General features: G+C 40.9%; 5 protein-coding genes across 5 annotated transcripts; 4 read left to right on the forward strand and 1 right to left on the reverse strand.

Annotated features, from left to right (window-relative positions):
* Window positions 1-5,017: 5,017 nt before the first annotated feature.
* On the forward strand, window positions 5,018-6,019 carry LOC308660018 (olfactory receptor 5T17-like; the record flags this gene model as incomplete). Its single annotated transcript, XM_081314224.1, has 1 exon — window positions 5,018-6,019. The coding sequence occupies exon 1, from the start codon at window positions 5,072-5,074 to the stop codon at window positions 6,017-6,019; it is 948 nt and encodes a 315-aa protein (XP_081170350.1). The 5' UTR covers window positions 5,018-5,071.
* A 14,387-nt stretch (window positions 6,020-20,406) lies between these two features.
* LOC308660019 (olfactory receptor 5AR1-like) lies at window positions 20,407-21,354 on the forward strand (the record flags this gene model as incomplete). The annotated part of the gene is made up of 1 exon (XM_081314225.1): window positions 20,407-21,354. One exon carries the CDS (start codon window positions 20,407-20,409, stop codon window positions 21,352-21,354), a length of 948 nt encoding a protein of 315 aa, XP_081170351.1.
* Window positions 21,355-27,210: 5,856 nt separating this feature from the next.
* On the forward strand, window positions 27,211-28,149 carry LOC308660021 (olfactory receptor 5AS1-like; the record flags this gene model as incomplete). Its single annotated transcript, XM_081314228.1, has 1 exon — window positions 27,211-28,149. One exon carries the CDS (start codon window positions 27,211-27,213, stop codon window positions 28,147-28,149), a length of 939 nt encoding a protein of 312 aa, XP_081170354.1.
* A 5,528-nt stretch (window positions 28,150-33,677) lies between these two features.
* Window positions 33,678-51,877, forward strand: LOC308660024 (uncharacterized protein; the record flags this gene model as incomplete). Its single annotated transcript, XM_081314231.1, has 4 exons — window positions 33,678-34,612; window positions 42,142-43,080; window positions 48,307-48,730; window positions 51,779-51,877. 4 exons carry the CDS (start codon window positions 33,678-33,680, stop codon window positions 51,875-51,877), a joined length of 2,397 nt encoding a protein of 798 aa, XP_081170357.1.
* Window positions 51,878-57,814: 5,937 nt separating this feature from the next.
* On the reverse strand, window positions 57,815-58,789 carry LOC308660025 (olfactory receptor 5D18-like; the record flags this gene model as incomplete). Its single annotated transcript, XM_081314232.1, has 1 exon — window positions 57,815-58,789. The coding sequence occupies one exon, from the start codon at window positions 58,787-58,789 to the stop codon at window positions 57,815-57,817; it is 975 nt and encodes a 324-aa protein (XP_081170358.1).
* Window positions 58,790-60,948: the final 2,159 nt, after the last annotated feature.

Below are 60,948 nucleotides of genomic sequence, written 5' to 3' on the forward strand. Positions count from 1 at the left end.
TTTTCTTTTCTTTTATTAAAGAGTTTTACAAAAACAAGTTTTTACAGTACATCCCCAAATCCCCCCCACCCCAAACCACCCCCTTCCCCCCACTTCCCAGAGCTAAATACAGGGTTATAGTTATAATAACTAATAAGAAATATCTTTTCTTTTTGGACTTTAAAACCACCTAATTCTAAATGGGGTGATAAAGATATCCTTGTTGGTGTTCTGTGATGTGAGAATTTTGTTGTTTTGTCATGAGGGGGCTGGATAAACTATGAAACATGTAAATAGAAGATAATTGAGGGCTTGTTTCTCATTTGCCATCCAATGAATGAGCAGAAAATCTGATCTACTTTCTTACCTTTCTTACCTGATTACCTTCTCCCTACTGCCCAAATTGTAACTCTTTGGGTTTGTATAACCATAATACTAAGTTCAGCTATCAAGCCGTTTCTGAAGTTGAATTTGCAGTATCGCCCCATTAGATTACTGTACTTGAGGAACTGAACACAACCTCTTCTTGCTTTATTAGGCTCTGGAAGCATGGTCCTCCTAGGTCCATAAAGCAATCTTGCTGAGTTAACTTTCAAAATCAAACAAAGAAAAGATATATAAATACACACCCATTGAATTGATCTGACCTTCCATTTTAGCTATTGTCCAGAAGCTGCCCACAGGACAACCCCATTTACTCCCCTGTGTGCTGTTGGAGAATCTAACAGTGACTTAGAAGTGTAGAACTGTGTACTCAGGCAGCTTCCACTGTCAAATTATTTTTCTCAATACTTTTCTATAAGAGGCAGGTTAGGCTGAAAAATATGGACTGCTCTAAAATCAAATCAAACAATAGGTTTCCATGGCTCATGGCAGATTAGTACCTGTGTCTTATGTCTAGTACAATACCAACAAAGAAGAAAAATAACAGCTCTCAAAAGAAACCAGCATGGCTGCATATAGAACTCTCTGATAAATTGAAAGATAAAAAGGACAAGTATAAGAATTGGAAAGAGGGGCACATAACTAAGTCAGAATATTAGCAAATAGCCCGTGCCTGCAAAGATGAAGTGAGGAAAGCTAAGGCTCAAAATGAACTAAGGCTTGCGACCAAAGTCAAAAATAACAAAAAATGCTTCTTTCAACATATAAAAAACAAGAAAAAAGTTAAGGAAATGATTGGTCCATTAGTGGGGGAAAGTGGCAAGAAGGTGACAAGCAATAGGGAGAAAGCAGAACTATTTAACTCGTTTTTTGCATCTGTCTTTACACAAAGGGAAAAAACAGTCCAACCTACCAAAACCAGTGCCATAAAAAACAGAATAGAAACGCAAGTTAAGATAGGCAAAAAATGGTAAGTGAACACTTGTCCAGCCTAGACAAGTTCAAATCACCAGGACCAGATGGATTACATCCCAAAGTTCTCAAGGAACTGGCAGACGTGATCTCAGAACCACTGAACTATATTTTTCATAGATCCTGGAGCACTGGGGAACTACCAGAGGACTGGAAGAGAGCTGATATAGTTCCCATATTCAAAAAAGGGGAAAAAACTAGATCCAGGAAACTACAGACCTATCAGCCTGACCTCAATACCTGGGAAGATTCTGGAAAAGATAATCAAACAACAAATCAGCGAACACCTTGATGCAAACAAAGTCATCACTAAAAGTCAACATGGGTTTGTCAAAAGCAGATCATGCCAGACAAATCTTATTACATTCTTTGACCAAGTGACAAAATTAGTGGACCAGAGGAATGCTGTAGATATAATTTACTTGGACTTCAGTAAGGCATTTGATAAAGTAGATCACAACCTACTACTTGATAAGATAGAAAAATGTGGGTTAGAAAGCATCACCACCAGATGGATTCGTAGCTGGCTGACAGGCCGTACTCAGCGTGTGGTCCTCAATGGAACCGCATCTACATGGAAGGAAGTGTGTAGTGGGGTGCCCCAGGGCTCTGTTCTGAGCCCAGTGCTCTTCAATATCTTCATTAACGACTTGGATGAGGGGATAGATGGGGAACTCTTCAAATTTGCAGATGACACCAAGCTGGCAGGAATAGCCAATACTCCAGAAGATAGGCTTAAGATACAGATGGATCTGGACAGACTCGAACACTGGGCACTATCTAACAAAATGAAATTCAATGGTAAAAAAAGTAAGGTTCTACATTTAGTCAGGAAAAATCAAATGCACAGGTATAGTATAGGTGGTACCTTGCTCGATAGTAGTAACTGTGAGAGGGATCTCGGAGTCCTAGTAGACAATCACTTCAATATGAGCCAGCAGTGTGCTGCAGCTGCCAAAAAAGCCAACACAGTGCTAGATTGCATTAACAGAAGGATAGAATCAAGATCGAGTGAAGTACTAATACCACTTTACAATGCTTTGGTAAGGCCACACCTGGAATACTGCATCCAGTTTTGGTCACCACGATGTAAAAAAGATGTCGAGACTCTAGAAAGGGTACAGAGAAGAGCAACAAAGATGATTAGGGGGCTGGAGGCCAAAACATATAGGGAACGGTTGCTGGAATTGGGTATGTGTAGTTTAACGAAGAGAAGAGTGAGGGGTGACATGATAGCAGTGTTCCAATATCTCAGGGGCTACCACAGAGAAGAGGGAGTCAAGCTATTCTCCAAAGCACCTGAAAGCAGGACAAGAAGCAACGGATGGAAACTAGTCAAGGAGAGAAGCAACCTAGAACTAAGGAGAAACTTCCTGACAGTTAGATCAATTAACCAGTGGAACAACCTGCCTCCAGAGCTGGTGAATGCTCCAACACTGGAGGTTTTTAAGAAGAGACTGGACAGCCATTTGCCTGAAATGGTATAAGGTTTCCTGCCTGAGCAGGGGGTTGGACTAGATGACCTCCAAGGTCTTTTCCAACTTCTTCTTCTTCTTCTTCTTCTTCTTCTTCTTCTTCTTCTTCTTCTTCTTCTTCTTCTTCTTCTTCTTCTTCTTCTTCTTCTTCTTCTTCTTCTTCTTCTTCTTCTTCTTCTTCTTCTTCTTCTTCTTCTTCTTCTTCTTCTTATTATTATTATTATTATTATTATTATTATTATTTGTTAAGTAATATGGTTGTTAAGTGAATCTGGCTTCCTCATTGACTTTGCTAAACAGAAGGTCATAAAAGATGATTGCATGACACTGGTACACTGCAGCTGTCATAAATATGAGTCGGTTGCGAAGGTCTGAATTTTGATCATGGGATGATGGGGATGCTGCAATGATTATAAGTGTGAGAAACCATCATAAGTCACAAATTATAATGAACGGTTGTATATTGTATATTGAAGACTACCTGTATTATATATATGTGAAACACAAACACACACATAAATATTTAATATTTAAGTGTTTAATATTAATATTAAATATAATATATATATACATTCTGTGTTTTTTCTTTCCTCACAACTGATAGCTTAACCAAATCCTAGTTTAGTCTAACTAGTCTAAAACACTTTTGAGTCTGAAGAGTATCACAGCCTCTCTGGAGACTGTGAAAGATGCTAAGATGTTCTCCAAGCACCCAGAGCCTGGAGATATGAGGTTTGTGCTGTGGGGAAAGACACCTCTGCTTGGATATGCATATAAACCGGACATTTTATGACACCAGTTCATATATTTGATAGGAAGATTTAGGGTAAGAATGTTTTTGCTTTGGGCAATGATGTAATGATGTGATGGCTGTCTCCCTCACTGGCCTTAATTCTTCTATGGACCTTGAATTCTGGAATTGTTTTGACCCTCTGAGGTTCTTGGCAGTCTGCTCATCCCTGCGTCCATTGATTTTATGCACATTTTGTATAGTGATACAGCGTCCCTATTGATTGAGGCTTAGGGTATTTCTAAGAAAAGCCTTTGTTCTGAAGCTGAAAAAGAGCTTTGAAAGAAGAAGAGATGATGCTTCCCAGTGGCTCAGGCATCCAAGAAGCAGGATTCTGTATAGTGAATTCAAAATGGCAGAGTAGGAATTCTGTCTATAAAAAAGAGCCTGCCAGGAGCTAGAGCTAAACCAAACTTGGATTTGGTATGGACTGTGCAGGGGCTTCCTTTCTGTTTATTCTACAAAAAGCAAACAGTGGCCCAAATCAGACCAGGATCCCAGGACTCTCCATTCTCATTAAAATGATCAGGTATTTAATTTTCTGGAATATGCACTACATTGTTTCTCAGATTAAATCAATACTTCATTTAATCCCTTGCATTGCAGAAAATCTCATCTCTATTAATTTTAGGAAGTGGAGAGAAAAGAGAACATTACAAAGGTAATATTTCTGAATCATTATTTAATAACCCCCACAGTAGCATTTAAATACCTATTAAGACAAGTGTTTATTAAATAAACTAGATAGCTGGATCATGTAGTTTGAATTGTAAAAATGTGGAGAAGGTTTTGAACTTGAATTCAGAGACAATTAATTGGAAGGGCTAATTTCCTTCCTTCCTTCCTTCCTTCCTTCCTTCCTTCCTTCCTTCCTTCCTTCCTTCCTTCCTTCCTTCCTGTTTCATGAATGATTACCATTTCCCACTATGGCTATTTTTTTTCACTGTCCCCAATATATTTAAAAATCTGCTTCCAAACACCTGGTCAAACTACTTCTTCCAACTAAGCTTACATAAACTCTCTATCTAATCCAATCTTTTCATGTTTTGATGCAAAACCTGATGCCCTTTGCATGTTTTGACTATTGCTCCCACTAGCCACAACCATCATGACAATGTAACTGGTGGAAAGGTAGAAAATAGAGCCCACCATACTGGGCAGCAAGAAAGTGAGGCAGAAAGGTTTAAGTTTCACTTGCTGATTGGAAGAATATTTTTAGTGAACTCAAAAAGAGATCTCAATTTCTTGTGAGTTTTTAAATAGAGTCTCAAGAAGAATGCAAGTTACATTTTGAGTAAAATTCACTCTACATTCTTCATAAATTTCCCTGCACTTCTATGTAACTCAAGCCCGTGGCCATCCCTAGATTTGGAATCCACAAATTCCCTGAATCACTCATATGAATTATTCAAAAACTTTTGCTTTTCTTCATCTTCCACATTTTTTTTAACTTTGCAGATCTGGAAGGAAAATGACAGAGGAAAACAGCACCACAAAAATTAAGGATTTTGTCTTTATAAGTTTCACCAACAAGCCTGTCCTGAAGATTACTCTATTTTTAGTGTTCCTGATCTTTTATATGGCTACATTGGTGGGCAATATAGGAATGATTGCTTTAATAAGGGCCAGCCCCCAACTCCACACTCCAATGTACTTCTTCCTCAGCAATCTGTCCTTTATAGATTCATTATTCTCCTCTGTGGTTGCCTGCAAGTCTTTGGCAAATCTCCTGGAAGATAAGCCATCCATTTCCTTTATTGGGTGTGCCATGCAAATGTACTTTGTCATAGGCTTAGGGAGTGCAGAGTGCTTTCTCCTTTCTGCAATGGCCTATGACCGATATGTGGCTATCTGCAAACCCTTGTTGTACCCACTCCTCATGTCACCCAGAGTCTGCATTCTTCTGGTGGCAAGTTCCTATCTCCTGGGCTTTTTGCATTCCCTTCTCCATACTGTTTTCACTTTCGGATTGTCCTTCTGTCAATCTGAGATCAATCAGGTATATTGTGACATCACAGCCCTTCTATTGGTCTCCTGTACTGACACTCACCTAAACGAAATTCTGATTTTTTATGTGGCTGGACTTGTAGAAACAGCTACTGTGCTGTGTGTTTTTCTTTCATATATGTATATCCTTGCCAACATTGTGAGGATCAGCTCAGCTTCAGGCAGGTTGAAAGCCTTCTCCACTTGCACTTCACACCTAATTGCAGTTACCATCTTCCACGGAGCAATCCTTATTTTGCATTTCCGACCAAAATCAAGTAATGGATCTCCCATCCAAGATGCGAGTGACAAAATTCTTGCCGTCTTCTACACTATTATCATTCCCTTGCTGAACCCTTTGATTTACAGTCTGAGAAACAAGGAGGTGAAGGACGCCTTAAGATGCTCTTGGAGAAGAGCATGGACACAATAAATCATATCTTTTTTTAAAAAAATAACAGCTTTATTTTTTCATCAGATTTTTATCCCACTTTTATTACTTTACAAGTAACTCGAGGTGGTGAATATACATTCCTCCTCTTTTGCCCACAACTATCTTATGAGGGACAATAAGTAGCCAAAAGTCAACCAGCGGGCTTTCAGCCTAAGGCAGGACTGGCACTCAGAGTCTCCTGATTTCTAGGCCAGCATCCTAACCACTACACCAAACTGGCTCTTTTTCCTTATATTTTTTTTGGAGGGGGGCATTCTGTTGTAATTAAACTATAAGCAATTTTTCCCCAAATACAGAAATAAATGTTCTCAATAACTTTCTGTGAGGTAGGTTGGGCTGAAAGACCCTGTCTGCTCTGAAGATGATTGGAGCCAGGCTGCAAAATGCAATGGGTGATTGAAGGCAGGAAAAAGTGGAGCGGAGGTAGCAGAGTTTGCTGGCCATGCCAATCACAACAACCTTTGCCCCCCCCCCCTCCCAAGCCAAAGACTGAGTGATTGAGAAAAAAGGAAATCCCAGCAGCTTCAGCTAAGATTTGAGAAGCCAAAGGAAAAGACTTCATCAGAGTTCAGTCCAAGCCAAGAATAAACAACATGGTGACTGCTTTAGAAAGAAGGTTGCAGTTTATTGAAGAAGAGAGTCAGACAGAAGTATGGCTCTGGAAGAAAAGAGAGAGAGCACATGTAGGGAGTGGATTTTTATGCCCTCTGGGGCTCTTGAGGTGGTTTCCTGTTTCTATGTCATGTACTTTGAACTGAGTCTGAGTGTGCCCCTTTGCATCTGTGGGTTAATCCTATTATGTTCTGCCTTAGAGTTTGGGTGGGGCATGTATATTTTAGGTGTCTTTGTCTTCCTAAGCTTCTAGCTGGAAGGCTCCAACCTTCCTGAATGGTTTATCACATCTGCATTTCTACAGAGCTGGTTTCTGCTTGTGGGAGGAAGACTTGGCGCTATTAAGAAAAACTGGGCATGCTTTTCTGCCTCTTTAAGATCCTTTGAGGAAATATAATACTCTGCCCTTTTAATATTTCCTTCTCGGGGGGGCAGGGCTGACTTCCCACAAAGACAATCGATATTTGGCTGAAAAACCTCAAAATGTCAACCAAACCTAGGTTTTAGTAAAATAAAAAATGAAATGAAATGGTATTATTAAATGTTTCATTGCAAATAATAGCTTATATCAATATCAGTTATTTATGGTATGATAAAGCAAATGTGAGAATAGGTTTTTGAAAACCACTTTGTTAGATGTTCCATTATGAAATAGATGTAACTTCAGGCTATGTCAGAAAATATATCTGAACCTTCAGCACAAGAAGCATATTACAGAAGATAATTGATAACTAAACACAAATGGTTAATTTTTGGTGATGTTATGTACTGGGCTTTTGGTACCTCACCACGTGCATTGCTGGAGAACTAATGGTTCTCCAGCAACCCAGACAGGACATCTCCGGTCCTGCAATTGGTCAACTTTGGGCAGCAAGCATGGGTTCAATCTGATTGGTTGCTACCAGAGGGTCTGGCTATATATTGTGGCGGGGTGCACCCAAGTCCTCAGTACAGTTCCAGCTTAATAAAAGAATGAGTTTCTCTGTACTCAACTGTGTGTCTTCATTCCTGCTCAGCAGAGCCCACGACATAATAGTGGCGACGAGGGTGGGATCCTGCTTCACTGCCTAAGGGCTGAAGGCACAAGGGGTCAGCATTACTCACTGGAGGGAAGAGGCATCTTTCCCCCCCTCCCTAGGCTGGCTAGTAAAGCTACACTAGCGGCCGCGTGCTGAGAGGATGCATTCCCTGAGCCTAAGAAGCAGGATCCAAGAATGCAGGAATCGAGGAAAAGATGCCAAAGGTCAGCAAACTCTGAGAGTTCAACATTAAACATCCAGAAGATTGGCTGTCTTACCTCTCGCAAGTGGAGAACTATCTACGAGCAAACCAGATTGCAGAGGAAGGCCTAAAAGCTGCAACGTTGCTGTGCATGTGGGGGCCAGTGACTTTCGATCTAGCGGAAAATCTTTTTGCACCAATGCACATTGAAGCAGTATCATTTGCTGACCTTAAGAAGAAGCTGACCGGTCATTTTCAGCCCAAAATGTCGGAGATGGCATGGTGTTTTAAATTCAACCAACGAGTGCAGCTTCCCGGAGATACAGCATCAGAGTTTATCGCAGGCCTAAGGCAGGCCGCACGGCTCTGCAAGTTTCAAATTTAGAGGAACGTCTGAGAGACCGACTCGTCTATGGCCTGAGAGACAGAACCCTGCAGCAGAGATTGTTTGCCAGACCAAATTTTACATTCGCCGAAGCACAGGATGAGGTCATGGCTGAAAAAGCAGCTGGAGGTGCAGTACAAACAGTGCAGCCCACCAAATCTTCCAAAATAGAATATTCTGTCCACCTTGAGGTCACCAAATGCAGCGGAGAATCGTCAGAAGATGAAGAACCCAAAATAAACAAGCTCCAGAGACAGCCAAGCACGCAAAACTGTGGCAACCATCAAAGAGAGAATGATTACAAGGTAGTTCTCTTACCTAGATGTAAGGGGTGTGGAGGCAGCCACTCCCACCCCGATTGCAGATTCCATTTGGCCACGTGTAGAGCTTGTGGAAGGACCGGCCACATTGTGGTGGTGTGCAGAGCCTGCCAGAGAGACAGGCCACCCAAGCACCAGTCGGAGGAACCAACTAGGAGAGGTACTGAGGCCCAGGGTCCAGTTAGTGTGGGGTTCTTCAGGAACCAGAGAAGCGTTTGCCGCACCGGGGCTCATCGCCCCCTTAAGCCTAAACTCAAGCTCTCGGTAGAGCTACAAGGAGTTCCATGTAAAATGGAATTGGACTCCGGCTCGGCAGTCTCAATTATTTCACAGGACACATTCAATCTTGTGTGCAGACGCAGCAACCAGTGGGCTAAACTAAGGCCCTCAGATATTATTTTAACAGATTTTCACAATGCTTACGTTAAAGTTAAGGGTGAAGCCACCTTATTGGTGAAATTTAAAGGGGTTTGGGGGCACCTGGATGTCATAGTAGTAGAAGGCCAAAGAACAAGTCTTATTGGACTTGATTGGTTTGAGGCTTTGGGCATTCAAATAACGCATTAACCGGACACAGACAGCAGACCTCAAGCCTGTTTGTGAGGAATACGCGGATGTTTTCGAGTCCAAACTGGGATCGTATACTGGGCCACCAATTTCTTTTAAATTAGATCCTACCAATAAGGGTCAAGCCTCGCAGGGTTCCTTTTGTCTTAAAACACAAAATCGATTCCAAAATCAATAAGTTAGTAGAGCAGGGTGTATTGCAGCCTGTTGATGGGGGGGGGGAGTGGGAAACTCCTATTGTTACCCCACTAAAGCCCAACGGGGAGGTTTGCATTTGTGCAGACTACAAATGCACATTAAATAAAGCCCTAAATCAACATGCGTACCCAGTCCCGATAGTCAGCCATATTCTAGCCTCTTTGCAAGGGGGATCCATTTTTGCTAAACTTGATTTAGCACAGGCGTATCAGCAGCTGCTGGTAGACGAGGCCACAGCCGCTGCTCAAACAATAGTAACTCATAGAGGGGCATTCAAAGTCAAATTCTTGCAGTTTGGAGTCAGCATTGCATCGGGTATTTTCCAAGGGATTATGGAATGCACACTTAAGGGTATACAGGATGTCTGTTCTTATTTTGATGATGTTCTCATTGCCGAGGAATCCCCAGAAGTATTGGCCAATAGGCTCAGGGCTGTTTTGCAAAGGCTCCGCGATGCGGGCCTCAAATTAAAGAAAAACAAATGTAGTATGGGGGTCTCATCAACAGAATTCTTGGGGTTCCGTATCAATGCTAGTGGAATTCACCCCGGTGATTCAAAAGTAAAGGCCATCAAAATGGCCCCTAGGCCAAAATCAAAAGGAGAGCTGCAAGCATTTTTGGGCCTTCTGAATTTTTATCACACATTTCTACCTCATAAGGCTGCAATAGCAGAGCCCCTCCACAGGCTACTTGATAAAAAAGCCCCTTGGAAATGGACTGACTTACATGAAAAAAGTTTCCAGGATCTCAAGGCCCTTCTTTCAGAAAAGTCCACTGTAACTCATTATTTTGAGTCTAAACCTGTATGTCTTGCATGTGATGCATCTCCCTACAGGGTGGGGGCAGTCTTAAGCCACATTGAGAAGAATGAGAAACAAGTTCCTATTGCATTCTATTCTAGAAAACCTTATCTGCTGCTGAGCGTAATTATGCGCAAATTGATAAAGAAGCCTTAGCCATACTGGCTGGAGTCAAGAAATTTCATGATTATTTATATGGCAGGGATTTCACTGTCTACACTGACCACAAACCCATTTTGGGGATATTCACAACAGACAAGCAAACTCCCCACATACTATCTCCAAGAATGCTGAGATGGTCTGTATTTTTGTCTGCATGCAAATTTAAGTTAATTCACAAACCTGGGAAGGAAATGGGCCATGCAGATGGCCTCAGCAGACTACCACTGTCACTAATGGATCCTGATCCAGCTCCTGCTGCTAAAATAATCAGGACTTGCCTGAGTTTCCCCTCCATGCTGGGGATATTGCTGCTGAAACTGCCACTGATAAAATTCTGAGCAGAGTACTGTTATGGGTATACAAGGGCTGGTTAGAAAAAAGTCCAGGCCCTGATTTCCAAAGTTATTTTGTCAGGAGACATGAGTTGTCTGCACACAAGGGCTGCATATTATGGGGCAACAAAGTTATTATCCCCACTTCATTGAGGGACAGAGTCTTACAATCCTTACATGAAGGCCATCCAGGCATTGTATGGATGAAAGCCTTAGCTAGAAGCTACCTTTGGTGGCCTGGCCTGGATAAGGCTGTAGAGGATCAAGTTCATGGTTGATATACTTGTCAGAGGTCTAGGCCTGAAATGCCTCAGGCCCCAGTTCATAGGTGGGAGGAAACACATACTCCCTGGTCCAGGATTCACATAGACTACTCTGGGCCTTTTCAAGGACAGCTTTTTATGGTAGTAGTGGATAGCCACTCAAAATGGCTGGAAGTAGTTCTAGTCCCTAATATGACTATTGCTAGGACCATCCAGGTGCTGAGAAAACTCTTTGCAACACATGGCTTGCCTGATGTTTTGGTTTCTGATAATGGGGCTCAATTCACTGCTGCTGAGTTTCAGGCTTTAATTAGAGCTAACCTCATCAGACATGCAACGTCTGCACCATTTCATCCCTCTTCGAATGGACAAGCCGAATGCATGGTGAGGACAACAAAGGAGGCGCTCAAGCACATTATCACAGGTAACTGGCATCATAGACTGGCAGATTTCTTGCTCTGTCAACATTCTACACCCTGCACAGCTACAGGTAAAAGTCCTGCTGAGCTTCGTTGGGTAAGGCGCTTAATTACTAAACTGGACAGGTTGCATCCAGACAAAGTGGCATCCGAAGCCTCTAGACCAAAACCCCCGAGGGGACTGCAAATAGGTGATTGGGTTTGGGCCAGAAACTATTTATTTTATTAATTTATTATTTGACTTATATACCGCCCTATTCCCGTAGGACTCAGGGCGGTTTACAGGGCAATTAAAATCATACCATACAAAAGTTTAATTTTTTTAAAAAAACAATTAATTAAATTTAAAGCCCAAAATTTAAAAAGTTAAAACATTAAAACCCAATTAAAACCCCTCAGTCTAGGCCCAACAGCTCAAAGAGCCAAGTTTTCAGGTCCCGGTGGAATGAGCGGAGGTCGGAGGCAGTCCTAAGTTCCATTGGAAGTTGGTTCCAAAGGGCAGGCGCACCCACAGAGAAGGCCCTCTCTCTGGGAGTCACCCGCCGGCAATCCTTCACCGGCGGTACCCTAAGAAGGCCCTCCCTGTGGGAGTGCACAGGACGATGGGAAGTTGATGACGGCAGCAGGTGTTCCCTCAGATAATCCGGACCCAAGCCATTTAGGGCTTTATAGGTCATCACCTATGGGCCTGGAAACTTGTGGGTTCTTGGTCAGATGACCAAAGCATCTGGACCCCTATCTTACAAAGTGGGGTTGGAGGGAGGGTGACTGGTCAGAAGACACATTGACCAACTTAGGAAGAGGTTTCCAGAATGGTCACTAAGTGAGGACTATGGCACAAGTCCCTCCCGAAGTCCTCAAGCTGGCACCCAAGCCAGCCCACACCAGAACCACCAGGGTTTTCTTTTCTCAGTGGAACTTGATTCCGAGGAGGAACATGGCAGCTCAGAAGTGCAACATGGGACCCCTGACCAGGCGAACCAGCCGTATCTCAGCAACCGCTGTGCCAACTCTGCAAAACAGTATGACTCTTGGGTGGGCCAACCTGGAGAGGCCAGCCAGAGCATTCCAATTCCCCTGGACAATGGAGCACAAGGGGACATGGGTCTACCCAGCCCACAGGGTAAGCTGGTAGACTACAAAGTGACTGGAACTCCAAGGCATTCCTCCAGACCATGCAAACCCCCAGCATATCTTACAGACTATATTGTAAAATAAAGTGATGTGCAATGCTATGACATTGTACCACTACCTACAGAAATTGGGGGTAAATTGTAAATGCTGTCAAGCTTGTTCACTGAGACGTTGTTTTATCTCTTTGTAGTTATACCACATTGACAAGCTATTTTATCCGTTGTTTAATCTCATTGTAGTCCATTCTACAAGGCACGTCTGTAAAGGTCGCGTAATGTCATTCTAACTGATTTGACTTAACAAGCATTATTATTATTATTATTATTTTAGTATTTTGGTTGTTGGGAGTGAGTTATAAATCTTGACTATTGTCAAGTTAATAAGGGTATTATAGTCTGATCTTAGGAAGGAGGGGTGTTATGTACTGGGCTTTTGGTACCTCACCACGTGTGTTGCTGGAGAACTAACGGTTCTCCAGCAACCCACACAGGATGTCACTGGTCCTGCAATTGGTCAACTTTGGGCAGCAAGCATGGGTTCAATCCGATTGGTTGCTACCAGAGGGTCTGGCTATATATTGTGGCGGGGTGCACCCAAGTCCTCAGTAGAGTTCCAGCTTAATAAAAGAATGAGTTTCTCTGTACTCAACTGTGTGTCTTCATTCCTGCTCAGCAGAGCCCATGACATAATAGGTGACATATTAGAATTTTCTGAAGGAGAATGCAAAATGAAGTGAAAAGATTTGGCATAGAAGGATATCCTTGTTAGTGATTTTCTTATGTACCAGAGAAATTTAATGAAGATAAAAGAACTTTTGGTTTTGAATATTGAAAGACTGAATATGAAAGAGAACTGTGTACAAATGATGAACATGTTATTGTGATTTTTACTGGAATAACAGTGCAAATAAACAAGGAACAGACAAAAAACAAGGGTAAGTATGTTTGATAAAGTGGGCTATAATTGGTTACAATATACAAAGGGAATAATGGGAGATTGTTGTGGATGTAATGTAAAGAAATTTCCAGGTTTTGTTACAACCTTAAAGATAATTTTTATAAAAAGATGTATTGTAAAATGTATAAAGATATTTCAAATTTAGGCTGGAAATGTAAACAACAAGAGGGAGTTTCTACCATACATATTGGATGCTTAAAAATGGATTCAATTACACACATTGATTTAGAAAATTTTACAGAGTAATATACAATTGAAGCCAGAGGTGGTTCTTTTGGACTGTGAGAAAAAGTGAGGAAAAAGCAATGGAATTTTGTTTTCATATATGATAACTGCAGTGAGACTATTTATTAAATGTTTTCTAGTTCTTTTTTACTTTTATTATAAGCTACCCAGAGCAGCTGCATCAGTGGGATGCATGGCATAGAGAAAGAAAGAAAGAAAGAAAGAAAGAAAGAAAGAAAGAAAGAAAGAAAGAAAGAAAGAAAGAAAGAAAGAAAGAAAGAAACATTTTTAAACGTTTTTAAACGTTTCTTTGTTTTAATAATTTATAAGGCCACTCCGCTCATTCTATTAACTCTGATTGCTATACAACAACAATTTTAAAAAAATCAGAAAAAAATGATAAATTATTAAAAGATAGCAGGGTTCTTGTGGGAAAATAAAATTCTCTACCTTGAATTATTTATAAAAATAATAAAAGTGGGATAAAATAAATAAAATTATCATATGTATATGATAATATATATATATATATATATATATGATAATATATATATATATGATAATATATATATATATATGATAATATATATATATATATATGATAATATATATATATATATATATATATATATATATATATATATATATATATATATGATAATATATATATATATATATATATATATATATATATATATATATATATGATTATATATATATATATATATATATATATATATATATATATATATATATATATATATATATATATATATATATATATATATATATATATATATATATATATATATATATATATATATATATATATATAGTTATAGTTTATAGTTTATTTGATTTATATACCGCCCTTCTCCTTGGTGGGACTCAGGGCGGTTCACAGGGCATACATAAGAAACACTATACAAAAATTAAAAAGAATTAAATCCATGCCCAATTAAAACAGAAGTACAGATTAAAAACAATTAAAAGCCCATAATCCCCCATCAGGCCAGACCAGCTAATTCGAACAGATGGGTCTTCAGGCCCCGACGGAAAGTTCGAAGGTCTGGTGCCATCCGGAGCTCCACCGGCAATTGATTCCATAAAGCCGGAGCCCCCACAGAGAAGGCCCTCCCCCTGGGGGCCACCAGTCGACATTCCCTGACTGGCGGCACCCTGAGGAGGCCCTCTCTGTGGGAACGCACAGGGCGGAGGGGAGTCGATGCCGGCAGCAGGTGGTCCCTGAGGTAACCCGGACCCATGCCATGTAGGGCCTTAAAGATCGTGACCAACACCTTGAACCTCACCCGAAAGACAACTGGTAACCAATGCAGCTCGCGGAGCAAAGGTGTAACATGGGAGTACCGGGAAACTCCCAAGACAACTCTCGCGGCCGCATTCTGTACCAGTTGGAGCCTCCGAGTGGTCTTCAAGGGAAGCCCCATGTAGAGAGCATTACAGTAGTCAAGGCGAGAGGTCACGAGCGCATGAGTGACTGTACACAGGGCATCCCGGTTCAGATAGGGCCGCAACTGGCGCACCAGGCGAACCTGGGCGAAAGCCCCCCTAGTCACGGCCACTATATGCTCTTCCAAAGTAAGCCGTGAATCTAGAAGGACTCCCAAGTTGCGAGCCCTATCCACGGGGGGTAAGAGCTCACCCCCCATAGAAAGAGATGGAACATTTGGAATGTCCCGGGATGCCGGAATGCACAGCCACTCAGTCTTGTCAGGGTTGAGCTGAAGTCTGTTCCTCCCCATCCAGACCCGAACCGCCTCCAGGCAACGGGACATCACGGCGAGGGCATCACTGGGGTGGTTTGGGGTCGAAAAGAAAAGTTGGGTATCATCGGCATACTGATGATACCCAACTCCAAAACCACGAATGATCTCACCCAGCGGTTTCATATAGATGTTGAACAGGAGAGGCGAGAGAACCGACCCCTGAGGAACTCCACAAACGAGAGACCTAGGGGCCGATCTCTGCCCCCCTGCCAACACCGACTCCGAGCGTCCCAGGAGATAGGAGGAGAACCACTGAAGAACTGTGCCTCCCACTCCCAATCCCCTGAGACGCCGCAGCAAGATACCATGGTCGATGGTATCGAAAGCCGCTGAGAGGTCTAATAGGACTAGGACAAAGGAATGTCCCCTATCCCGCGCCCTCCAGAGATCATTCACCAGAGCGACCAATGCCGTCTCCGTGCTGTACCCGGGCCTGAAACCCGATTGGTAGGGGTCCAGATAATCCGCTTCATCCAGGACCAGAGGGAGCTGATGCGCCACCACACTCTCAACAACCTTCGCAAGAAAGCGAAGGTTGGAGACTGGACGAAAGTTGTTCAAAACGGCTGGGTCCAGGGCAGGCTTCTTGAGGAGAGGTCTCACCACCGCCTCCTTCAAGACGGTGGGGAAATAACCCTCACTCAAAGAAGCAGATATAACCGCCTGGAGCCAGCCTCGTGTCCTCTCCCTAGCTGCATAAACCAGCCAGGAAGGGCACGGGTCCAACAAACATGTGGAGGAGCTCAGCCTCCCCATAATCCTGTCCACTTCATCAGGGGTCACAGAATCAAACTCTTCCCAGATAACATTGACAAGACCGCCCGTGTCCTGATCGCCTGACTCTGCCCAGCTGGAGTCCAAACCGGTCCGAATCCGAGCGATTTTATCCGACAGATGATGACTAAATTCCTCGGCACGACCTTGCAAGGGATCCTCCCTCACCTCCTGATTGAGAAGTGAGCGAGTCACCCTAAACAAGGCGGCCGGGCGATTATCTGCGGACGCGATGAGGGTGGAGAAGTAATTACACCTCGCCACCCTCATCGCTGCGAGATAAGACCTAATATAGGTTCTTAACCGCAACCGGTCGGGTTCGGATCGGCTAGACCTCCAGCAGCTCTCTAGGCCCCGTTTCCGGCGCTTCATCTCCCGGAGCTCCGCGGAAAACCATGGAGCTCGCTGGGATCTGCGCCGGGTCAGGGGCCGCAAGGGTACAACCCGGTCAAGTGCCTCAGTGGCTGCCCTTCCCCAGGCTTCCACTAAGGCATCAGCCGAGCTGTGAGCAGTGGAGGCAGGTGGGGACCCCAGCGCCGCTTGGAATCTATCAGGATCCATTAAGCGTCTGGGGCGGTACCATCTAATTGGCTCCGTACCCCCACGGCGGGGGGTGGCAAAGCGGAAGACCAGCCGCAGGAGATGATGATCGGTCCATGACAGGGGCATAATAAATGGAGAGCCCCCACCTAGATCATCCAACCACCGTCTAGATAAAAAAATCAGGTCAAGGGTGTGGCCTCCCTCATGAGTTGGCTCTGAAATTACTTGCGTCAGGTCCATGGCCGCCATGGAAGCCATGAACTCCCGAGCTAGCTCAGATGAACCTCCCAGGGATGGTAGATTGAAGTCTCCCAAAACTATAAGTTTGGGAAACTCAACCACCAAACCCGAGAGGATATCGAGCAGCTCGGGCAGGGCTGCCGCTGTGAAACTAGGCGAAATGTACACCAGCAGCAAGCCCAACTGCGCCCCAGGACCAAATCTCATGAAGAGAGACTCACACCCGACTATCTGAGAAACGGTGGCCTCCCGCGGACATAAGGTCTCCCTAATGGTAACCGCCACTCCCCCACCCCTACCTTGAGCTCGTGGCCGGTGTAGCACCCGGAAACCTGGTGGGCAGAGGTCAACCAAAGGGACCCCACCCTCTGGGCCCAACCAAGTCTCCGTGATGCAAGCCAGGTCCGCATGCTCACCCTCAACTAAATCCCTAACGAGGGGAGCTTTATTAACCACGGACCTGGCATTCAGGTACACCAGCCGGAGCTCAGGAGGCTGCACATCCCCGCTCCCGGGACCTCGGGGAAGAACCAGAGGGTCGGAGCGCCTCACCGCTTGAAGACAGCGGAGACGGCCCTCCCGGTAACGATATGGCCCCCTGTCTATCCGCCTGCTGCCTTTCCCCGTCGTGGGAATTGGTAGTCCCACGACCCGCTCAAGAGCCCCAGATGTAACCACAACCCGCTCCCCCCGAACGCCGTCAGACCCAGGCCTGGCCTGCAACAAAGTTGTTTGGCTACCCCCCACCGCCAGACAACCACTACCCCCCACCCCCCTCCCCAACCCCCTAAAAAATTTAGCTAAAAAATTAACCAGGGGCCTCTTATTAGGTTTATATCGAGAGCCCCTGGCCTTTCCCGGCCATCTCTCAGGGTCCCAACAATTGGGCCCCTCATCGAGATTAGGGAAAGAAAAGAAGGCGGGACGCACCCAGGAGAGGGGGGCACCCCTGAGGGCGAGCAAGTCCGTGTCGGAATATTGATGCATCCAGTCAGCAAGTCCAGAGAGGGAAGTCCAATGATTGAAACCAACAGGAGGATCAAAGGAAAGGAGTGGGACATTTGGGCCATCCACCAACCACTGCCACTTGATTGGATGCTCCCAGAGGCATACCACAACCCGTCCTCTCACAACGGGACGCGAGTCTGCCTCCGGGGATGGTCCAAAATGCCCACCCTGGGTGGGGCAGCACCCACAGAGCTCCCACCTCTATGGGGCTGCCGATGTAAAACAGGCCACTCTCCCACTGTGGCCTGTACCCAGGTCCGTCCCAGTCCAAAGGGGAAAGAAGGAGGCAAATGGAAAGTTAATAAATAAGATAATAAATAAGTGAATAAGTAAGTTGGCAGTCCGTTGTATCGCCATCGTTGTCACAAAAGTCGTTGCTGCTGCCATCATCTCAAGCAGCCAAAAACCAACGAATCGCTGTCGCCATGGTCGTCCTCTCCACCGCAACGAATATTCTGTGTTTTTCTTTCCTCACATAGAACTGATAGCTTAACCAAACCCTAGTTTAGTCTAAGTAGCCTAAGACACTTTTGAGTCTGAAGAGTATCACAGCCTCTCTGGAGGCTGTGAAAGATACTAAGATGTTCTCCAAGCACCCAGAGCCTGGAGAGATGAGGTTTGTGCTGTGGGGAAAGACACCTCTGCTTGGATATGCATATAAACCAGACCTTTTATGACACCAGTTCATATATTTGATAGGGAGCTTCAGGGTAAGAATGTTTTTGCTTTGGGCAATGATGTAATGATGTGATGGCTGTCTCCCTCACTGGCCTTAACTCTTCTATGGACCTTGAATTCTGGAATTGTTTTGACCCTCTGAGGTTCTTGGCAGTCTGCTCATCCCTGTGTCCATTGATTTCATGCACATTTTGTATAGTGATACAGCGTCCCTATTGATTGAGGCTTAGGGTATTTCTAAGAAAAGCCTTTGTTCTGAAGCTGAAAAAGATCTTTGAAAGAAGAAGAGATGATGCTTCCCAGTGGCTCAGGCATCCAAGAAGCAGGATTCTGTATAGTGAATTCAAAATGGCAGAGTAGGAATTCTGTCTATAAAAAAGAGCCTGCCAGGAGCTAGAGCTAAACCAAACTTGGATTTGGTATGGACTGTGCAGGGGCTTCCTTTCTGTTTATTCTACAAAAAGCAAACAGTGGCCCAAATCAGACCAGGATCCCAGGAGTCTCCATTCTCATTAAAATGATCAGGTATTTAATTTTCTGGAATATGCACTACATTGTTTCTCAGATTAAATCAATACTTCATTTAATCCCTTGCATTGCAGAAAATCTCAACTCTATTAATTTTAGGAAGTGGAGAAAAAAGAGAACATTAAGGAAAAGGTAAAGGTTCCCCTGCACATGCGTGTTAGTCGTTTCCAACTCTAGGGGCCGGTGCTCATCTCCGTTTCAAAGCCGAAGAGCTAGCATTACTTCGAGGACATGTCCATGGTCATGTGGCCGGCATGACTAGACGCCAGAGGTGCACGGAACGCTGTTACCTTCCCACCGTACTGGTCCCTATTTTTCTACTTGCATTTTTACGTGCTTTCGAACTGCTAGGTTGGCAGAAGCTGGGACAAGTAACAGGCTCTCACTCTTCTACGCGGCACTCAGGATTCTACCCGCCAAAGTGCTGATCTTCTGATCGACAAGCTCAGCGTCCTAACCCACTGAGCCACCGCATCCCTTAAGAGAACATTACAAAGGTAATATTTCTGAATGATTATTTAATAGCCCTGACAGTAGCATTTAAATGCCTATTAAGATAGGTGTTTATTAAAAAAAATAGATAGCTTGATCATGTAGTTTGAATTGTAAAAATTTGGAGAAGATTTTGAACTTGAATTCAGAGACAAATAATTGGAAGGGCCAAATTCCTTCCTTCCTTCCTTCCTTCCTTCCTTCCTTCCTTCCTTCCTTCCTTCCTTCCTTCCTTCCTTCCTTCCTTCCTTCCTTCCTTCTTGTTTAAAAAAACCACGATGATATTCATACAGTTGAATAATTAATGGTATATATGAAAAGTAACAATGAATGATTACTATTTCCCACTATGGCTATTTTTTTTTCACTGTCCCCAATATATTTAAAAATCTGCTTCCAAACACCTGGTCAAACTACTTCTTCCAACTAAGCTTACATAAACTCTCTATCTAATCCAATCTTTTCATGTTTTGATGCAAAACCTGATGCCCTTTGCATGTTTTGACTATTGCTCCCACTACCCACAACCATCATGAAAATTTTAAGTAAAATTCACCGTACATTCTTCATAAATTTCCTTGCATTTCTATGTAACTCAAGCCCATGGCCATCCCTAGATTTGGAATCCACAAATTCCCTGAATCACTCATATGAATTATTCAAAAAAACTTGCTTTTCTTCATCTTCCACATTTTTTTAACTTTGCAGATCTGGAAGGAAAATGACAGAGGAAAACAGCACCACAAAAATTAAGGATTTTGTCTTTATAAGTTTCACCAACAAGCCTGTCCTGAAGATTACTCTATTTTTAGTGTTCCTGATCTTTTATATGGCTACATTGGTTGGCAATATAGGAATGATTGCTTTAATAAGGGCCAGCCCCCAACTCCACACTCCAATGTACTTCTTCCTCAGCAATCTGTCCTTTATAGATTCATTATTCTCCTCTGTGGTTGCCTGCAAGTCTTTGGCAAATCTCCTGGAAGATAAGCCATCCATTTCCTTTATTGGGTGTGCCATGCAAATGTACTTTGTCATAGGCTTGGCGAGTGCAGAGTGCTTTCTCCTTTCTGCAATGGCCTATGACCGATATGTGGCTATCTGCAAACCCTTGTTGTACCCACTCCTCATGTCACCCAGAGTCTGCATTCTTCTGATGGCAAGTTCCTATCTCCTGGGCTTTTTGCATTCCCTTCTCCATACTGTTTTCACTTTCAGATTGTCCTTCTGTCAATCTGAGATCAATCAGGTATATTGTGACATCACAGCCCTTCTATTGGTCTCCTGTACTGACACTCACCTAAATGAACTTCTGATTTTTTATGTGGCTGGACTTGTAGAAACAGCTACCGTGCTGTGTGTTTTTCTTTCATATATGTATATCCTTGCCAACATTGTGAGGATCAGCTCAGCTTCAGGCAGGTTGAAAGCCTTCTCCACTTGCACTTCACACCTAATTGCAGTTACCATCTTCCACGGAACAATCCTTATTTTACATTTCCGACCAAAATCAAGTAATGGATCTCCCATCCAAGATGCGAGTGACAAAATTCTTGCCGTCTTCTACACTATTATCATTCCCTTGCTGAACCCTTTGATTTACAGTCTGAGAAACAAGGAGGTGAAGGACGCCTTAAGATGCTCTTGGACAAGAGCATGGACACAATAAATCATATCTTTTTTTAAAAAAAAATAACAGCTTTATTTATTCATCAGATTCTATATCCCACTTTTATTACTTTACAAGTAACTCAAGGAGGTGAATATACATTCCTCCTCTTTTGCCCACAACTATCTTATGAGGGACAATATGTGGCCAAAAGTCAACCAGCGGGCTTTCAGCCTAAGGCAGGACTGGCACTCAGAGTCTCCTGATTTCTAGGCCAGCATCCTAACCACTACACCAAACTGGCTCTTTTTTCTTATTTTTTTTTTGGGGAGGGGGGCATTCTGTTGTAATTAAACTATAAGCAATTTTTCCCCAAATACAGAAATAAATGTTCTCAATACCTTTCTGTGAGGTAGGTTGGGCTGAAAGACCCTGTCTGCTCTGAAGATGATTGGAGCCAGGCTGCAAAATGCAATGGTTGATTGAAGGCAGGAAAAAGTGGAGCGGAGGTAGCAGAGTTTGCTGGCCATGCCAATCACAACAACCTTTGCCCCCCCTCCCAAGCCGAAGACTGAGTGATTGAGAAAAAAGGAAATCCCAGCAGCTTCAGCTAAGATTTGAGAAGCCAAAGGAAAAGACTTCATCAGAGTTCAGTCCAAGCCAAGAATAAACAACATGGCGACTGCTTTAGAAAGAAAGTTGCAGTTTATTGAAGAAGAGAGTCAGACAGAAGTATGGCTCTGGAAGAAAAGAGAGAGAGCACATGTAGGGAGTGGATTTTTATGCCCTCTGGGGCTCTTGAGGTGGTTTCCTGTTTCTATGTCATGTACTTTGAACTGAGTCTGAGTGTGCCCCTTTGCATCTGTGGGTTAATCCTATTATGTCCTGCCTTAGAGTTTGGGTGGGGCATGTATATTTTAGGTGTCTTTGTCTTCCTAAGCTTCTAGCTGGAGGGCTCCAACCTTCCTGAATGATTTATCACATCTGCATTTCTACAGAGCTGGTTTCTGCTTGTGGGAGGAAGACTTGGGGCTATTAAGAAAAACTGGGCATGCTTTTCTGCCTCTTTAAGATCCTTTGAGGAAATATAATACTCTGCCCCTTTAATATTTCCTTCTCGGGGGGGGGGGCTGACGTCCCACAGAGACAATCGATATTTGGCTGAAAAACCTCAAAATGTCAACCAAACCTAGGTTTTAGTAAAATAAAAAATGAAATGAAATGGTATTATTAAATGTTTCATTGCAAATAACTTATATCAATATCAGTTATTTATGGTATGATAAAGCAAATGTGAGAATAGGTTTTTGAAAACCACTTTGTTAGATGTGCCAATATGAAATAGATGTAAATTCAGGGTATGCCAGAAAATATATATGAACCTTCAGCACAAGAAGCATATTACAGAAGATAATTGATAACTAAACACAAACTGTTAATTTTTGGTGACATATTAGAATTTTCTCAAGAAGAATGCAAAATGAAGTGAAAAGAAGATTTGGCATAGAAGGATATACTTGTTAGTGATTTTCCTATGTACTAGAGAAATTTAATGAAGATAAAAGAACTTTTGGTTTTGAATATTGAAAGACTGAATATGAAACAGAACTGTGTACAAATGATGAACATGTTATTGTGATTTTTACTGGAATAACAGTGCAAATAAACAAGGAACAGACAAAAAACAAGGGTAAGTATGTTTGATAAAATGGGATGAAATTGGTTACAATATACAAAGGGAATAATGGGAGATTGTTGTGGATGTAAAGAAATTTCCAGGTTTTGTTACAACCTTAAAGATAATTTTTTATAAAAAGATGCACTGTAAAATGTATAAAGGTATTTCAAATTTAAGTTGGAAATGTAAACAACAAGAGGGAGTTTCTACCATACTTATTGGATGCTTAAAAATGGATTCAGTTACATACATTGATTTAGAAGAATTTACAGAGGTGGTTCTTTTGGACTGTGAGAAAAAGCAATGGAATTTTGTTTTCATATATGATAATTGCAGTGAGACTATTTATTAAATGTTTTCTAGTTCTGTTTTACTTTTATTATATTATAAGCTACCCAGAGCAGCTGCACCAGTGAGATGCATGGCATAGAGAAAGAAAGAAAGAAAGAAAGAAAGAAAGAAAGAAAGAAAGAAAGAAAGAAAGAAAGAAAGAAAGAAAGAAAGAAAGAAAGAAAGAAAGAAAGAAAGAAAGAAAGAAAAGAGGTGCACACTGGTGGAAAGATTTGACATTACCCACCATGGAGGAAAGGAGGGTGCAGATTATGGAACTAACTGACATGGCTAAATTGAAAGCTGTGATTGAAGGAAATATACTAACTAGGTTTATGCTGACTGTAACCCCCTTTTAGACTTTTTGCGTGAAGCAGAAAAAAATGAATTTATAATATTGCATATGTTTTTTATAATTAGAAAAAAGTAGAAGGCTATATTAAAAAAAGTTGTAGCATAAAGCAAGAGGTTAAGTTACAGTCATACTTATAACTACTGTAAAAGAAAATTGGAAGTTACTTTTTTATCCTTTTCCCTTTTTCCCCTTCATTTTTTCCTTGTCCTTTCCCCTTCTTCTTTATTTTCTATTCTAAATATTATTTTTTTGTTAGTTTTTTCTTTCTTCTTTAGAACTCTAGTAAAGTTATTATTAATAAATAAACAAATGTTAAAAATAGAGACATACATATATCAAATTAGTCATGGATATTTAGATTTGGGCTTTTAGAATTCTGGTGTAAAAATGATATATGCACAAAGTGCTGCCATCTCCTGCTTTTCACAATTGATGGGAAAATAAGCAAAAGAAAGATGGGACAAAAAAGTATCGGAGATAGCAGAAGCAGCTGTTGTGCTGTCCTGTGAAGCTGGCAAGGTCAGGAAGTTTGAACCATTTGTATTCCTAGGGAGATCATTGCTCTAGGACAATGGGTGTCAAACGTGACGTGTTGCAATGTATTGTGACTTTTTTTTCCATTGCCGGAGCTGGGGTGGGCACAGCCTCCATATGATGCAACCGGCCCATGCGCCGGCAGTTTGACAGCCCTGCTCTAGGATAATGCAACAGAGTCTTGAAAACCTAGCAGAGCAATTCTCTGTGATGGCTAGTTCTTACAAAATCAAAAGTAAGAACTTGATGCTACATCAGGCCAGTACAAAAAAAAAATATCTTGTATTTCCCATCCAGAATAAAGTTACTTCTAGTTTACTTTTGGAGAAGGTAGAAGTAAGAAACTGTAAGCAGAAGAAATAATTTGTTATAAATAAAGCTTCCATTTAATGTGTAATACTTGCTGAAATTCTTATTAAGCCTTTTTAAGCCATTTGTGGGAAGTTTAATGCCACAAAATGATGGCCTACAATGTTGTCCATCAAAAAACCAAGATGGGCATTCTGCTTTCTTCTTATTTTGCCTACAAATTTCTGCCCTATGAGACTGCTGATCAGTAAAATGAGGAAGAATATTGTAGATTTGACTTAGTAAAGTCAGAAGTCAATTAGGAGCACCATTCCCAGACGTTTAAAAGCAAACAAACCCAAACCTCTCCTGATATAATCATCATTTGGGAATCCCTCGTTTTAAGAGGCTAAGAGAAGATGTCTGTCTCCAGCCTGCAAAACAAAATAATCTGTATTTTTTGCACCTAAACAAAGTGAGTATGGATTTGCTGTTCTGCCTGTTGAAGTCAGTTTTAGCAAACCGATGAGGCTTTTTTATGTACAAAGGGAGGTTATGAGCAATATATATATTTCAATTCAATTTTTTCCTTTTAAATAAGAGAAAATGGCATTCTCACATGAAAGCCAAATTTCCAGCTTCTTGCAGTGCATTGCTGCATTTTAAATCTGAGTTTGGATGCTGCCTTTTACATTTGGGAAAATTGTTTATTGAAACTTTTCAGGTTGCTTTTATATATTGTTTATGAATGTTTATTGGACTTTAATCACTTTATTTTACTTTTTATTATCATATCTGTTAGCTTCCTTGAGTATGCTGGGAATGGAATTGTGGGATAAAAATTATAATAAATACATTTTACGATAGCTATTTAACATCAGTTTTTTTAAACTGCTGTAGTCATGTCCCTTCTGAGTTTTAAATCAGAAAGCTTTACTAAGAAGGTTCAGCCTGTTTTCTCTTTCTCACTGGAATTTATATTATTTGGAGAAGTGAAAGGTAGGGGTTGTGATCAGCTGAATGAAATGTATTTCAGAATTTTGGCAGCTATTTTAACTTCCTCTAATTTAAGAAAGAAATTCAGCAAGTTATAGCCAAAATATACCAAGAGGAACAATTTGTGGTTTTTCTTCTTTTTTTGAGGTAGACTAGAATATTGAGTCCTTTTCTTTAATGTTGTGAATGACCAAGTATTGCTAAAATATGTACATCACCTTTAATCAAAAACAACTTTCTCTGTCTAATTGTATAGTACCCATAGGATGTTGACTGATAGATTTGGAGTTACACCAAACATTCTTGCTTATAAATTATTATTTCTTAAACACTACATTTAGCAAGTCTGGTTTTCCACTAAGCTCATAGTACAGATCTCAGAATAATCAAACTATAACATCAATTATGTTTCTTTCAAAAATATAAATGAAGCCTAATTACTATCTATTCCCTGGACTTATACAAATCAATCCATCTGTTTCAGTAATACTGATCTTTCTTTAGCAAAGCTGCAAGATTATAGGAGGATTGCAAAAACAAAACTAATGTTATATGAATTAAATCCTGAATACAGTAATTTTGTATTTATTACTAAACATTTTAAACAATGAAAGTCAATTCTTTAAATGATTTAGTGATTATATCCAATACTAATAAACAAAATTTTCTTTGTAAGGCCATTTCCCCATACTGTCTAATAATAAGATTAGGAACATTAAGTATTATTCAGTATTTATAATGTAATAATTTTTGCTATATAGTTAGAATCTTGAAGCGAATAGAATAATGCTTTGTAAGAGTTACAAATAAATAAAAAGATGCCAATAACCTTTCCTTTCCTTTCCTTTCCTTTCCTTTCCTTTCCTTTCCTTTCCTTTCCTTTCCTTTCCTTTCCTTTCCTTTCCTTTCCTTTCCTTTCCTTTCTTGCAAAAGACAGGATATTTACAAGGTTTTTCCCAGTATTTATATGCTGTTGCTTTGAATTGTCTTGTTTATAATAATTATTGTTATTGATGTATGCTGCCCTGAATCAGATGCTGAATAGAACAATCATATCAACATTAATAAATAATATTAGTTCTGGATAAAAGGCAACAAGGTAAATCTGGTCTGGTTTCTTATTAGATTACACAGACAAAACGTGCATAGAATTTTGTGCTTCAACATTCTGTCATCCTATCTATCCAAATCTGCTTCTGATTTTTATAAGCTATCTTCCCAACCATTAATAAAGCCAAGGAACAGTATATGATGTTGTTGTTGAAAAGCAGAGGCAAATGGTTTCCAAGACATGACAGGATACAATTTTATTACCTACTGAAAAATGCCTTGCAATATTGAAAACAGCCTTTCTCATATTGATGAATTCCAGATTTATTGGAATAGAATTGTCATAAAGTGCAGACAGTATGAGAAATGTCATGCTGGTTGGGATGATTTGATAAATTGATAAAACATTAGGTTGCAGAAGACTACTTTAAAGTATTATTCCATACCACAATCCCATCAGTTACTATAAGGTTCCTCTTTTAGAAATGAGGAAAGTAAGCAGAGAGGTTCACTTTGTCCAGTCTCTTATAGTGACATTCTAAGGGATTCTCAGACAAACACAAGTCCCCTTTTCTCACTCTGTTTCCCTCTCACACATAAGAACATATTTCTTCAGATGAATAATTATGCCATAACATCATTTTTCTTTTTTAGACTCCACTATTTCATAACACACATCAAATAGATGGCTGGAGAAAATTGTACTCTGATGGAAAACTTCATTCTTTTGGGATTCACAGACCATGTTGTCCTGAAAAACCTTCTCTTTGTGATCTTTTTGCTGATCTATATTATCACTGTTGTGGGAAATACTGTTATTATTTGGGTTGTGAAAATCAATTCTCACCTTCAAACCCCCATGTATTTCTTTCTCAGCAATTTGTCTTTCTTAGACCTCTGTTATTCTTTGGTTGTCACCCCCAAAATGCTTGTAAACTTCCTATCACACAAAAAAATCATTTCCTATACTGGGTGCATCTTGCAACTTTACTTTTATGCTGGTTTAGCAACTACAGAATGTTACCTTTTGGCTGTGATGGCTTATGACCGATACTTGGCTATCTGTAACCCATTCATGTATACATACATCATATCTCGAAGGATCTGTATCTCTTTGGTCGGCTTGTCATATCTGGCTGGATTCCTGAATTCTACAATCCAGACAGGATTCAGTTTACGAGTAATGTGTTGCAAAACCAATGTCATTGATCATTTTTTCTGTGATGGCCCCCCTCTGAGTTACCTTTACTGTTCTGATATTACACTCAATGAACTTTTGCAATTTATAATTGTTGGCTTTAATGTGGTCACTACCACATCATTGGTGTTTGTATCCTATTGCTGCATCCTCTTTACTATCCTCAGAATGGACTCCGTGGAAGGCAAGTACAAGGCTTTCTCTACTTGTACATCTCACTTGACAGTTGTCACCCTTTTCTATGGAACTCTCCTCTTCATGTACTTGCGTCCTACAACTAGCTATTCAATGAACACCGACAAAGTAGTGTCAGTCTTCTATACAGTGATAATCCCAATGCTCAACCCAATAATATACAGCTTGAAAAACAAGGAGGTTATAAATTGTATGAAGAAAATGTTAAAAAGAATGGCCTTTTCTAAATGAATTTTGTTTATATTAAACAAAACACAGACAAGATAGGGCAGTACAATACATACATGTTAATGAGCTATATTTCCATTTTTTTAAAAAAAATGCATTTCTTCTTAAATACAAATATGAATAGTTTGTGAATCATATATTTTCCAAGTAGATTGTGCCTGTGAAAGCATTTATTACTATTATTATTTCTTTAGTATCAACAAGCAAAACAGATTCTTGATTTTTTTTATAACATCTATTTATTAGGAAGCATTTGTAAGCGAAGGCTGAACTTCCACAGACCAAACATTTTGAAAAAGCTTCTGACATCTTGAAATAATTATTAAGCATTCCCAGTTTTAGAAAATCAAATTTTCAGAAATAGAAATATTTATTACAATTTAAGAATGAAGTTAATTAATCACAATTGTTTTATGTTTACTGGACCATCAAATAATGTTTTAAAAAAGTCTGGATATCAGATTTTTTGTTTCTGTTGGCACTGTATGAAATTTGAGGGGCAATGGTAGGTTGCTTTGTTTTTACTCAGATGATTTGATTCTATCATAATTCCCTTTTGGTTTCAAATTACAAATTATGTTAACACAGTCCTATAGTTAAGGCATAAATGTGATGTTGAATTCTATATCTAAAATATAGGATTTGACATTTTATGAAAAGTTTTGGCTTTACTAAGCCTTGGGTTCAAGAGAATAATTTTACACAGATGGAAAGAAACTTATTTTCCTAAAGTTAAAGAATGGATTCAAGATATATGTTTGCTATCAGGTTTTGAAAAGCCTTTATATACTAGAAGTGAAAGTTGGGGAATGTGTCCTGTATAGTCTAGATTTAATGATCAGTTTAGGGACTGAATTTTGGCTGTATAGAATTTAATGCAAGAGTTACAAATGCACATATGCATATTTGTACACTTGTAGCAGGAAATATATTTTTTATGTCAGAATGTTTCAGGTCATAGTATAAAAATCTCTGGAGCAATTGTCAACATTTTAACTAGTAAGTGTTAACTTCCTCAGAATTAATCTAACAACAGAAATTCAGAAATTCTCCAGCCTTCTCTAGAATTCTCTGCACTGAATCCGGATGATTGTTTCATCCAATGTTCTCCTGATAAAAAAAATATTTCCCCAGCAGTTTTTTAAAGGGCCATCTTACTGTGAACTGCCTTGACAACAATAGTAACAGTAGGAGAGTATTTCCATTTTTTTCAACAAGAAAAATTTTACATGTGCAAAATTATACCATTATGTGAATAGCCTGGTCATTTTCTACAGTGACTAAAATAATAGCAATAGCAGAAGCACATAGATTTATATACCGCTTCATAGTACTTTACAGCCCTCTCTGAGCAGTTTACAGAGTCAGCCTATTGCCCCCAACAATCTGGGTCCTCACTTTACCAACCTCAGAATGATGGAAGGCTGAGTCAACCTTGAGCCGGTGAGAATCGAACTGCCAAACTGCTGGCAGCCGTCAGTCAGCAGAATTCGCTTGCAGTACTAACCACTGCACCACCACAGCAAGATTCTAGGGAATTGGACAGAAATGCCAACTCCCTGAAAGAACATGGTAGAAAAATAGTTTCTCTTTGGTGAAACCATATTTGGTACCATATCTTTAAAAAAAATCCTAGAGCACTGGGGAACTACCAGAGTATTGGAAAAGAGCTGATGTTGGGCTGCCCTGCTCACTCGCATACACAGCTTATTAATATTCCCCAGCAATTCCCTTCACCAAAACCCAGAACTGTCCCAATTAATTCCAGCCACAAGCAGACCAATGTTAGTTCACAGAGCAATGGCCAAAGAGTTCACAAAGCACTTGAAAGTTTCTCAAACAAAATAAATCCTCCAGACAAATTCAAATCCACCAGACAAACTTAAATCCATGCACAAGAGAGCTCACAAGGCAAGAAAAGTCTAAAGTTTCCAAGGCATGATTTAATTCCAAACACTATGTCAATCCAAAGTGAGGCAGGGATGACGATGACCAGAACACACACAGCTAGAAAAGAAACACATTGTTCCTAGCAATGCTTCCCTCTGTCTGACATGCTAAATAGCCAGCTTCTGGCGCAACCCAGCAAGAAGGACAAGGCTTTCTCCTCTCAAGTAGTCTGGCTGACCTCTTCTACTCCTGCCTTTTCTCTGCCCTACATGTCCTTGGATCAGGTGTAGAAGGCAGTTCCTCCTCCTCTTCACTGACCATCTGCAACTGCATGCTTTCCCCAGCTGGAGCCTCAGCCAAATTTCTTCCAGACAACTGTTCAGAGCCATCAATCAACCCAACTTCTGACATGCCAGGAACCAGTTCATCCTCCCCCAAGCTGACCTCTACAGAGGTATCTGAGGAATTGTCTGTGGGAGTCATCACAGAAGTGGTTCCCATCTTCAAAAAAGGGGGGAAAAACAGACCCAAGAAACTACAGACCAACCAGCCTAATATCAATACCTGGGAAGATACTGGAAAAATAATTTTTAACAAACCCTTGCTTAACTCATTCTTTACATCAGTCTTCACACAAAAAGAAACTATAGCCCAACAAACCAAAAACATAACTGTAAAAGACAGACTAGAAATAAAAATTAAAATAAGCAAGAAAATGGTAAGAGAATACCTGTCTGACCTTGATGAATATAAATCACTGGGACCTGATGGATTATATCCCACAGTTCTGAAGGAGTTGGCAGATGTTATCTCAGAAACATTGTATCATATCTTTAAAAAATCTTGGAACACTGGGGAACTACCAGAGGATTGGAAAAGAGCTGATATGGTTCCCATCTTCAAAAAAGAAAAAAAACAGACCCAGGAAACTACAGACCAATCAGCCTAACATCAATATCTAGGAAGATACTGGAAATAATAATAAAAAAAAAACCCTGATCTGTGAACATCTATAAACAAATTTATAACTAGAAGCCAGCATGGGTTTGTTAAAAACAGATCATGCCAAACTAATCTTATTTCATTCTTCAACAAGGTGACTAACTTAGCAGATCAACAAAATCTTGTGGACATAGCATACTTAGACTTCAACAAGGCATTTTACAAAGTAGACCACAACCTACTTCTTGTTAAACTAGAAAAATGTGGGATAGACAGCATCACCATCAGATGGATTTGTACTGGCTAACAAGCCATACTCTATGAGTAGTCCTTAATGGTATTACATCTACACGGAGGGAAGCATGTACTCAGGTACACCAAAGTTCTGTCTTAGGCCCAGTACTCTTCTTAAATCACTTAGATGAGGGAATAGAAGGGGAACTCTTCAAATTTGCAGATGACACTAAACTAGAAGGAATAGCCAACACTCCAGAAGACAAGCTCAGGATCCAAAAAAGGTCTTGACAAACTTGAACAACAAGCCTTATCCAATAAAATGAACTTTAATGTGGAGAAAAGCAAAGTTTAGGCAGGAAAAACCAAAGGTATAAGTACAGATTAGGTGAGACCTGGCATAGGGTAACTGCATAGGGACCTTGGAGTCCTAATGGATGATTACTTGAATATGAGCCAGCAGTGTACGACAGCAACCAAAAAAGCTAATACAATCCTGGGTTGTATAAACAGAGGCATGGAATCAAGATCCCATGAAATATTAGGACTGGTTTATAAAATCCTAGTAAGACCACACTTGGAATTCTGCAACCAAAAAAGATACAACAAAAAAGATGTTGAGACTTTGGAAAAAGTTCGGAGAAGAGCACTAAAATAATCAAAGGCCTGGAGATTAAAACATATGAAGAATGATTGCAGGAATTGGGTATGGCTAAAGAAAATAAGGACTAGGTGTGACATGATAGCAGTATTCCAGTATTTGAGGGGCTGCCACAAAGAACAGGGGGTCAACATATTTTCCAAACCACCAGAGGGCAGGACAAGAAGCAATGAATGGAAACTTTTCAAGGAGAGAAGCAACCTGGAACTAAGAAGAAACATCCTAACAGTGAGGACAATTAACTAATGGAAATTGTAGGTGTTTCATCACTGGACATTTTAAAGAAAAGACTTAACAGCCACCTGTCTGAAATGGTATAGGGTCTCCTGCTTGAGCAGGGAACTGGACTAGAAGACCTTCAAGGTCCCTTCCAGCTCTATTCTGATTGACTGATCTGATTGGTGCTGGTATGAGAAGAGAAAATCCCCAGACATTTCTTAGAAAATTCTTTTCCCTAAAGGAAATTTGTTCCTCCGTGAACATGTAGCACTGGGGCAGAGAAATTACTCCTCTTTCATGCCAAGAGTAAATAGGAAAGTTAACTTTGAATCACAGCCTATCAGGAATATGGATCCCAGTGGTGTAAATACAAATAGGTAATTAATGCCATCCTTCCTGGGAGACATAGCCACTTCTTCAGGTGGAAGTCCTCATTCTAAGCCAACTTAACTCATTCTGAAAAGAATCAAAGAAGTACATTTTGTTTCTCATGAAGTGTTTGTAGGATATCATGGTAAGTGCACCTTATTTCTTCATCCAATGTGGCATTCAATATCTACTTAGACAAATAGAACAATCAGTCAAAATAAGGAATAAAGGTAAATCTTTACTGAAATTTTATATAGTGTTAGTGAAATAAACCTGTATTCATCAATAGAAAATATTTTCAAGATGATAGTAATATTTTTTTTACTCTGGATCTTTTATTAAAGAACCAGTGATTACATTTCAGAAAATGTTTGTTTGCAATACTTCTTCACGATTTCACTCCCACTATTCAAAACATGTCAATTCCTAGCACAGATAGAATCACTGTTTCCTGAATTCCTTTTTGTCTGACTAAGAAGAAGTGCTGTCTTATCTATATTAGATGCAGTTTCTTTTGTTTCTCCAAGTCCATTATTAATCACAGCTATTCTAGCAGAACTTGAGACAACTTCACTGGATTTCAGGGGGAAAACATGGACATGGTTGTCACCTTCATACAAGGAGTAGCAGATTCATTAATGGTTTCCATGATCTCAATCAAATCTCCACTGCCATCTCTCACTCTTTAGAGTTTTATTTTCTAAGAATACTTAATAGATCTACAGACAAATGACAACATATAGCTACTGTTTTGTGTGCAGATATTCTCCTCAGGAACAGGGAGCATTAGAACTTATAGTCTATAGGACTGTCTTCCCATACAGCTTCTTAAGAGCTTCTTTGACTAATCTGCAAATAAACCTCAAGTTAAACTCTTTCATTACTATCACAATAAATGGACCTGCTCAAAAAAATAGGAAATTACAAAAATTACTGAAGAACTTGATCGACAATATTTGTTTTTCAAATGGGTAGAAGCAAAAGACAAGTTTCTGTTACTGTTAGTTCTATGATCATTGTCATGTCCTTCCCAACCTAGAAAAATGAAAACAGATTTTCAAAGGGAAAAAATTTTCAATGCAAAAATTTCTAATCTGACATGGATTTCCAGGAATCTAAACCTAATGTTCAATTTCAATGAGAAAGTTCCCTTCAATTTTGAGATCTAATTGTGCATAATTTTCTCTTTCAGTGAGGAATACACTAGACCAATGAGATGACTGGAGGAAACTGCACTGAGGTGGAAGAGTTTATTCTTCTAGGATTCACAGATCATGTAACCCTACAGCATGTGCTCTTTGTGATATTTTTACTGATTTATATTATCACTATTGTGGGGAATGTTGGGATCATTGTGACTGTGAAAAATGATTTTCACCTTCAAACCCCCATGTATTTCTTTCTGAGCAACCTATCCTTTTTAGACCTTTGCTACTCCTCCGTTGTCACCCCCAAAATGCTGGTGAATTTCCTGGTAGAGAGGAAAGTCATCTTGTACACTGGCTGTATCTTACAACTCTTTTTTTATGCAGGTTTAGCAACCACTGAATGCTACCTTCTGGCTGTGATGGCATATGACCGATATGTGGCCATCTGCAACCCATTGAAATATACCACCATCATGTCTAAAACTATCTGCATTTCATTAGTGGTACTGTGCTATATAACTGGATTTCTGAATTCATCCATACATGTGGGATTTCGTTTAAGATTAACCTGCTGTCATTCCAACCTCATCAACCATTTCTTCTGTGATGGACCTCCTCTGACTCATCTTTATTGTTCTGACATCCAGCTCGTTCAGATTCTTCTCTTTACTTTTGCAGGATTTAATGAGGTTGCCACCACATCCATAGTGGTAATCTCCTATTGCTGTATCATTGCCACAATCCTCCAAATGCGTTCACTTGAAAGTATTTACAAAGCATTCTCCACTTGCTCTTCCCACCTGATTGTTGTCTGCACTTTCTATGGGACTCTTCTTTTCATGTACTTGCGGCCCAGCTCCAGCTATTCCTTGGAGCAAGACAAGATCGTATCTGTTTTTTATGTTGTGATAATTCCTATGCTTAACCCCATCATATATAGTTTAAGGAACAAAGAAGTTAGAAATGCCATGAAAAAAACATTTCAAAGAATAGCCACTTCCAAGTGAGTTGCACATAAATTTAGAAGTACATATTCATGCTCTTCATTTGCCTAAATGCATTACATTACACTTACAAAAAACCTTTGTGAAGTGTACAATTGTTGTAGAGTTATTCTTTACCTGACCTTTCAAAGCTTTTGTGTTTGTGAAATAAATTTTCTGAGTAATCTGGAGGGAAGGAAGGAAGGAAGGAAGGAAGGAAGGAAGGAAGGAAGGAAGGAAGGAAGGAAGGGAGGGAGGGAGGGAGGGAGGGAGGGAGGGAGGGAGGGAGGGAGGGAGGAAGGAAGGAAGGAAGGAAGGAAGGAAGGAAGGAAGGAAGGAAGGCAGGCTAGAAAACTCAGAAAGGGAAAAACATCTTAATAAAGGATTGATTGTTTTGCTTTATCACAGAACAATTTGTTAAAAAAAATGTATGTAACTTTTTCATTTTAGCCAGCTAACAACTGTTGCATAGACCTATTCTTTGGCCAGTTCTCCTGGTGGCCACCACATACAGAGACCTGTAGTGTGGCTTCAAAGTATGATGCAGTTTGCAACAGGTGACAATGCCGACTTGATTTTGCATTTTTTTTGAAAGATGGGATGGATTTGAATAGTGGTTTTATGATACCCTAAAATGGTAACCACGGTGGTCATTTAGACTGGAGAGTTGAAAAAACTTCCTACAAGAAAGCAATGGCAAACACATCCATATTTTTGTTGGATGTACTGCACAGAGAGACACCAACAATCAAATTTGACTGAAGGAATCTATGTTGCAATAATCCAGTTTTAGGAATGTATTTTATGAATATCCATGTTTTATTGAGAAGCAGGGAACAGAAGAAGGATGCAAGCAAGGAAGCAAGAAAGGAGATGGAAATGAGGAGGAGGGTAGCAGTGAAGGAGGGAAAGAGGTATGAAGGAGATGGGAATGTAATGCTAGGAAGTGAAGGAAGGAAGGAAGGAAATGGAAATGAGAAGGAGGGAGGAAGTGAATGAGGGAGGGAGGGAAAGAGGAAGGAAGGAAGGAGAGGCAACATGGTTGGAGATGCCCCAGTTCACACAGTTCTGCTTCAGTCCTGGATCCATTGAGACTTGGGTTCAAAGGAGAAAGCAATTTTGTATTCTGTTTTGTCACAGACAGGACTTTGTTGGCAACCCAAGTTAACACTGGTATTCTTGAACTGAGAACTCTTAAGAAAGTATCCCCTCCTTGTGTGGTGCAAACAGGCATTTCCAGTGGGGAAAACAGGACAAAGCAGAGTGGGGGAAAATATTTTCCTTTGCTATATTTCCAGTATGAATTAGACCATGGCAGAGTCTCTACACAAGACCCCTTTTAAGAATTATGTATTAATAAAAAAGCAACTAACTTACCTCTGTCCTAAATGCTAAAGCTGTTGCACATAAAAAACAGAGGAGCTCTGATCAACTATCACAGTCACCACTGTGACACTTTTGCTGTACTGTTGTCTGTGGATGCCCCCACTAAATGCAAGCATGAGATAAACTGAGCCTGGTTTGTTCTGTCTTTTAAGTGGCCAAAGACTACTAGCAAAAGTGGCATTTGATCACAGGGCAAGGAGGCATCGAGGAATGTTTCTCCTTTTGCATTTGACAATCCAAGAAGGGACAGAAAAGGAGAAAGGGAAAGAGGAAAGGCAAACCAAAAGAAGGAAAGAGGGGAAGGAAGAAGAAGGAAAGGAGAATGAAGAGGGAAGAAAAAGAAGAAAAGGGGGAAGGAAGGAAGGAAGGAAGGAAGGAAGGAAGGAAGGAAGGAAGGAAGGAAGGAAGGAAGGAAGGAAGGAAGGAGATTATAATGAGAAGGAGGGAGGGTCTGAGGGAAGTCCTGCCTTAGCACTTGGCCACGAGCAACCCTGATACCCTTTTGCCATCCCCTGGTCCCCTCCTCCTGACCTTTCTTGGTGGTCTCCCATCCTATCACTGAGAATGCTTTGGTTACAAAGCCAGGTATCCTCGCGGGGAGAGGGAGTGGGCCTCCCTCTGACCCACACATTTTGCCCTCCCACACACACTATGAGCAACTTGGCCAAGGAGAGCAAGTCAATCAGCAGCGGCCTTGAGAAGGAGGTAAGCGCAGCTGTGTGCTCCCTTGGGAAAGGCTGGACTGGGCTCTTGCCCTCCACTGCCCAGGGCTCCAGGCAGCCTGTATCACTGGGGGTCCTCCACATGGCCTGAGAGGGACAGCAAGGCCCCTCTGGTGGACAAGGGCATGGTGCTTGCCCTGGTCTTACCTTCCTTGGCTGGAGACAATGGATCCCCACAGCCCCGCCTGGGCCACCACAGTCGCCCCCCAACACGAGCGATGTTGAGCTGGCCACACCCACCCCTGCTATGCCCCCCTGCCCCCTCAAGGTCAACCACAACCCTGATGCAGCCCTCAATGAAATTGAGTCTGACACCCCTCCTTTAGTGTATATGAAGCCAGAGAGCATTTTTTAGATATGTCTCTGCCAAAATAGATCGGGGAGAGACTGATTGATTTCTTGGGTATATTTTGCCTGAGGGAACTGCCCCTTAACAAGATCATGAAGAGGGTAATAAGATAGAACTACATAAATGAAAATATTTCAATACATGCACATGTCTCAGATACATACGTATAACATCCGTGAACTATTAAGAAAATATTAAAACTTTAGAAATCCTTTCTATTAAGCAGATGATCATTCAAACCCGAACAATCATTGGCATCTAATTAAAATCTGATGCAAAGGCTAATAACTTCAATTTTTGGAGGCAAATTTGTCAAACTCTGTGGTACTCAAACCATACTTGTTAAAAGCAACATCTCACGCATACACAAGATCAGTCTGATCATTCTCAGGCTGAAGAATCTCCCCTTAATCAACCCGATGCAAAGAGTACAGAGTTCTTTCATCATTAACAGTCATAAGAATAAAAAAATGTTCAATTGGGATAGTTTAAAATCTCCAACACATCTTCCATCTTTTCTGGTAGTGTGAACACATAATGGTGCATTGTTGCTCTATTGAAATTAATACTGAATAAGTACATCAGGTAGCCATATGTATATGCGATATTCTAGTAACAATATCAAAACAACCATTATAAACGTTTTCAGAAAATTTAATAAATACTATCTATACTAAATACTATATATACTATACATAGAGAAATATCTAAAAAATTCAAGATGGCAGCTGCAACCACACATTCAAAGTCTTGCATGCAGTGCATCTAAACAGAGGCCTGGATGTCATGTCGGACTTGGGGCCACCAGAAGGTATGGGAGACCAAGTTCAGAAAACCGAGTTTTCTTCTGAAGGAGCTGAGTGAGGGGGGCTGTCAGGGTAGAAAACCCAGGGATGAAAGCTCGATAATAGTTGGCGAACCCAAGAAGTCACTGAACATCCTTCACACGACGTGGGGGTTGCCAACTCTGCAAAGACTCAACCTTTCTCAGCTCCATGGCGATGCCCTCAGGAGAAATGCAGTGACCCAGAAAATTAATGGTCACCTGGTAGAACTGGCACTTCTCCAATTTGGCATACAGCCAATGTTCTCGGAGTCACTGCAGAACCTGACGGAGATGTTGATGGTGCACCCCTTGCGACGGGGAGTAGATCAGGATGTCATCCAAGTAGATCACAACAAAGTGATCTAACAAATCCCGGAAAATATCGTTCATGAAATGCTGGAACACGGCGGGGGCGTTGGTCAGGCCAAATGGCATCACCGTGTATTCAAAATGTCCGTATTGAGTGCCAAACGCCGTCTTCCACTCATCACCCGACTGAACTCTGACAAAGTAAAAGCTCCACGCAGGTCCAGTTTCGTAAAGATCTTAGCCTCCCAGAGTCGGTCCAAGAGTTCAGGGATGAGGGGCAGCGGGTAACGATTGTGCACTGTGATGGTGTTTAATTTTCTATAATTGCAGCAAAGCCACAATTTGCCGGACTTCTTTTTGACAAAGAGCACAGGTGCAGACACTAGTGAGGATGAGGGCCAGATGAAACCCCGAGCCAAATTCTTATCCAGAAAGTCCCACAATGCAACCAACTCAGGGTCCAACATGGAGTAGAAACTCCCCACTGGGAGAGGTGCATCAGGAACTAAATCAATGGGGCAGTCATAGGGCCTGTACGGGGGTAATTGATCCGCCTCCATCTCACTGAACACATCAGCAAATTCAGTCAGTTCGGAAGGCAAGGAAACCCCTGGGGAACCCTCCACCTGGCCAGCACAGATATGGCGGGTGTGGTCCACGCACTGCAAGCTTGGGAAGGTGACCAAGTTCTGTGACCAATAGATCTGTGGGTCATGCGTCTGGAGCCATGCCAGTCCCAAGACCACTGGGAAATGCAGATCTGAGGTGATATAGAACTGGATGGCCTGCTCATGGGAACTGATGGCCATACATAATGGTTGCGTGGCAGCCTTAATTGGCCCAGACAGGAGCACTCGATCTTTGATAGTCTCCACTAACATGGGTGGTTCCACCAGGCACTGGGGAACAGCCCATTTGGCCACGAATGCTGAGTCCATAAAATTTGTGGTGGCCCCAGAGTCAATTAAGGCATGGACTGGAATCCCCATTGGCTTGCCGGGGAGGATCAGACGTGCCTCCAATATCAGATACCATGGAGGTCCACAGGCAGCATCAGAAAGACGTCACTCAGTGTTGTGGGACGCCCGACCTAACACACCTTTTAGATCGGGCTTGGGGCATTTCCTGACAGAGGAGTAGGGGGATTTCTCAGGGCAGACTCGGTCACTGACGGCTGTCATCGCTTCTTTGGGCAGAAGGCAGCCAAATGCCCAGGGTCCCCACAGTAAAAACACAACCCCCCCGAATGTCACCTGTTCATTTCTGCCACCAATAGACAAAGCCTGGCAGCACCTAGCTCCATTGGCTCCTCCCTTTGAACTGGGGTCTCACACACAACAGGGGCTGCAGGGGTCTCTGGGGTGGCACGGCGACTCCTTCGCTGCTGCAGCCGAGCGTCAATCCGCAGACAGAGATGAATCAGCCCATTGAGGTCTGAGGGAATATCAACACAGACCAGCTCATCCAACATCTCCTCCAACAATCCATCCTGGAAAGCGTCCATGAGCGCAGCCTCATTCCAGGCTAAATCCTGGCTAAGCAGCCAAAAATCACTAATATAGCCCTGTAGGGGCTTCAACCTTGCCTCAGAGCTTTCAGGTGTCAGGTAGCAGTCTGCGTCTTTATGGGGTCCTCATACATCAGACACATATGATTACAAAACCCCACAAAGTTGTCCAACAACGGACTAGGTTGGGCCAGCAGAGGTGTGCCCCAATGAGCTGCATCACCAGAGAGAAGGCTTAACACAAACCCCACCTTATCCCAGTCAGTGGGGAAATCAGCTGCTCTCATGCTGATAAATAGCTGGCACTGTCCCAGGAAAGCAGGAAACATCTCTAGATTGCCATTAAATTTATCCAGCATTTTCTCCTGGGTGGTGGTGGTGGTGGTGGTGGTGCAGCATGGACCTGTGCTTGTAATTGAGCCACCTGAGCTGCCAACAAAGCGAGTTGTTGGGTGAACTGGGCATTCTCAGCACGTAGCTGCTCCATAATAATAATAAGGGGTGGGAGGCTGAAGGCAAACTGTTCTGTTCCAGCCTATGACTGGCCCTATTTGAATGTTAGGGACAACCCCTTTTTATATTCAACGGGCTGGAAAAACCCAACCAAATTTATTTACAAAGAGTTCAAACAAAAGTTAAACAAAAAGTTCAAACAAGACTTAAACCAAAAAGGTTAAACAAGAGTAACAGACCAGGACTCTAGCAGAAGACCTTCAAATGGTTGCCTTCAGCAACCAGCACCTCCCACACATTCCCCTTTTATCAGCAGTCCCCAGGCATGGCTTCTCATTGCCTTCTCCCGAGTTGCCTCATTGCTTTCCTCTGTTCTGTTCTGCTAGATTGCCTCGTGCTCCTAGCGTCCCTGAACAGAGCCAGCTGTGGATCGTCTTCTTCCAATCCCTCATGCTCACACAGCTGAGTCTGAGGAGAAACAAGATGGGAGGGGCCAGTCTGAGAGTTCTGCAGTGCATCAGACCCTTCCTCTGACACCAAAGGCTCTCCAAACCCCTCCTCCTCCTCTTCAGAATCATCTGACTCAGCTGCCAGAACCACAGGCTGACGCTGAATCACAACACCAGCTTTCCCCATTGACTTTGCTTGTCAGAGCACAGCTGAGAAGGTCACAGGTGGCAATCAGATGACCCTGGAGTGCTGCAACCATCATAAATATAAGCTTGTTGCCAAGTGCCTGAATTTTGATCAAATAACTTTGAGAACTGGTTGTAAGTCTCTTTTTTGAATGATGTAAGTTTCAATGGTAATTAATTCTCCAGTCTTCTCCAGAATTCTCTGTACTAAATCCAGATGACTGTTTCATCCAGTGTTTTCCTGCAGCTTTCTTAAGGGCCATCTTACTATGAATTGCATTGACAACAATAGTAGCTAGCACAAAAATTTTCTTTTTTCCCCAAAAACAATAATGTTACATGTGCCAGAAGATGCAACTGTGTTAGCAGCTTGGTCACTTTCTGCAGTACCTAAAATGCTGAAAAATTCTAGAAAATTAGAGAGAAATGCCAGCTGCCTGAAAGGAGATGGTAGAAAAATGGTTCTTGTTGGTGCTGGTCTGAGAAAAGAAAATCCCCAGACACTCCTTAGAAAATTCTTTTTCCCAAAGGAAATCTATTCCTCCTTGAAAGAGTAGCACTGGGGCAGGGAAATTACTCCTTTTTCATGCCAAGAGTAAACAGGAAAGTTAACTTTGTATCACAGCCTATCAGGAATATGGATCCCAGTGGTTTAAATACAAATAGGTAATTAATGCCATCCTTCCTGGTAGACATAGCCACTTCTTCAGATGGAAGTCCTCATTCTAAGCCAACTTAACTCATTCTAAAAAGAATCAAAGAAGTACATTTTGTTTTTCCTGAAGTGTTTGTAGGTAAGTGCACATTTATTTCTTTGTCCAATGTGGCATTCAGTGTCTACTTAGACAAATACAACAATCAGTCAAAATTAGGAATATAATAACAAAGGTAAACCTCTACTGAAATGTTATAGTATTAATGAAATAAAATGTATTCAATACATTTGATGAATGTATTGATGAAATATTTTTCAAGATGGTAGTAATATTTTTCTGACTCTAGATCATTTATAAAAGAACCAGTAATTACATTTCAGAAAAGGCTTGTTTGCAATGCTTCTTCAGGATTCCTTATCCCCGCCACTGTTCAAAACATGTCAGTGTCCTCTAAAATACAGTATTGCAGCTGATGTTTTTATCCAATTGGCTTCTGTCAAACTGTTTAAAGATAATGTTTAATTGATATATAATTAAGTTTCATTTAACAGAAAGATGAAATATATTGAATGCAAATTTTTTTGGAGCTGACATCAATTTCCTGGCATCTAAACTTAATTCTTGACCCCCATGAGAAAATTCCCTTCAAATTTAGAACTTATTTTTGTGTGATTTTTCTCTTTCAATGAAGGATCAATTAAACCAGTGAGATGACTGGAGGAAACTGCACTGAGGTGGAAGAGTTTATTCTTCTAGGATTCACGGATCATGTAACCCTACAGCAAGTGCTCTTTGTGATATTTTTACTGATTTATGTTATCACTATTTTGGGGAATATTGGGATCATTGTGGTTGCGAAAAATGATTCTCACCTTCAAACCCCCATGTATTTCCTTCTGAGCAACTTATCCTTCTTAGACATTTGCTATTCATCTGCTGTCACCCCAAAGATGCTGATGAATTTCCTGGTACAGAAGAAAGTTATCTCATACACTGGATGTTTCTTACAACAATACTTTTATTGCTGTTTTGCAACTACTGAATGCTACCTTGTGGCTGTGATGGCATATGACCGATATGTGGCAATCTGCAACCCATTGAAGTATACCATCATCATGTCCAGAACTGTCTGCATTCCATTAGTGGTGTTCTGCTATATAGCTGGACTTCTGAATTCATCCATACAAGTGGGATTTCGTTTAAGACTAACATGCTGTAATTCCAACATTATCAACCATTTCTTCTGTGATGGACCTCCTGTGACTCATCTTTATTGTTCTGACATCCAGCTCGTTCAGATTCTGCTCTTTGCTTTTGTAGGATTTAATGAGGTTGCAACTACATCCCTAGTGGTAATCTCCTATTGCTGTATTATTGTCACAGTCCTCCAAATGCGTTCACTTGAAAGTATTTACAAAGCATTCTCTACCTGCTCTTCCCACCTGATTGTTGTCTGCACTTTCTATGGGACTCTTCTTTTCATGTACCTGCGGCCCAGCTCCAACTATTCCTTGGAGCAAGACAAGATCGTATCTGTCTTTTATGCTGTGATCATTCCTATGCTCAACCCAATGATATATAGTTTAAGGAACAAAGAAGTTAGAAATGCCATGAAAAGAACATTTCAAAGAATAGCCACTTCCAAGTGAGTTGCACACAAAATTTAGGAGAACATATTCATGCTATTCATTTGCCATAAATGCATTATATCACACTTACAAAAAAAACACCTTTGTGGTATCTACAATTGTTTTAGAGTAATTTTTTAGCTATCTTTCCAAATCTTTTGTGCTGGGTTTCTTTTATTCGTGCAATGAATGTTCTGAGCAGAATAAATTCCCTTCATGAAATCCACATTCCAATAACCCTACACATTGTTTACCCTTTTCATGTTTCTAGATTGCATGTTGGAATTGGCTTCATAAGGAAAGTTGCTACATCTCTTCAAGCTTCTGTTGTAATGTTGTGGTCAAAATGACTGCTCAATCCTCCATATTTTATCATTTCCCCCCTTCTCGAAGCTGTCTTGTTTCTGAAAGGAAACCCATGTTTCCCTGTTTGGGAGTTACAGAGCCAAAGACAGAACACAATTGTTGTCATTTTCTTTATTGGCAGCCAGTATTAATGATACTACAATCCTACATATGTACTTAAGTGATTTCAGTGACAGTTATTTAGAGAAACAAATATAAAATTCTAATGCAAGCTCTGGACAACTAAGGATTACCATTTGTAAAAATCCTGTAGCATTCTAATGCCTGGGTGAAAGCAAATGTTGGTAACAACTGTCCCTTAACTCAGACTCCCTGTGCCTTAAGTTCTCACTTGAAATCCCATGATTTTGACTCTGGACCTAGGCCATCTGACAAACCTTCTACAACAATATTTGGACTTCATTTGGATGCTATTGTGCTCTCTCTTTCAGATTGGAAGTCCTTTAAGACAAGCTTACTAAAGATTGGGGAATTAGATTTTCCTCTCTCTCTCTCTCTCTCTCTCTCTCTCTCTCTCTCTCTCTCTCTCTCTCTCTCTCTCTCTCTCTCTCTCTCTCTCTCTCTCCCCCTCCCTCCCTCCCTCCCCCCTCCCTCCCTCTCTCTCTCTCTCTCTCATTCTCTGTGTGTGCATTCGTATTCATATTTCCCTTTTTATTTACTTCATAAAACTTATCAGTGAAATTTGCAACCACCTCTCTACAGTCACCTCTACTTGTGTGTGCTTGGTCTGGCACAGGACAAGTTTATGAAAGTTACCTAGACCCAGTCCAGAGTCCAGTTGCTTAATTCAGAGTCATGTTGCATCAGCATGTAAGGTTTACATCCTTGTCTTGTGAAAGCTCCTCAAAAATTGATTTCTCAGAGCAAAATATTGTTCTATTGGTTATACTCTGACTTTAAGAAAATGTCCCTTATGGCGTGATAAAAAAATATGGGATTAAAGTCATCTACCTCTTAACACATAACATCAAAAGATGCTGGATGAATTCAGATCGTCCAGGCCAGAAAATCAACACACAATCTAACATTGTCACAATGTAGAAGAGGAGAAGCCTGGGTAGATCAGTTTTTTGGAAAATCTAGTTTAACCACTGGAAGCCAGTAGCTTGTCTAGAAAATTCAGGCTACTTTCACATGTTTCTTTGGGACAGCCATTTGTCTGAAATGGTATAGGGTTTCCTGCCTGAGCCGGTACTTGGACTAGATGACCTCCAAGGTCCCTTCCAATTATTATTATTATTATTATTATTATTATTATTATTATTATTATTATTATTATTATTATTATTATTATTATTATTATTATTATTATTATTATTATTATTATTATCTTTCAGTGATCATTTAAGTTTTTATTTAGAACTGCTTTATAAAATCATCCTTCACAGAAACAACTTTCCTTTATTACTTTATGGTTATAACTTTACTGATTATGTACTTTTAAAGGGTGGCTAAAAGTCGTTCATAACTCTCCCTACTAATACCCAGGACACTAATTATGTCTAATACCCTGGATGATACCTTATTCCCAACTAACACCCAGGATGAGTAAAAGTGGTTCACAAGTCTCTGTACTCTTTAAATCAGGCATGTCCAAAGTCCGGCTCACGGACCATTTGCGGCCTGGGGGGTGGTTTAATACGGCCCTCTAACAGCCCTCCCTGCTCTGTGTAAATGCGGCCCTCCCACGGCCCTCCCTTCTGATTGAGGGCGGCAAGCAGAAGACTGTCTTCCACAGGAGGGAGGGCGGTGAGAGGGTGTTTCTGAGCAGCATATGGAGTCTCGGGTGCTGCCAGATCCCCTCCTTCTTTTCCCCCTTCTCTCTCTCTCTCTGTGTGTCTGTGTGTGTTGGACCCGTGGGGAACAGCTGGTAGGGAGGTGGCAGTCCGGCATTTTCCCCCCTCTCGTTTGTGTATGTGTGTGTCGGACCTGCGGGGAACGGCTGGTAGAGGTGGTGGCAGTCTGGTGTTTGCATTTCTCTGTGGGCCCGACACACACACACAGGAGGGGGGGAACGCCGGATGGCCACCTGTACCAGCTGTTCCCCACAGGTCTGACACACACACACAGGAAGGAGGTAAACAACGCCGGACCACCGCCTCCCTAACAAACCTCTCCTGCGTGCAGAGAAATGCCCATTCCCTCTGCTGAGCCATCCCAGTTGCTTGCATTGCGGAAGGCAATCATTTGGAACGAAGACACGAGATTCAGCGTTTCTCCGCCCGCGCTGATCTCGCCCTCCTTACAGTCTCCCTCTCTTTGTTTCAGCTTGCTTTCTGCATTTGGGATGAAGACTCGAGAGAGGGAGACTGTAAGGAGCGCGAGATCAGCGCGGGCTGAGAAACACCGAATCTCGAGTCTTTGTCCCAAATGCAGAAAGTGCTGATCTCGTGCTCCTTACAATCTCCCTCTCTCGAGTCTCCAGTCTTTGTCCCAAATGCAGAAAGCAAGCTGAAACAAAGAGAGGGAGACTGTAAGGAGGGCGAGATCAGCACGGGCTGAGAAACACCGAATCTCGAGTCTTCATCCCAAATACTTGCCTTCTGCAACGCAAGCAACTGGGATGGCTCAGCAGAGGGAATGGGTGTTTCTCCCACGCGCTGATCAGCGAGTGCAGAGAAACGTGGATTCCCTGTGCGCCCTTGCAAGATATGGAGGTGCTCCAGGGAAGTAATTGGGATGGCTCAGCAGAGGGAATGGGCATTTCTCCGCACGCGCTGATCAGCGGGCGCTGAGAAACACTGAACCTCGAGTCTTCATCCCAAATGTAGAAAGCAAACTGAAACAAAGAGAGGGAGATTGTAAGGAGCGCGAGATCAGCGCGGGCTGAGAAATGCCGATCTTGTGTTCAGATTGTTGGGGGCAATCTCGCTCCAGCGTCTCGGCGAGCACACTGGGCCGCCCCGCTCCTTGGGGCTCACTGCTGCCATGGGGGCCGGCTCGGGGATTTGTTTCTGCAGGTTAAATCGGAACCAAGCAGCAAGTGAAAAAGTTAGCAGCAGTAGCGGGAGTGGTTTTAATTGCCAAGCGTCCCCATGGAAGTCAATGGAGGCGCCGCGGCTGGCCTTTTGAGTTGGTGAGTGAATGAGAGTGAGAGAGAAACGTTTTTTGAGCAGTGTGAGTGAATGAGAGCATGAAAGAGGCTTTTTGGAGCAAGAGTGAGGGAATGAGAGAGCGAGAGAGAAGCTTTTGCAAACAAAACATGAGTGAATGAGACCGAGAGAGAAACTTTTCCAAGCAAAGGTGAGTGAATGAGAGTGGAGGGGGCAGGGCACCTGTATGTCTCCCCTTAGGCTCCACTGTTCTGTCAAGCCTCTTGTTTTGCACATAAAATACATTGTGAAAACTCAGCTGTCAGTTGATCTTAATGTTATAAAATGAAAAGTATGCCATTTGCAATTAACTTGGCATAAAATAATTCATTTGCATTTAATTGTAATTGTTCAAAGAATGTTCGGAAAAATGTTCGGCCCTCCAGCATGTTCACTTCATCCAATCTGGCCCTCTTTGAAAAAAGTTTGGACACCCCTGCTTTAAATCCAGAAGTAATGCATGCAACAGCATTTCTGGGTTGTAAATTGGTTGCCAAGAGGGCTGTTAACTCAGGTATTGTTTTTTAAAAGACTTATTTACTAATCTGAGTAAAATATTTATTTATTTTATTCTGGTAGTGTGAAAGCATAATTGTAGTATTGATGTCTTATTACAATTAACTGAGTAATAATCAACGATATCACTATATAATAATTACAATGTTAAAACAAGCATTACAAACTTTTTCAAAAAAATTAGTTGGACTCAATAAATAATATCTATAACAAGCATCTCAAACCCGTGATGTCACGTCACATCGCGCAATGTATCACAACTTCTTCCCCTTTGCCAGCAATGGGGTGGGCGTGGTTTCGGCGTGACGCACCTGGCCCACAGGCTGGCAGTTTGACATGCCTGATCTATAGTATTCAGAGGCAATCACATGGGAGAGACATGTAAAAAAAATTCAAGATGGCAGCTGCAACCACACATTCAAAGGCCTGCATGCAACGCATATAAAAAGGTTCAGAGTTTTGATTTCACGGTTATGGCCAAATCATGACTATTTTGACCTCAGCTGACCTTCTTCCATGGCTGTCTGATACTAATCTATCCTTACAGTCCCTTTCAGGAAAACATTCAGATTATTTCAAAACACCTTTTGTTCTTATGAAAATGTTATCCAAAGACTGCTTGGTTCAGCAATACAGCCTACACTAGTAAGGCTGCAGATTATGGATACTGTAGCATGTAAATACTACATGTCACCCCTATTGACCAAGAGAGGACAATCATTTGTGGCTGAGAAACACACTTATTTTCTGACATGCTTCCTTTCCACCAGCTCCCACCACCCCTTTGCTCATGAAAATTGCATGGATATATCAAATTACTGGATTGGCCTATCCTGCAGAAATGTACAACATTTTGTACCCTCCCTCTGCTTCTCAAACTTAGGAATGTGTTATATTAATATTTTAAGCATACTCCAATCCTTAACAAATTCAAATGACTATAAAGCTAAGGAAGGGAAAATGATTCCTAACAGTTGTTGAACACACTGGCCAAAATCCACGCACAGTTTTGTTTAAGAATCCCAGGCTGCCTCAAAAATAGCTGTTCTGCTCCAGCTAAAAAGGGTTCAAATATGAACCTTATGCACCCATAGTTTTATAATAAAGGAGACCAGCAAAGGGGGGGGGGATTCTGATTTTTATTCTTTAAGTAGTGCTAACTCTACAAATAGTCTTCAAGAAATACATTACAAAGTTACACAATCACAAATATAGGAATGCTGGAATTGCCTTTAGGTTTCCTTCTGAGAAATGCATTTTCTCTGTCAGTGCAAACAATATAGACTCTCAAATGGAAAGCTTCAAACAGATGATTGCAGAAAATCAGCAAAGAATTCAAAAAATAGAACATAAGTCAACTGAGGTTGATCAGAAACTAGAAGTTTTGAAAGATGAAAATCAAAAACTGATGCAAATAAATGGAGAACTGGAAGATTCTTTAGTGGTCATAGAAATGGAACAAGCCTCATACTTCTTAAGATTTCAAAACATAATAGAAGATAAGGAGGAGGATCTCTTTGAATTGATAACAGAGCTGCTGGCAGACGTATTAGGATTTGGGAAGTCACAAATGGAAGGAGAAGTAGACCAGGCCTATCGTGTCAACTCAAACTACGCCAGAAGAAATAATGTGCCTAGGGAAGTGCATGTCAGATTTTTAAAAAGATCCACAAGAGAAGAGATTTTGAGAAAAGTAAGAGACGAACCATTGAAATACAAAGAAAAAGAAATTGTAGTGCAAATCCCTAGAAGGATAAGAGAGGCTCGAAGAGACTACCAATTTCTAACTAAGAAACTAGTTGAAAAAGGAGTGAACTTTAGATGGCTGATTCCAGAAGGGATTTCAATCTACTGGGATATGAAAAGATACAGACTGGACACACCACTTAAAGCAATGGAGTTTTTTGACAACAACAAAGCCTTCCTGGAAAGAGGCGACTCTGAACCTAAAAAACAAGAGGAAATGCCAGCTAAAGGTGCATTTGAACAAAGAGTGGAGGAAGAAACTAAAGAAAATAAAACTACATACTCGTACCCAGAAGAAGGCGCAAGACCAAGAGATCAGAGACAGATAAGATCAACTAGAAGATTAAGAACTAGATATAATTGAAAGGGATGGAGGAGACTGGGATTTTATCAATAAATATTAACAGCTTAAACTCCCGCTCAAAAAGGAGAAATTTTTTTACACATCTACCAAAATTAAAAATGGACATAATTTGCCTTCAAGAAATACATATTAAGAGGCAGCATTTTAAAACGTTAGAGCAACCCAAAATTGGCAAACTTTACTTTGCATTGGCATCTCAAAAGAAAAGAGGAGTAGCGTTTTACATCAAAGAAAAGATGAATCCCAAACAAATTTATGTGGATGAAGAGGGGAAAAATTATCAGAAAGTGTTCCCAAAATCACATTAAGTCCTTGCATAGATCTTCCATATTCTTTGTACATTTCAGTTAAGAATCTCATCTCTTTCTCTCTCTCACTCACTCACTTTTCCCATAATATCTTCTATTTTGAAAATGCTGGAACCATTCATGGCCACACATACATGCACATACCTGTAGTTGTGGGTGTGTATGCACTTCTGTGTATTAAGCTTGATAACAACTCTGGCAAGAAATGTTCAGCTTCTCTTCAATTATATAATCAATTTACACTGCTTTATCAACCCTGCTATATCGTATTATATCAGCTCAATTACAATTCCAACTTTTTATAAAAAATAATCAACGTTTTCACTTTTTCTGAACAAGCATACCTCTACAAATGCCATTTGCTTGTTCACACACTCACTTACTGCCCCGTTGCTTCTAAATGCTTCCAAATGCTTCCAAATGCCATTTGCTCATTCACTCACTCACTGCCCCATCACTTCTAAATGCTTCCAAATGCCACTTGCTTGCTCACTTACTTCGTTTGGAAGCGATGGGGCAGTAAGTGAATGAGTGCCAGGGCCAGAGGCCATCAGCTGTTTGGCGCTGGAGACGCTGGGCGGCCTGACGCAGCACTCCGTGGCTGGGGTGTCTTCAGCTGGTGTCAGGGATGGTGCCGGAGGCCATCAGCTGTTCAGTGCCAGAGACCACTGCCACGAGGAACACAGCTTTGGGTCGGGGTTCGGAGCAGCTCTGGGTGGGGGCTCAGCATGGGCTGCAGTGTGGCAACTGCAGGGAGGGGAATCCCCATGGCGGCTGTGGGGAGGGGAATCCCCATGGCCTGTGGCTCCAAGCCACAGGGGCAGGGGTGCAAAGGAAAGGCAGTGACGCCGTAGCAAGAGGGGGTTCTTACAGACACCAGCATTGCTCCCAGTGACAGCACCTCTGAATTCCGGCACCTTTTTTTTTTTTAGAAAAAAAGCACTGCCTATGTTTATGAGTATGTTTTCATGAATATTCATATTTTATGCATACCACTATATAAATAAACCTTAAGAAATAAAATATTGCAAATTCTATTTTATATTTTGTTTGTTGTGGGATGTTTTAAATTCCAAGGTAAATTCATTCAAGAAATAATGTGTTGTTATTTATGTAGAGAATTTATTATTCCCATTTCTTTAGCAGCTCAAGAGAATGTAACATGGACATTTCTCTTCACTATCTTTATGTAGAATTATTTATTATTCCCACTTCTCCTTTGGTAATTTAGGGTAACTTAACATGGAAATTTTTCTTCATTTTATCCACACAATATCAACCTTGAGAGGAAGAGTAGGCTAAAAAACTGAGATTGGTCTAACTTTACCCAGTGAGTTTTTATAACTATCACTTCAATTACCATCATCATCTTCACAGATATGCAAAAGATTCACAAGAGATATGTCACAAAACATATAAAGAGCCTTGGTGGAGCAGTGGGCTAATGCCTCCTTAAGTAACACCAGCTGCCTGCAATTAGTGCAGGTTCGCGTCCCACCAGGCTCAAGGTTGACTCAGCCTTCCATCCTTCCGAGGTAGGTAAAATGAGGACCCAGATTGTTGGGGGCAATAAGCTGACTTTGTAATAATGCCGCTTGGGGTGTGTGTGAAAGCCCTAATAAGCAGGCATATACATAGAATGATGGCTATTGCTAAGCACATTGATTTGTGCTTTAGATTGTAAGCCGCCCTGAGTGTTCGGAGAAGGGCGGGATATAAATGGGATTTTTTTAAAAAAAAAATACTTCTCCTTGAAATATTCAAGCAGCCACATCCTTTGGAGGAGTCGTACTATATTGGATGCACAGCAACTTTCCTTTGCTATGGCATATGATAGCTTTGTAGCTGTTTGTAATCCCTTGCTGTATATTGTCATGTGTTTGGTTTGTTGGGGTCCTATGCATGTGGGTTTCTAAATGCAACTACACAGATAGGTTTTACCTTTAAAATGTCATTTGAGGACTCCAATGTCATCAACCATTTCTTCTGTGACTGGCCACCTTTAATCAAGCTGGCCTGCTCTGATATCCGTCTCAATCAAATCAATCAATTGTTTTTGTTTTTGTTGGATTTAATGAGGTTACCACCACATTCATAATCCTCCACTCTTACTGTTGCATCTTCTCTACCATACAGACCACAGAAGGCAAATGCAAGGCTTTCTCCATTTGCACTGCACATCTGACCACTGTTAGCTTGTTCTATGGAACCCTTCTCTTTATCTATTTGCCACTCAGCTCTAGTTTCTCCCTGGAACAGGATAAAATCGTCTCAGTGATTTTATCACTGTGGCAATCCCCTTTCTCAACCCTTTGATATATAGCCTCAGGAACCAAGAAGCGAAGGTAGCCATAGTGAAAGCAAGGAAGAGACTCAGAATGTCAAAATTAAGGTGACATCCACAGAGAAGAATGTAGCTTAGAGAAGTTTTTCAACTAGCATGAGAAACAAGGAGAAGAGAACACTTTAAAGGATAACTAAAGCAAACAAAGCATTCAATAAAATAATGCTGAAATTTTACCAAGAGAATTGCAAGGACTTGCTAAGACAGTCTCCAAGAATTGGACATGACTGAACTGATATCCAGAATATCCTCTGGAGCAGATACCTCTTACCTGTTCCACACTAACTATATTCCATCTTTATTAGAAAAGATTATTGTGGTGGTAAGAAGATGGAAATAGTATTTATTTTATTATTTAATTAATTTATATGCTGCCCAACTCCCATTGACTCTGAGCTTTGGAAACTTTGACTATATTGTTGTTGTTGTTGTTAGCTGCGAAGTCGTGTCCGACCCATCACAACCCTATGGACAATGTTCCTCCAGGCCTTCCTGTCCTCTACCATCTTCTGGAGTCCATTTAAGCTCACGCCTACTGCTTCAGTGACTCCATCCAGCCACCTCATTCTCTATCGTCCCCTTCTTCTATTGCCCTCAATCTTTCCCAGCATTAGGCTCTTCTCCAGTGACTCCTTCCTTCTCATTAGGTGGCCAAAGTATTTGAGTTTTAGCTTCAGGATCTGGCCTTCTAAAGAGCAGTCAGGGTTGATCTCCTCTAGGACTGACCAGTTTGATTACCTTGCAGTCCAAGGGACTCGCAGGAGTCTTCTCCAGCACCACAGTTCAAAGGTCTCAATTCTTTGGCGCTCAGTTGACTATATTATATATGGTCATATACTTGTATATTGTATGCCTCTTTAGTGTATTTATAAACTGGTGTTTGTAAATATTGTAATTTGCAGAATCTACACTAGAAGGTATTGTTTATACAAAGCTTTGCATGCGTATTGATATATCCATATTGAATTGTACATTCATTTGTTTGCATATTCACATTATACTTTATATTTTCTCCCTCAATGCCAGACATGTTTATGACTTTCAACATACACTTAGAATATATCATCTAGTTTGGAAAGTATTGAGGACTTGGGAATGTGTCCTGCTAGTCCTTTTTCTCTATCGAGGCAGTTTGCAAGCTTGCTACAATACAAAATCAGCACTCATTTGTATCAAGGATGTGGTGTTAGCTTTCAAAGCATTTCTTTCTTTCACACCTGGAGGACATTCCAGCATTATCCCCAATTCCTGGATTAATTATAATTACTTTCCTTCTTTCTTGTTTTTATGCCCATGCTTTGTATTTTGATCAAACCACTACAGTATCTTAGTTTGTGTATTGCTGACATGCTTGCTCTTGGCTACTCCAGTATTCTTCTGAAACTCTAATCCAGACATGTCAAACACAAGGCCCGGGGGCCAGATCCGGCCCGCGAAGTGGTTTCATGTGGCCCGCGAAGCCATCCTGGAAACAGTGAGGGAACGGCCCCCACTGCCTTGGCCCTGGCCCAGAGACCCTCCTCCTGCCAGAGACCCTCAGATCTGTCCCACTCCTGCCCAGGCCCCCATAGGCACCCTTGATGCGAAGGATGCAGAGCTGGCCACGCCCACCCAGTAGGCCACACCCACTCTAGCCATGCCCACCCAGTAGGCCACACCCACCCTGGCCACACCCACCCGGCCCCTTGAGGGCAACCGCAATGCTGATGCGGCCCTCAATGAAATTGAGTTTGACACCCCTGCTCTAATCCTTGGTAAAGACACCAATTTTCCTGTTAAGCCTCCCCAAATAAGTTACATCTTTAATAATAGTAGACAATTTTGGTCCTGAACATTGTCCCTGGATGTCTGGCTCTGCCTGTTTGTCAAGTATTTTTCTTGCCTTTGTCAAGTATTCAAAACTGAGGAGGGTCCTCAGGCAATTAGAAACAAATTGCACCTCTTTAAATTTTAGATACAATTGATTCAGCATTCAAGAATAGGAATTTGTAGTGGACAATCTATGTCTCCAAATTATTAACACTGGCAAAATTTGAACTGAGTTGGTCTTATATAAAACTTAATTACAGTACTCAATATCTAAACTTGTATAAAGCCTAACTGCATGTTTGTGTTCTAAGCAGAAGAGTTTAGTGGGAAAGGAAGAACAATTAAGAGTTGAAGACTGAGTTTTTTGAGAGGAACTTTGGGAATGATGCTGTATGTTGTGTTTCAGCTTTATCTGACTTATTTTATTTTATTAATCATTGGAATAACTGAGAGTCCTGAATTGTAGCAACATACAATTTGTCAAGTAAGTAAGTAAATATATACATACATGCATACATATGAGACATGAGATCTTTTCAAAATAAAGGTGTAACTTAGATTCCTCTCCCTTGCCCTGGTAAAATTGAAACATCACTATCCCACACTGTGTGTGACAATTATTCCTTATTTGAGTTTTTCTGTGAATAATTGTCAGCCATAGATCAAAAGAAGGCATTGTTAAGACATGGCTAGACCTGAAATATTAATGTACATTGACAATTTTTAATGCCATGGAATATGGAAGGAGCTTTTTTTTTTAAAAAAAATGTAATTTTTATTCTCTTGAGCAGTAATTAAAATACAAAAATAATCACCAGAGGAAAATGGCATGTTTTGATGTTCAAGACACTGAATATCTTTCAGTGATCATTTAAGACTCTATTTAGAACTGCTTTATAAAATCATTCTCCACACACACACTTTTCCTTTATTACTTTATGGTCATAACTTTACTGATTATGTACTTTTAAAAGGTGGCTAAAAGTGGTTCATAACTCTCCCTACTAATACCCAGGACACTAATGATGTCTAATACCCTGGATAATGCCTTATTCCCAACTAACAGCCAGGATGATTAAAAGTGGTTCACAAGTCTCTGTACTCTTTAAATCCAGAGGTAATGCATGCAACAACAGCACTTCTGGGTTGTAAATTGGTTGCCAAGAGTGCTGTTATCTCAGCTACTGGTCTTTAAAGACTTATTTACTAATCTGAGTAAAATATTTATTTGATCAGTATTCTACATTCAGCAAAAAGTAAATAGTTTTAATGTATCTGAAGCCAGAGAGCAATTTTTTTAAATATGCCTCTGCCAAAATAAATCAGGGAGAAAATGACTGATTACTTGGATATGTTGTATCTGAGGGAACAGGCCCTAACAAGATCATCGAAGTGGGAAATAAGGTAGAACTATATAAGTAAAAGCTTTTAAATATATGCACATGACTCAGAAACATAAAATAGTACGTGAGAATTCTCAAGAGAATACTACAACTTTAGAAATCCTTTCTATTAAGATGATCTTGATCACTAAATCACTAAAAGCAAAGACTTCTCATTGAAATCCATGATCTGATCTTGCAGAGGCTAATATTATCAATCTTTTGAGGCAAAATTTGTCAAACTCCCTGATAATCAATCCATACTTATTAAAAGTTGACACTATCAAATACACACAATCAGCCTGGTCATTCTCAGGCTGAAAAATCTCCCCTTTATCAGCCAAATACAAAGAGAACAAATCTCCTACCTACTTCATTATCAATCAGAAGAATAAAGAAGTTCAACTGATGAAGTTTATTACTCTTCAAATCTTCATCAAATATTCCATCTATTCTGGTAGTGTGAAAGCATAATTGTAGTATTGATGTCTTATTACAATAACTGAGTAATAAGTACATCAGTCAGCCATATCACTATATAATAATTAGAACATCAAAACAACCATTACAAACTTTTTTTTAAAAAAAGTAGTTGGACTTAATAAATACAATCTATAGCAGGCATGTTAAACCTGCCACATGACGTATCACAACTTTCCCCCCATTGCTGGCAATGGGGTGGGCACAGCTTTGGCATGATGCATCTGGCCCGCGGACCGGCAGTTTGACATGCCTGATCTATAGTATTCAGAGGCAATCACATGGGAGAGATATGTAAAAAAAAAACAAGATGGCAGCTGCAACCACACATTCAAAGTCCTGCATGCAACACATCTAAAAAGGTGCAGAGTTTTGTTTTCAGGGTTATCAAATCATGACTATTTTGACCTCAGCTGACCTTCTTCCATGGTAGTCTGATACTAATCTATCCTTACAGTCCTTTTCAGGAAAACATTCAGATTATCTCAAAAAACCTTTTGTTCTTCTGAAAATGTTAACCAAAGACTGCTTGGTTCAGCAATACAGCCTATACTAGTAAGGCTGCAGATTATGGATACTGTAGCATGTAAATACTATATGTCACCCCTATTGACCAAGAGAGGACAATCATTTGTGGCTGAGAAACATGCTTATTTTCTGACATGCTTCCTCTTCACCACCTCCCATCACCCCTTTGGCCATGAAAATTGCATGGATATATCAGATTACTCAATTGGCCTATCCTGCAGAAATGTACAACTGTCAACACTGCTAACATCAGATGTTTTTGCACTGACAACAAATAGAGATGTGGCCATTTTCTCCTTTTCGCTTTTAGAGTTAGATGATGCTGGGGAGGGGGGGAAATGTGCATGAGAGTCCAGCTAGACATAATAACACTGAACCTAGCATGAGAACCAAGGTTGTTGAAATAAGAGATGATAAAGAATTGGCGGGCTGGAGAGCTGGAGGGGAAGCCCGCAATTCAAATTAATTGGGGAATGTGATTTATGACTGTTAATTGGAGGAGGGAATTGTGTTTTGATACTATGTGCTCAGAGGAGGGGAACTCAGTTTTTGGCTTCGATTATATTAGCGCCGATGTTATGCTACTCGAATAAAGATTCTTTAAGGTAAACAATGTCTCAAAGTTCTTTGAAGAGTTCCATCTGTCAGAACCATGACAGCAACATTTTATACCCTCCCTCTGTTTCTCAAACTTAGGAATGTATCATATTAATATAAGGGTTATGTACTGGGCTCTTGTGTTACACCATGTGGGTTGCTGAAGCAGCTAACGGCTCTCCAGCAACCCAGACTAACTGTCTCCTGTCCTGCAATTGGCTATCCCCAGGCAGCAATGGTTGGTTCAAACCTATTGGCTGCTGCCTAGGGGCTAGACTGTATATTGCAGCTGGTTGTAGCCCTTGCTTCAGTACAGTTCCAGCAAGAAATAAAAGTATGAGTTATCCTGTACTCAGCCTCGCATCGTTATTCCTGCACCCAAGAACCCACTATTTAACAATCAGCATACTCCAATCCTTAACAGATTCAAATGACCATACAGCTAAGGAAGGGAAAATGATTCCTAACACACTGGCCAAAATCCATGCACAGTTTTGTGTAAGAACCCTAGGCTACCTCAAAAATACCTGCTGTGGTCCAGCTAAAAAAGGGTTCAAATATTTTTAAGACAGAGGATATTTTTCTGGTCTCTGTAGCTCCAAGATATAAGCAGAACATCTTCTTAGGGTGCAGAGAAAATAAGAAGCAGATGCTGATCCTTGGCACTCAGTTAAAATTAGTCACTACTCAAAGCCATCCTGTTTGCAGATTAGAATTAAGGACGGGAATTGTGGAGGTAGGGAAGAGGAGGAGGCCGAACAAGCAGGGACAAACTCCACTTATTATTAAAGGTGTTTCCTTTGCCTCCCAGTGTTACTCAGAAGGAGTTCATCAATACCTATTAACAAGTAGATGTCAGAGTGTACGCAGGAAACATTTCCCCTGCCTGCCTTATCAATGATTTTTCTTCAGGAAGAACTCATGTGCCATTTCAAGCCTTCTTAGGGATACAGTAGAACCTTATGCACCCATAGTTTTATAATAAAGGAGACCATCATTGGGGGGGAACATTCTGATTTTTATTCTTTAAGTAATGCTATCTCTACCAATAGTCTTCAAGAAATAGATTACAAAGTTACACAACCACAAATATAGGACTGCTGGAATTGCCTTTAGGTTTCCTTCTCAGAAATGCATTTTCTCTGTCAATGCAAAGGATGAGCTTTTTATGAGCACTTGGTAGATAAAGGGTCTATCTTTATTTTGTTATATCACTTGCTTACCCTGGCAGTACATGAGAAAGTCTATTCAGCAGGTTGATGGAGAATTTGTTTTTCCTCACCAGGTTTTGAAAAGCTCCTTTCACTTCCTTGTTCCTCAGACTATAAATCAGAGGGTTCAGCATGGGGATCACCATTGTGTAGAAGACAGAGGTAATTCTGTTTGAATCCTTTCCATGGCTTACATTAGGCTGGCAGTATATTAGGAGAATTGTCACATGGAAGATTGAGATCGCTGTGAAGTGGGAGGCACAAGTGGAGAAAGCCTTGTATTTTCCCTTGCTGGAGTGAATCCTTGAAACACACACAATAATTAAAATGTAGGACATGACAATAATGATGATGGTGCTACTTTCCACAAAGGTAGCAAAAATGAAAAGCAGTGTCTTATTGAGCTGGGTGTCTGAACAAGAAAGGATTAACATTGGTACAACATCGCAAAAGAAGTGGTTGATGATATTTCCACAGAATGGTAGCCGAAAAGCAGAGATTGTATGAACTAGAGCACAAATAATGCCCCAAAGATAAGAACTAAGCACTAGAAAAAAGCAAACATTTCTGGACATAATCACAGTGTACAACAAAGGATTACAAACGGCCACATACCGGTCATATGCCATTGCAGCCAAGAGAAACGATTCAGCAACAACAAACATGATGAACAGGTACATCTGAACTGCACAGGCAAAAAAAGAAATGCTTTTTATTGCAGAGGCAGTGCCCGTCAACAATTTGGGTGTTATAGATGAAGAATAACAAATGTCAATCAAAGATAGGTGGCTGAGGAAGAAGTACATTGGGGTATGGAGACGAGATTCAACCTTGATTAACAGGATGATTCCGAGATTTCCCACCACAGTCATAATGTAGATCACAAGAAATATCAGAAAGAGAATGACCTGCAGATCTTCTGGGTGGTCTGAGAAACCCAAAAGAAAGAATTGGGTCACCAGTGTGTAATTTCCTTTCTCCATTCTCTTCAGATGATGAAATGGAAACTATCACATTTGATACAATATGAAGAAATATTTGACCTAGAAACCGGCTAGATTTATTTCTGCATTATATTTTGTTCTTCAAAGAGTAATTTCTTTTTTCACCTGTGAATGTTATTCCTTTGGGGGAGGGGAAAGGAGAGAGAAAAAGGAAAATAAAGAGAACAGCAATAAAAGAGTGTTTATCAACATTTTTTTTTAAAAAAATCAGCTTGTGACTGCCAACCAGTCACTTACTAAAACCTATCAAAGCATTGGAAAAGAGATTTCAAGTGAAACCGTTCATAATATCGCAATTCCAGTTGCAGTTATTTCTCTATAACCTATTAGATCCATGTATGTATGTATGTATGTATGTATGTATGTATGTATGTATGTATGTATGTTGGTATCAACAGTCTGCTTAGGGTGTTTTTTCTGCTCACTTTATACATGCATCTCTCATCAGCTATAAAATCAAGACATCAGTCAAACAGAATTCCACTGCTGTTTGGATGGTGGGCTGTCTAAGAAAGTTCCACCAGCACCAGCCATTATGGGGAAGTAGTCTCACATTAGTCAATATTTCTATGAAGGTTGGAAATGCTTGAATTTCACAGGCAGTGAGAACAGTTGAAGTCTTAAACAAACGTCCCAACTTAGAGCTGTTAGAAAATTACTGTGAATAATTTCCAGCTTAGTTTGCACCCAGCACACTCCCAGTCAATCTCTACACTCAGATGAGAGAAAGCACACAAATCCCTCAGTACAGCTAACAAAAATATAGCTTGGCTTTTGTTATGAAACATCAACCGACATCAGAAACCTTTAACTGGCGAAGTGGATAACAAGGAGGCAAAAGCAGGGAGGGAGGGGAGACACGAACAGGTATAAATTTATATTATCTGTATCTATCGAAAGGGCCAGAATTGTCCAGAGCTATGGAACTACTGGAAATTATATTGTAAGTAATTAGCAAAGGAGCTTTCCCTTTGGTTATTCAGCTTTAATCCCTTATGTCCACAGTACTAACAGAATACTGATGGAAAGTAGGACACTAATGATCGTTCCTCTATTCTGCACCCTGAAAGAAACAATTTGGTAGATGGAGAAGGCCTCCAAAAAAGGCATTTTTCCCCACATATTTTACTAGGCCTCTTTCTGTTGCAGCTCATGTACCTTCCATATCTGGATCACAGTATAAATGGATAAATATAAACACGCTCAGATTGCAACCTGTAGCAGTCATCTTCAACTTACCATGAAATGTGAAACGAAGTTGAAAGCCCCTACTCAAGTTATTAGAATCAACACTTAACTGTACGGACAGCTTTCTGGTTTTCATGGGGCTCAGACTGAAGGGGTCCTTTTGAATTCGAAAGTAAATAGGTTCCAATTTGTCAAGAGGGTCCTAAGCATTGCTCTGCACAGCTTCTAACTTTAAGTTAGATTGGGCTAAATTTAATTTTATTCCAGATCTTGCCAGGTGTTACCTGACAATGGAAAGCAACAGAGCAACACTAGGCACCTGGAGTTGCCCAGCCAATGGCAACAAACTCCTCTTCCTTGACCTCAAAGCAAATGCCACTTGAATGCATGAAGGGCTCATTTTCTATCATCTCTGTGCCCTTTGGGATATGATCTCTGGAGTACTTTAAATTTGTCCCCTCAAGAGAAGGGACTCCTCAAGAAATATCAACAGCAGTGAAAGATTTCTGTAAAAGATGCATGTTTTTGCTTTTGCATAGCTTTGTTGTGTGGTGTCCAGCCAGGCACCAACTTTCTTTTCCAAGCTTCAATATCCAGGGGTCTGAGCCAAGCTATTCTCTTATCTGGTAAAAGAGAGATCACAGCAACCCTATACATATCCCTTTGAAGTCTGAAGGTTGAGTCATGGCAGCTGGACTTGTTTTCTTGTTGGTTTGAGACATTTTGCTCCTCGTCCAAGCAGCTTCATCAGCCAGAGCAAGTTAGTTAGGCCAGGAGTCATTGGAATGTACCAACTCCTTCTTCAGGGAGGAAACCCCTGAGGTTGGTGCTGGAGGAGTTGGTACATTCCAACGTGTCTGTCTAACTAAATGTCTATGGAGATTCTCAGTCATCCAGAACATGGTTACCCAAAGGTGCTTTTTCAAAAAGCAACTGGACTTTCTTGTTTT

Source organism: Vipera berus (genome assembly GCF_964194415.1).
Source record: "Vipera berus genome assembly, chromosome: 1".
Classification (NCBI taxonomy): domain Eukaryota; kingdom Metazoa; phylum Chordata; class Lepidosauria; order Squamata; family Viperidae; genus Vipera; species Vipera berus.